Raw genomic sequence first — 72,089 nt, forward strand, 5'->3', positions numbered from 1 at the left:
AACCCAAAGCTGGGCCTAAGCCTGAAACGGAGTGTTACTATTGCAAGGGTATGGGTCACTGGAAGCGCAATTGCCCCAAGTATCTGGCAGATAAGAAGGCGACCAAAGAAAAATCAGGTATATTTGATATACATGTTATTGATGTGTACTTAACATGCTCTCGTAGTAGTGCCTGGGTATTTGATACCGGTTCTATTGCTCATATTTGCAACTCGAAACAGGAACTGCGAATAGACGAAGGCTGGCGAAAGATGAAGTGACGATGCGCGTAGGAAATGGTTCCAAGGTTGATGCAATCGCCGTCGGCACAGTGTCACTTCAGTTACCGTCAGGATTAGTGATGAACTTAAATCATTGTTATTTAGTGCCTGCGTTGAGCATGAACATTATATCTGGATCTTGTTTATTGCGAGACGGTTACTCTTTTAAGTCAGAGAATAATGGTTGTTCTATTTCTATGAGTAACATCTTTTATGGTCATGCACCGAATGTGAGAGGATTGTTCATATTGAATCTTGATAGCGATACGCATATACATAACACTGAGACCAAAAGAGTTAGAGTTAACAATGATAGCGCCATATTTTTGTGGCACTGCCGTTTAGGTCATATTGGTGTAAAGCGCATGAAGAAACTCCATGTTGATGGACTTTTGGAGTCACTTGACTTTGATTCACTTGACACGTGCGAACCATGCCTCATGGGCAAGATGACTAAGACTCCGTTCTCCGGAACAATGGAGCGTGCAAGTGACTTGTTGGAAATCATACATACCGATGTGTGTGGTCCGATGAGCGTGGAGGCACGCGGCGGATATCGTTATTTTCTCACCTTCACTGACGATTTAAGTAGATATGGTTATGTCTACTTGATGAAGCACAAGTCTGAAACATTTGAAAAGTTCAAGCAATTTCAGAGTGAAGTGGAAAATCATCGTAACAAGAAGATCAAGTTCCTACGGTCTGATCGTGGGGGTGAATATCTGAGTTTCGAGTTTGGTACTCACTTAAGACAATGTGGAATTGTTTCACAGTTAACACCGCCTGGAACACCACAGCGTAATGGTGTGTCCGAACGTCGTAATCGTACTCTATTAGAGATAGTGCGATCTACGATGTCTCTTACTGATTTGCCGTATCGTTTTGGGGTTATGCATTAGAAACAACTGCATTCACTTTAAATAGGGCACCATCAAAATCCGTTGAGACGACACCATACGAACTGTGGTATGGCAAAAGGCCAAAGTTGTCGTTTCTTAAAGTTTGGGGATGTGATGCTTATGTCAAAAAGCTTCAGCCTGAAAAGCTGGAACCCAAAGCGGAAAAGTGCGTCTTCATAGGTTACCCAAAAGAGACAGTTGGGTACACCTTCTATCTCAAATCCGAGGGCAAAGTGTTTGTTGCTAAAAACGGAGCTTTTCTCGAGAAGGAGTTTCTCTCGAGAGAATTGAGTGGGAGGAAGATAGAACTTGACGAGGTTGTCGAACCTCTCATCCCTCTGGATGGTGGCGCAGGGCAAGGGGAAACCTCTGTCATTGCGACGCTGGTTGAGGAGGAAGTTAATGATGATGATCATGAAACTCCAGTTCAAGTTTCTGTTGAACCACGCAGGTCGACGAGACCACGTGCTGCTCCGGAGTGGTACGGTAATCCTGTCTTATCAATCATGTTGTTAGACAACAATGAACCTGCAAATAATGAAGAAGCAATGGTGGGCCTAGATTCCAACAAATGGCTAGAGGCCATGAAATCCGAGATAGGATCCATGTATGAGAACAAAGTGTGGACTTTGGAGGTACTACCTGAGGGCCGCAAGGCCATTCAGAACAAATGGATCTTTAAGAGGAAGACGGACGCTGACGGCAATGTGACCATTTATAAAGCTCGACTTGTGGCAAAGGGTTTTTCACAAGTTCAAGGAGTTGACTACGATGAGACTTTCTCACCCGTAGCGATGCTTAAGTCCGTTAGAATCATGTTAGCAATAGCTGCATTTTTCGATTATGAAATCTGGCAAATGGATGTCAAAACGGCATTCCTTAACGGTTTCCTTAAGGAAGAGTTGTATATGATACAACCCGAAGGTTTTGTCGATCCTAAGAATGCTAACAAGGTGTGCAAGCTCCAGCGATCCATTTATGGACTGGTGCAAGCATCTCGGAGTTGGAACAAACGCTTTGATGAGGTGATCAAAGCATTTGGGTTTATACAAGTGGTTGGAGAATCTTGTATTTACAAGAAAGTGAGTGGGAGCTCTGTGGCGTTTCTAATATTATATGTGGATGACATATTGCTGATTGGAAACAACGTAGAGTTTTTGGAGAGCATAAAAGGTTACTTGAATAAAAGTTTCTCTATGAAGGACCTAGGAGAAGCTTCTTACATTCTAGGCATTAAGATCTATAGGGATAGATCAAAACGCCTGATAGGACTTTCACAAAGCACATACCTTGATAAAGTTTTGAAGAGGTTCAAAATGGAACAGTCCAAGAAAGGGTTCTTGCGAGTTCTACAAGGTACGAGATTGAGTAAGACTCAGTGCCCAGCAACTGATGAAGATAGAGAGCATATGCGCTCCGTCCCCTATGCTTCAGCCATAGGTTCTATCATGTATGCGATGATGTGCACTAGACCGGATGTTAGCCTGGCCATAAGTATGGCAGGTAGGTTCCAGAGTAATCCAGGAGTGGATCACTGGACAGCGGTCAAGAATATCCTGAAGTACCTGAAAAGGACTAAGGAGATGTTTCTCGTGTATGGAGGTGACGAAGAGCTCGCCGTAAAAGGTTACGTCGATGCAAGCTTTGACACAGATCCGGACGACTCTAAGTCGCAAACCGGATACGTATTTATTCTTAATGGGGGTGCGGTAAGCTGGTGCAGTTCCAAGCAAAGCGTCGTAGCAGATTCTACATGTGAAGCGGAGTACATGGCTGCCTCGGAGGCGGCTAAGGAGGGTGTCTGGATGAAGCAGTTCATGACGGATCTTGGAGTGGTGCCAAGCGCACTGAATCCAATAACCTTGTTCTGTGATAACACGGGTGCCATTGCCTTAGCAAAGGAACCACGGTTTCACAAGAAGACCAGACACATCAAACGACGCTTCAACCTCATCCGCGACTACGTCGAGGGAGAGGACGTAAATATATGCAAAGTGCACACGGATCTGAATGTAGCAGACCCGCTGACTAAACCTCTTCCACGGCCAAAGCATGATCAACACCAGAACTGTATGGGTGTTAGATTTATTACAATGTAATTCACATGATGATGTGAGGGCTAGATTATTGACTCTAGTGCAAGTGGGAGACTGTTGGAATTATGCCCTAGAGGAAATAATAAATATAGTTATTATTATAATTCCTGTATCAAGATAATCGTTTATTATCCATGCTATAATTGTATTGAATGAAGACTCATTTACATGTGTGGATACATAGACAAAACACCGTCCCTAGCAAGCCTCTAGTTGGCTAGCCAGTTGATCAAAGATAGTTAGTGTCTTCTGATTATGAACAAGGTGTTGTTGCTTGATAACTGGATCGCGTCATTAGGAGAATCACGTGATGGACTAGACCCAAACTAATAGACGTAGCATGTTGATCGTGTCATTTTGTTGCTACTGTTTTCTGCGTGTCAAGTATTTATTCCTATGATCATGAGATCATATAACTCACTGACACCGGAGGAATGCTTTGTGTGTATCAAACGTCGCAATGTAACTAGGTGACTATAAAGATGCTCTACAGGTATCTCCGAAGGTGTTAGTTGAGTTAGTATGGATCAAGACTGGGATTTGTCACTCCGTGTGACGGAGAGGTATCTCGGGGCCCACTCGATAATACAACATCACACACAAGCTTGCAAGCAATGTAACTTAGTGTAAGTTGCGGGATCTTGTATTACGGAACGAGTAAAGAGACTTGCCGGTGAACGAGATTGAAATAGGTATGCGGATACTGACGATCGAATCTCGGGCAAGTAACATACCGAAGGATAAAGGGAATGACATACGGGATTATATGAATCCTTGGCACTGAGGTTCAAACGATAAGATCTTCGTAGAATATGTAGGATCCAATATGGGCATCCAGGTCCCGCTATTGGATATTGACCCAGAAGTCTCTCGGGTCATGTCTACATAGTTCTCGAACCCGCAGGGTCTGCACACTTAAGGTTCGACGTTGTTTTATGTGTATTTGAGTTATATGGTTGGTTACTGAATGTTGTTCGGAGTCCCGGATGAGATGACGGACGTCACGAGGGTTTCCGGAATAGTCCGGAAACGAAGATTGATATATAGGATGACCTCATTTGATTACCGGAAGGTTTTCGGAGTTACCGGGAATGTACCGGGAATGACGAATGGGTTCCGGGAGTTCACCGGGGGGGGCACACCCCGGGGAAGCCCATAGGCCATAAGGGTGGCGCACCAGCCCTTAGTGTGCTGGTGGGACAGCCCAAAAGGGCCCTATGCGCCATACAAAGAAAAATCAAAGAGAAAGAAAAAAAAGGAGGTGGGGAGGAAGGGAAGGACTCCCACCCACCAAACCAAGTCCAACTCGGTTTGGGGGGGGAGCCTTCCCCCCTTGGACTCGGCCGACCCCCTTGGGGCTCCTTGAGCCCCAAGGCAAGGTCCCCTCCCTCCCACCTATATATACGGAGGTTTTAGGGCTGATTTGAGACGACTTTTCCACGGCAGCCCGACCACATACCTCCACGGTTTTTCCTCTAGATCGCGTTTCTGCGGAGCTCGGGCGGAGCCCTGCTGAGACAAGGTCATCACCAACCTCCGGAGCGCCGTCATGCTGCCGGAGAACTCTTCTACCTGTCTGTCTCTCTTGCTGGATCAAGAAGGCCGAGATCATCGTCGAGCTGTACGTGTGCTGAACGCGGAGGTGCCGTCCGTTTGGTACTAGATCGTGGGACTGATCGCGGGATTGTTCGCGGGGCAGATCGAGGGACGTGAGGACGTTCCACTACATCAACTGCGTTCACTAACGCTTCTGCTGTACGATCTACAAGGGTACGTAGATCACTCATCCCCTCTCGTAGATGGACATCACCATGATAGGTCTTCGTGCGCGTAGGAAAATTTTTGTTTCCCATGCGACGTTCTCCAACAGCATTAATAAAGGCCGATAACTTAAAGGGGCTCCTCGGATGCCCAACTATGAGCTCTTCGGATACACCCAGTCTATCCTCAAGATCAGCGATGGGAAGATTTATTGAACTAGTTTTCAAGAATGCCGACCAAAGACGAAGGATAGTTTGTTTGAACCGTGGAGATTCCCCAACTTGAAGCCCTATGATCGGAAATCCGGAAGTCACTGGCGGCCGAACTGGTGTTGGCCTAACATAAATGGGGATAATAACTCGCCCCGCAAGCCAAAGACTTTGGACGCGTGAATATGTTGAGGGTCAAGACTACGACATTGTTCGGGGGCTACTAAGGGAGTCTGGGACTAATGGGTCCCTGGGTCGTCGGCCTATATCTACGAGCTGGACTCGTGGGCTACTTTAGGTAGCCGACGACATATACTAGGAATATTCCACAAGACTTGGTGATCAAGACAAGGACTCCTCTACACCGACGTACCCGACTAGGACTCTTGTTATCCTAGGCCTATGGTGCATTATATAAACCGAGGCTAGGCTAGTCGATAGACAATCTCATATGATCATAGATTACGATCATTACTCATAGGGTTTTATACCACAACATACAATCTTGAGGTAGATCAACTCTGTATTCGATACTCCATCATGAATATAAACAAGAGCAGGACGTAGAGTTTTACCTCCATCAAGAGGGCCCGAACCTCGGTAAAACATCATCTCCTTCGTCCCTTGTTAACCATCGATCCAAGATCCACAATTCGGACCCCCTACTCGAGATACGCCGGTTTTGACACCGGCACCAAGAAAAACACATATTGTGTGACGAATAAAAATATAGCTCCAAGTAAGATATACCGATAATGTTGGAGATGAAAGAGGGGATGCCTCCCGGGGCATCCCCAAGCTTAGACGCTTCAGTATTCCTTGGATATTACCTTGGAGGTGCCTTGCATCCCCAATCTTAGGTTCTTGTTGCGCCTTATTCTCCTCATATTGGTATCTCACCCAAAACTTGAAAACTTCCATCACACAAAACTTAACGGAACTTCGTGAGATGGGTTGGTATGATAAATATAGATCATTCACTTAGGCACTGCCAAGACAAGATTCATAATGTTTATCACATAATACCAACTGTATTTTATCCTTCCCATAATTTATATCACTCAGTATAAGCTATGGAAACACTAAAACAAGCAAACTATGCACGAAAAACAAAATCGATCAAAAACAGAATAGTGTGTGAAGATCTGAATGAAAACCATACTTACCTGGCTCTAACAATTCTGAAAAATAAGGACAATGTAGATAATTTGCGTACCAAAATATTGTATAAATTTCAAATGTTTTTGATGCTCCAGTAAAATCAGAGGAATTTTGCACTTGACATAAAAGTTTATGTTTTTGCACAAAATCAAACAACCAAGTATCCACACTATCCCAAAGGCTTTACTTGGCACTTTATTGAAATAATAGCTATAGAACATGATTAATACATTAGCTTAATCATGTTAACACACAAAAAACAGAAAGGTTAAATATTGGGTTGTCTCCCAACAAGCGATTTTCTTTAATACCTTTTAGCTATGCATGATGATTTCAATGATGCCCACATAGGAATAGTAACTGAAACATGCAAAAAGAGCATCATGAATCACATGACAAGAACATTTAAGTCTAACCCACTTCCTATGCATAGCGATTTTGCAAGCAAGCAATTTACGGGAACAAGAATCAACTTGCATAGGAAGGCAAAACAAACATCAAAACTTCGAACGCATAGGGAGACAACTTGATATTGTTGCAACTGCTACATGCATATGTTCCTCCCCCAGAATATATTTCAGCAGCATCATGAAGGAATCCAACAATATAAGTATCACATAAAACATTCTATTCATGATGCACAAGCATATAATTTTTATTACTACCCACATAAGCAAAATTCTTCTGATTCATAGTAGTGGGAGCAAACTATACAAAATAACTATCATGTGATACTTGAGTGGCATAATCCAATTGAAAATTAAAATCATGATGACAAGTTTCATGGTTATTATTACTCTCTGTAGCATACATGCCATCACAATAATCATCATAGGTAGCAACTTTGTTGTCATAGTCAATTGAAACCTCTTCCAAAATAGTGGACACGTCATTAAATAAAGTCACGACCTCTCCAAATCCACTTTTATCATTATGGAAAGATTCAACACCCTCCAAAATAGTGGGATCATTAGTACCTAGAGTTGACACTCTTCCAAACCCAGTTTCAACAATATAATCATCATAAATAAGAGGCATGCTTTCATCATAATAAATTTGCTCATCAAAGCTTGGGGACTAAAAATATAATCTTCATAAAACATAGCACCCCCAAGCTTGTGGATTTGCATATCATTAGCATCATGGATATTCAGAGAATTCATACTAACAATATTACCATCATGCTCATCATTCAAGGAATTCACATTAAGGATTTTCATACATTTTTCCTCTAGCAATTGAGCACAATTTTCCTTTCCATCATTTTCAAGAAAGACATGATAGATATGAACAATATGATACCACCTCAATTCCACTTTTTGTAGTTTTATTTTTGTAAACTAAACTAGTGAAAAACAAGAAACTAAAAGATTTAATTGCAAGATCTAAATATATACCTTCAAGCACTCACCTCCCAGGCAACGACGCGAGAAAAGAACTTGATGTCTACTACATAACTTGTTCTTGTAGACTCGTGTTGGGCCTCCAAACGCAGAGTTTTGTAGGACAGTAGCAAATTTCCCTCAAGTGGATGACCTAAGGTTTATCAATCCATGGGAGGCGTAGGATGAAGATGGTCTCTCTCAAACAACCATGCAACCAAATAATAAAAAGTCGCTTGTGTCCCCAACGCACCAAATACAATGGTAATTTGTATAGGTGCACTAGTTCGGCGAAGAGATGGTGATACAACTGTAGTAATGATAGTACATATTTATTTTTGTAATAGGAACAATAGAAAACAACAAGGTAGCAAGTAACAAAAATGATCATAAACGCTATTGCAATGCTTGAAAAGGAGGCCTAGGCTTCGTACTTTCGCTAGTGCAATCTCTCAACAATTCTAATATAATTGGATCACATAACAATCCCTCAACGTGCGATAAAGAATCACTCCAAAGTTCCTATCTAGCGGAGAACATAAGAAGAAATTGTTTGTAGGGTACGAAACCACCTCAAAATTATTCTTTTCGATCAATCTTTCCAAGAGTTCGTACTAAGATAACAAGTTATCTTTTCAAATCGATCTGTCAAGAGTTCATACTAAAATAACACCATAAAAAATTCAAATTCATAATACTCAATCCAACACAAAGAACTTCAAGGAGCACACCACGATTTCTATCGGAGAACATAGTATGAAAACGTGCAATCAACCCGTGTGCCTAGATTACCCCAATGTCACCTCGGGATCCGCGAGTTGATGCCACAACATATATCAAGTGAAGCACTTGAATACCCCAATGTAACTATGGGTATCCGCATGCAAGACATATATCATGTGTTCTCAAACCTGAATATTCAATCCAACGTAACGATATCTTAAAGTGAAAGATTCAATTCATCACAATAATAGCATGGGACAAACACCATATGATCCAACTATAATGACAAGGCCCGTGATATATCAAGATCATGACATCTCAAGAACACGAGAGAGAGAGAGAGAGAGAGAGAGAGAGGGAGAGGGAGAGAGAGAGGGGGGAGGGAGAGACTAAACACATAGCTACTGGTACAAACCCTCAGCCCCGTGGGTGACTACTCCCTCCTCGTCATGGCCTCTGTCGGGATGATGAAGATGGCCACCGGAGATGATCTCCCCTTCCAACAGGGTGCTGGAACGGGCTCTCGATTGGGTTTTCTTGACTATAGAGGCTTGCGGAGGCGGAACTTCTCATCCACGGTTACTTTTGGAGGTTTCTATACTTATAGGATTTTTGGGCATAGGAATCCCGCCAAGATGGGCCACGAGTGGCCCACTAGGTACCACGGTGAGCTAGGGGGTTGGCGTGCCCTTGTGCCTAGTGTGCACGAGGGCCCCCCTCTCGTGGTTCTTTGCTCAAGTATTTCTCCTTTCTTCCAAAAAAAATCATCAAAAAGATTCGTCCAATTTCAAGAACTTTTATTTTTGCACAAAAAAACACCACGGTAGTTCTGCTGAAAACAACGTCACTCCAGGTTAGTTCTAAATAAATCAAATAAAGTGAGCATAACCATATAAAAGTAATATAAACATAGGCAAACATGGCATGAATACTTCATAAATTATCGATATGTTGGAGAAATATCACGACTCCACCTCCATGGCTAGTCCCCAATTGAGCCCCTTCTTCGTCCATGACACCAGTCTTGTGGGAGGTCCGGATCTAAATTCGGGGCGTGTTGTCCACTATGCGTCACGTGGTTTGGTGATCCAGAACCACTCCTGCTGCCAGATCTTGACGGTGTCTATGAAAGAACCATCTGACCATTGTACCAGGGGGAGCTTGCTAACCATCACTCCCTCACAGTATGCTTGCTCTCCGCTAACTACCTTTGGCTTGACATTGAAAACTTTCAACCACAAGCCAAAGTGGGGTTGGACCCGCTGAAAGGCCTAACAGACAATGATAAACGCCGAAATATGCATAGAAGAGTTCCCCGGGGGGTCATGGAAATCCAACCGTAGCAAAACATCAAACCCCTTACAAAGGGGTGGAGTGGGAAGCCGAGGCATCGAAGGAAGTGGGGTCTGAACACCACTCGCTCGCCTTCTTTTGGCATGGGGATGACTTGGCCCTTCACCCGAGCGCGGCGAACAATGTTCGCCGATAGGTAGCCAACGCGCTTCAGCTCCAAAATGTCGTTGTTGGTGACGCAGGAGGCCTCTCACTTGCCTTTAGAACTCATGTCGGCCATGGCCGAATTGGGGAAAGGTTTGAAGAGATTGGGGTGGGGATGGAGCTTGGGATCTTGGAGCTCAGAGGATTAGGGAAGGCGATGGAGATGTGAGATCTAAGAAGCGTCTGGAGGCTATGTTGACACCTTCCTTTTTATAATCCGATGTAATACCAAGAGCCCCTTTACTATGCGGCAGACCTCGCCACTTCATGATATATCACGTAGTTATGTGCGCGTGGGATAGCCCAAATGATAAAATGTATCCCTTAAAAGCGAGGCACAATCTCCATATTGATGAAACGTGCCAATGAAAGAACTGTCTCGTACCGTGTATCAATTTTTTGTATCTGGTCAGTGGTCATGACCGGTCGCGACCTTTCGCTAAAAGGTTGTCAGACAGAAGCACTGTTCATAGTCGAACAGTTGTCCTTCGAGGCTAAGTAAAATATATTGTTTGGAAATAGGGAAATCATCGGTGGCCGAACTATTACCGACCGAATATAAACGTGGAGAGGAATTCGCCCCACAATCCGAAGACCTTGGACGCAAGAAGCAATTAGGAATCAAGACTACGACATTGGAGGCCAGTTCGGGGGCTACTGAGGGAGTCCGGGACTAAGGTGTCGTCGGGCCGCTGACCTATCTTCACGGACCAGGCTCATGGTCCGGCCAATGGTTATCATTGAAGGGCCAAACTACAAGATGACGTCGTGTCCAGAATGGAATCTTCTGAAGCCTTGGTGTATGCCCCAAGTCAAGATGATCATATCGGCATGTTTACTCCTTGACAATAACCGACATTGTGTAACCCTAGGTATCCCTAGTATCTATATAAACAGAGGGTTTTAGTGTGTTGGGCTGATTAAGATCAATACTCCTAGGGTTTTAGACCACACCATATGATCTCGAGGTAGATCAACTCTATACTTGATACATCATCACCAATAGAAACAAAGTATGACGTAGGGTATTACCTCCATCAAGAGGGCCCAAACCTGGGTAAATATCGTCTTCCGTGTCTCCTGTTATCCGTCGATCCAAGATCCACACTTCGGGAGCCCCTACTCGAGATCTGTCGGTTTTGACACCGACAACGACCTTGTCATGAACAATGCATCCTCTTGCAGTATTATGATGTTGGTGCGGCGGTGCAGGGGCTGAAATGTTGGCATTGCCGACGCTCGAGGACTACTTGAACGCGGGTCGTCCCGCCATGTCGCTAAACCTAGGTAACTCCGGCTACTACAACGACGGCCAGCAACAGTTGCCATACCACATGATGCCTTGCTCCGGTGCAAGTCCTTCAACAAGCGCACGTTCAAGTACATGAGCATCCAAGTGCTTCTTCTATGTGTTGCTCCGAGACCGTGTCCTCCTCATCGACTGGAGCAACGGCATGGTCGAACTCCACGTCCAGCTCAAGCACAAACACGTCGGAGGACACCGACGCGAGCCTCAATTAGTGTATACAAACAAGTGACGCATGACGTGTGCGGCGTCCTATGTGCTCACCAGCGTTGTGAGCTCACCATCGTTGCCGAGGCGTATAATAGGTGTTCAACGAAATGTCTCAACCAAACTCAATTTTTACTTAGCTAAATTTAAGGGACTGAGCGGTCAAAAAATAGTGGAATAAATATACTTGACTAAGGTTTACTCGACCAGATGCTCTGCTATTTCTTAAGGGATTAGTTAGAAATGGTCTAAGAGCAGTTATTATGGCGATCGATCCTCTTAACAAATCAATTAGAATTCGGATCTATATAATACTCCCTTGGTAAAGAAATATAAGATCGTATAGATCATACGGAAGGAGTACTAATTCGATGAGGCACGTCATTGCTGACATCAGAGCTGGTGTAGCTAGCTTTTATCTATGGAATGTTGGTGTCCCAGAAACTAAGCTCAGATTATTAATTTGGTGTGCTGCTAGATTGGAGTATCATGTATTTATTTCACAGTGTACTTAACTTCGTCCAATGTGACCATCATGAAGCGCCACGGTTTGAAAACTCGACTGCCCTTCCGGTCCTTGCTCATCCATCGATCATGCAGGGATACATGTCATTAAGAACGTCTGATTGGCAAGAGCCTTAATTGCCACACCTTCGATGCTTAGTATATGAGGCAAGTCGAAGCATATTCATATTAGGTTCGTAGCATATCCCTTAGTACATAACAGTCAACGGGGTTCATGACGCGCCATGACAGTGGCATGCTAATTTCCCATATGATGTGTCTCGTATGATGTTATGTGGAGTTCATGCGTTCCAAACCCAAGATGTATGCGGTGCATTCGATGCATGATTTCCTTGGCAGAACTTGGAGATACATACATGTGTCTACGGTGTGCCGACGTTGGCTCTCTGTTGCGCAGTTTGGAATCATGGAATGAACGCAAGACGGCCGGGGTCGGTCGATCGTCAGGCCTAACTCCTAAGCAGTGCCGGCCGGGCTGCTCGTGAGGAGGAGGAGTAGGTCTGGTCAACACGATGCATCCAGTCCAGCTAGCTAGCCCCGAGATAAAGGTGCCGGGAATATCCCTCCGCACGGGCCCGCCTGCCAGAGACGCGACCACCTTCCAACTGCTTCCGATCCGTCTTGTCCTTGTCTCTTGTCTCCTCTACCTCCTGCAGCTACCTTCAGCTTTTAGGTGCAGGCAGCAAGTAATAACTACTTCCAGTCGCACTCGAGGAAGACGTAGAAACTAGCCTACCTCCGTGTCCCTCCCTCTCTCTCTCTCTCTCTCTCTCTCCCACGTCGTATCCGTATCACCGCCGGAGATCAAGAGAAGGAGGATCGATCAAGTGAGCAGCTAGCTAGGTATAGCTCGGAAGGAGGGTCCATATATATGGCGGGGGCAGGCGGCGTTGGCCGCAGCGGCGAGGACGAGGACGGGGAGGGGGAGCGCGGAGGGGGAGCGGCGGAGGTGCAAGTGTACTGCGCGGTGGGGAAGGAGGCGGGGCGGGAGTGGAGGGCCAACCTGCGGTGGGTGCTGGCCAACTTCCCCCGGAGCCGCCACCGCCTCGTCCTCGCCCACGTCCACCGCCCGCCGCACCGCATCAACATGAGTAAGCACACGACCTCTTCACCCTCTGCTCTCAAAATACCGCAACAATACCATCCTCGTTTCGCCAAGCGCAGTGCGCTAGCTCGAGCTCCGACCAAAAGTTCCAAACTCCCTGCACTGCAAAATTACACGCACAGCATTTTTTGGGGGGTTAATTTCTGTTCTGTCCATTTTTGGGAGTGCGTTTTTTAGGAGCCACCTTTTGGGTTTTACACTTTTTGTGTGTCGACGAGGAATCTCGTGTGTGGCTGGCATCGCCGGGTGCACGCACGCACGTACGGGCTGGCTGACGACGACCTTGCCGCTTGGTTTGTGCAGTGGGGGCGTGGGTCCCAGTGAGCCAACTTGCGGAGCACGAGGTGGCCGCCTACAGCAAGCTGGAGGAGGACAGGGCCAGCAAGGCCCTCGACGTCCTCATCGACATCTGCGCTAGTCAACGGGTTCGTTCGTGCCTTCCTTCCTTCCTTCGTCCACACGAACTCCTCCCCCCTTCGTTTCTTCTCATGATATGAGGCGATCATCATTTCGATCCCCGCCGCCGCCGGGACGCTGAGCTGAACGAAACGGTCGCATTCGATCGGAGCAGGTCCAGGCGCGCAAGGTCGTCGTGTCCGGAGACGACGCGGCGAGGGGCCTGGTCCAGCTCGTCGACGACCATGCCGTCGCCGAGCTCGTCATGGGCGCCGCCGCTGACCGGGGATACACCAGGTACCCGCCTACCTAACACTCTCTTGGCCCCGCAGTAGGTTCATACGTCTGGTGTCGGTGTGCGCGCGCGTGTGGATGTAGAGATGATCGATACGTACAAGATAACATTTCCTAGCCAGATATGGTGTGATACAAGATACTTTTGTGATTGTGATTGTGATGGATATGGTGTGTGTGTGGTTGCTAGGAAGTTGCGGACGCCGAAGTCCAAGAAGGCGGTGACGGTGCAGCGGAAGGCCAACCCCTCCTGCAGGATCTGGTTCGTCTGCAAAGGAAACCTCATCTGCACTAGGTACGCATATGTGTTTGAACATCTTGACGCATTTTAGTTCACTGTTTCGTATAGTGATTGCCAAGAAGCTTTTTCACATAGAGGACCGAGTAACAGATGGAGACCGAAAACAGCAACACCACAAAAATGTTCGAATGGGCTTTAGTTAGAAGGCAAACATAGGTCTTCCTTGCCTCACAGCACAATCTAACTAGCTATAGTATTATATTTTGTTGAGCAGATCTCGGAAACTACACACGAATGTTGTTGCAGTTCATAGATATTTCTTCTATGTGTAAGTTTTCAATAATCGATCTCACAGAACTTAACTACGGTACTAGGTCTGTGTATATAAAAAGCTAGAGTTTAATTAATCTTCACATGAGGATGATAATCAAGGGCATAATCATGCCTATAATATCCGTAGTTTACTAAACAAAGAAAAAAAGTTTTAAAGGAAAACAGAACTAGTGGCATTCATATTACACTCCAAAAATAAGAAAATGAAACAAATAATGACAAAATTTACATAAAAAGGTTTTTTAGTCAAGACTGAATTAGTGGCAATCGTATTACCCTCTAAAAAGAAGAAAATGGAACAAGTAATGACATTTTTTACATAGAAATTGTGTTTCCTCATAATATGAAGAATAAGAATATAATTGTGTTTTTTCACAAAAAAAGATTTATAAGAAAGGAAAAAATGGTGTATTGGTATTTTTACTCTTAAAAAATAAACAAAATAGAACAAAACTAAAAATACAAATAAAAAAATAGTGGCATTGGCATTACGCTTTAAAAAATATATAAAAACAAAGACAAAATTGCATACAATTTAGAAAGAATTTACGCTTTTAAGCATATTCAAGAACAAGCATATAATAGTACAAATTTCACGAATAAAAAAATTCGTAAGAAGGAATGAGTTAGTGCCATTGGTATTACCCTAAAAGACCTAAAAACCTAAACAAATATTTTTTCCAAGAAATAATTATTAATTAAATTGATGCTCATTTTATAAGTAACGAAATTAAAATGAATAAAAATAAAAAAGGAAAACATTTGCACAGAAATTATGCTTTTCTATAGCATGCAAGTATAAATATATAAATAGTGAAATTTCACAAAAACAAGCTTGGTAAAAAGGAACGAATTTTGGTACTGTTATTACCCTTAAATAAGAAAGAAAATGAAAATGAAACAAAAAGGAAATAATAACATTTTCTAAGGAAGAAGGAATTAATGACAGTATATCATTGAAGATGAAAGAAAATCAAATAGAAAATTATAAAAAAGTGTCACAACTCTGCGCTGAAATTGTATTTTTATTATGAAGAAATAAGCATATAATAGTGCATTTTTCACTATATTATAATTTACACACATACTATATAGTACTTGTGTGTATATATTTTCACTCATCCAACATGCCCAAAATACCCATGTTGGAAAATGAAAGCCGACTAAAATTAAAATAAAAGAAACGGGGAAAAACACATAAAAAGCTGTTATGAATGGGCTTCAAGCCTAATAGGAAAATTGACTCATCCCAAACAAAGACAGGTAGAAAATCAGCCTAAAAAAGTCGACTTACCTGAGATAAGGGTAAACAAAAAAAGCAACTTAAGAAAAAATCGACTTAACTCAAATAGGGAAAGTCAAAAATCAGCCTAAAAACCATAAAATAACAGAAGGGAAAAATCAACACGAACGTTGACAAAAGAATCAATAAAATCAATCAAATTTAAAAGGATTGTGCAAACGTCCAGTCGACTGGACGTTAAGCAACAGATCCACACACCTCAACTAATCATTTCTTCCTAACCAATCATTTGTCTAATTTCATTTTTTCTAATTCTAACCACTAAACTAATTGTGTTTATGGCGGAGGAAAAGCATGCAACCCACGTTCATTCTGATTCATGCATGCATGCACATTACTCCCTCCGTTCCTAAATATAAGTCTTTCTAGAGGTTTCACTAAAGGACTACATACGGATGTATATAGATATATTTTAAAGTGTAGATTCACTCATTTTGCTTCGTATGTAGTCCTTTAATGAAATATCTTGAAAAAGTTATATTTAGAAACGGAGGGAGTAGTAGACAAAATAGAGGATGTGAGCAAAATATTCTCTTTATTTTAAAATTTTAAAATACTTTGTAGCTTAAACCATCGCTCCGATTAAAAAAATGTTATGACATAAAAAATTCATTGCGACGAGACCTTCAAAACTAGATTCCAGGTTGGCATGTTTCGTTGACTTTTTTTTCGGGCAAAAAGTTACCATGTGTGTGCTACGCAAGTTATCATGCGAGTTGAGATAAGTTATCATGTTGACTACACATAATTTGCGGGAGCATAAAAATGATTCCTTCAACATTCTTTTTCGCATGCACATGCATGCATGCGTTACAGGAAAAAATGATGGTCCGTGATGCATATAGTACCGTGCTATTTGCATAGAAGTAATTGGGATATGTTTCAACAACTTTTTATTCAGGTCTAAATTTACAACGGTGTTTGTACCTAAGTTATCAGGTCTGCGACGTGTGAATTACCATGCTTTTCCCGCAAAAGTTACCAGGGGGTTGGGGGGTTATATTTCACCAACAGCCCTCCCCCACCCATCACCATCGCCGCCAAAAGTTACCAGGACTGGGGTACATAAGTTATCATGTTTGCGATGTGTAAGTTATCATGCTATTTACACAAATAGTTATCGAGGTATATTTCATCAACATCCCCCCACCTCACCACCGTCACCAAAGTTACTAGGATTGTCGTACATAAGTTATCAAGTCTGCGATGTGTGAGTTATCTTGCTATTCACACACAAAGTTACCGGGGGTACATTTCATCAACCAACCCCACCCGGTCACAAAATTTACCAAGACTGGGTGACATTAGTTATCAGGTCTACAAAGTGTGAGTTACCATGCTATTCACATAAAAGTTACCGGGGTATATTTCATCACCCTTCCCTCGCAAAAAGTACGAGGACCGAGGTGCATAAGTTATCGGGTCTTCGATATGTGAGTTATCATGCTATTCACATAAAGTTTACCTGAGGGTACTTGATCACCCCCCCTCACACACTGATAATCCACAAGTATAGGGGATCGCAACAGTTTTCGAGGGTAAAGTATTCAACCCAAATTTGTTGATTCGACATAAGGGGAAGCCAAAAAATATTCTTGAGTATTAGCAGTTGAGTTGTCAATTTAACCACACCTGAAAGACTTAGTATCTGCAGCAAAGTTTCAGTAGCAAAGTAGTGTGATAGTAACAGTAGTAGCAGTAACAGTAGCAGTAGTGACAGCAGTAGCGGTAACAGCATCAGCGGTAGAGTAACGTAGCAAGGACCAGTAGGAAAAGCTCGTAGGCATTGGATCGGTGATGGATAATTATGTCGGATGACATTCATCATGTAACAGTTATAACATGGGGTGATTTGTAACTAGCTCCAGTTCGTCAATGTAATGTAGGCATATATTCCGTATATATAGTCATACGTGCTTATGGAAAAGAACTTGCATGACATCTATTGTCCATCCCTCCCATGGCAGCGGGGTCCTAATGGAAACTAAGGGATATTAAGGTCTCCTTTTAATAGAGAAGCGGAACAAAGCATTAGCACTTAGTGAATACATGAACTCCTCATACTATGGTCATCTCCGGGAGTGGTTCCGGCTATTGTCACTCCGGGGTTGCCGGGTCATAACACATAGTAGGTGACTACAACTTGCAAGATAGGATCAAGAGCACACATATATTGATGAAAACATAATAGGTTCAGATCTGAAATCATGGCACTCGGGCCCTAGTGACAAGCATTAAGCATAGCAAAGTAGTAGCAACATCAATCTTAGAACATAGTGGATACTTGGGATTAAACCACATCAAAACTAACTCGATTACATGATAGATCTCATCCAACCCATCACCGTCCAGCAAGCCTATGATGAGATTACTCACGAACGGTGAAGAGCATCATGGAATTGGCGATGAAGGATGGTTGGTGATGATGACGGCGACGATTTCCCCTCTCCGGAGGTCAGAACGGACTCCAGATCTGCCCTCCAGAGGAAGAACAGGTGGTGGCGGCAGCTCCGTGTCGTAAAACACGATGAACTCTTCTCTCCTAATTTTTTCTGGGCGAGAGAGACTATATAGAGCTGGAGTTGGAGGCGGCGGAGCCACGAGGGCCTCACAAGCCTGCTACGCATGGCTAGGGGGGCCACGCCTCATGGGCTTGTTTGCTCTTGGCTCCGTCCCTCCAGGTAATTCTTGCACCAGTATTTTTCATATATTCCACAAAAAATCTTCGTAAATTTCCAGGTCATTCCGAGAACTTTTATTTCTGCGCAAAAACAACACCAGAGCAATTCTGCTGAAAACAGCGTCACTCCGGGTTAGTTCCATTCAAATCATGCAAATTAGAGTCCAAAACAAGGGAAAAAGAGTTTGGAAAAGTAGATACGATGGAGACGTATCAACTCCCCCAAGCTTAAAGTCTTGCTTGTCCTCAAGCAATTCAGTTGACAAACTGAAAGAGACAAAAGAAAAACCTTTATGAACTCTGTTTGATCTTGTTGTTGTAATTATGTCTAACTCATTTTCAGATTTTCAGCAAGATCATAAGCTAACCACATAAGCAATGACATTTAGGTCTCATGGTAAACTCATATCAATGGCAAAAACAACTAGCGAGCAATAATAATAAGTTTCAGACGTCAACACTTCAATCAAAATAATCATGAAGCAATATGAACAGATGGTATCTCGCTTGCTCTTTCTGAGACCGCAAAACATAAATGCAGAGCACCTTCAAAGACCAAGGGCTGACTCAACATTGTAATTCGTGGCAAAGAAGATCCAGTCACAGTCATACTCAATATTAATTAATAGAAAAGCATAAAAATGACGGAGGTGCTCTCTAATTGGTGCCTTTATAAGGAGAGGATGACTCAACAGAAACATAAATAGATAGGCCCTTCGCAGAGGGAAGCATTGATTTGCAGAGGTGCCAGAACTCAAGCTTTTAAAACAGAGACAAATAATTTTGAGTGGTATGCTCTCATTGTCAACGCAATGACCAAGAGTTTTCACCATCTTCCATGCTACACATATTATAGGCGGTTCCCAAATAGAAAAGTAAAGTTTTGACTCCCCCACCACCGATCAATCACACTCCACGACTAGCCGAATCCTCGGGTGCCGTCCATACCAACAACAATCCAGGGGGAGTTTTGTTTGCAATTATCTTTTCGATTTGAGCATGGAACTGGGCATTCCAATTACCGGCCCCTTTCTCGTGAGTGATAGTGAATAAACACATATCGAGGATAACACGCCTAGCATGGAAGATACTGACCGCCCCTTGTCACCACATGAGCGGTTCGGGCATACAAAGCAGATTATTACTTGAAGGTTTAGAGAGTGGTACATGCAAATTTACTTGGAATGGCAGGTAGATACCGCATATAGGTAGGTATGGTGGACTCATATGGAACAACTTTGGGTTTATGGAAGTGGATGCACAAGCAGTATTCCCGCTTAGTAAAAGTGAAGGCTAGCAAAAGACTGGAAAGCGACCAACTAGAGAGCGACAACAGTCATCAATATGCATTGAAATTAACCAACATTGAGTGCAAGCATGAGTAGGACATAAATCACCATAAACATGAATATCATAGAGGCTATGTTGATTTTGTTTCAACTACATGCGTAAACATGCGCCAAGTCAAGCCACTTAAATCATTCAAAGGAGGATACCATCCTATCATACTACATCATAATCATCTTGAAATTCATGTTGGCATCCAACACAAACAATTATAAGCTCCTAGCTAATTAAGCATGGCATCAGAAACTATGATCTCTAAGTTGTCATTGCAAATATGTTTCTCTCATAACAAAGCTGAATTAGGAAGGATGAGCTAGTCATATTTACAAAAACAAAATAGATCGAGTTCGTACCAGCTTTTCCAGGCTCAGTCACTTCATCATATATCATCATTATTGCCTTTCACTTGCACGACCGAATGATGTGAATAATAATGAGAGTGTCCGTGCATTGGACTAAGCTGGAATCTGAAGCAAACACAGAGGAGAAGACAAAGTAATATGGCTCTTTGACGGATAAACAATTATGCATGTGAGAGCCACTAAACATTTTAACCATGGTCTTCTACCTTGACCCAAACAAAAAGAAAACTATTTACACGGGAAAGCTCCCAACAAGCAAAAGAAAAACGGGAAATCTTTTTTGGTTTTCTTTTTAAACACCACTAAGCAAGCTGGAAAGTAAACTTACAACTAATTTTTTTTTTCTCAAACTAGACAAACACACGAGAAGAAAGCGAGAAAAATAAATAAACTAGCATGGATGATACAATGGCAAGGTGTGAACACCGACTATCAAAGTGAAAGTGTGAGCATGAATATAAAGTCAGTGAGAAACACGTACTCCCCCAAGCTTAGGCTTTTGGCCTAAGTTGGTCTACTCCCATGGAGGGAAATAACCGTCTTCGGGGTACTCCGGAGTGTACTGAGCGTGCCACTGTTGGGTGAGCTCCTCTGGCTCCCACTGATAAACTAGCGCCTGGTACTCGACTGGTAGCTCGGGCACGGGCGCCTGTGGTGGCGCTATGCTCCAATATGCAAAGATGTCCGAGGGCATAATAATGTACTTGCCTATATGAAGATTGAACAGAGAAGGAGCAGGCAAAGTAATAGTCTCACGAGTACCCTGGCTAAATATGAGGTTATAAATCATCCTCTTATTTATATCTTTATCAAGAAAGTCATGGCGAACCATGCTATCATAATCTAGATATCTCTCAGGAAGAAGCATCTCTTCTTCCTCGTACAGCCTAATAGGTATCTCAAAATGTTTAGCAAGACGGGTAGCATAGATACCTTCATAAACAGCGCCTTTAGTACGGTTCGTGTTCAACCGTTGAGCCACTATAGCGCCCAAGCTATAAGTTTTATCATTATAAAGAGCTTCGCGCAAAACCGCAAGATCTGGGGAGCTAAGAGCCCCATCTTTCCCACGGCCAATCAAACATTTTTCCACAAATAATGAGAGATACCGAAGCACGGGAAAAATGTACACTAGCAACTCTAGCGCAAGATACTCCTCTCTCCTCTCCTACATCAATAGTATCAATGAAAGCCTCCAAGTCCCGTGGACGAGGTTCATGAATATCCCCAACATAAGGTAATTTGCAAACATTGCAAAAATCCTGAAGTGACATGCGCTGGGGGATATGATATAACTTGAACTCAACCATAGGAGGACTCTTCCTTGGATAGAAATTAAAGCTTTGCACGAAAGTATTAGTGAGGAGGAGGTATTGTGGACACTTATCTTCAACAAATGCGGTAAGGCATGTGTTCTCCACCATGTAATAAAAATCCTCATAAAGACCGGCGGCACGTAAGAACACATCGCTTGGCCACTCGCATGCTCGAACTTATGCAACTCGGGGGACCGGATACTTGGGTTTCTTCTTCTCATTTTCATCTTCCTTGGGGTCACGACTTGAAGAGCCTCTTAGGAACCTCCTCATCTTTTAATTTTTCTTTCTCTGAAAATTTCTGAAATTTTTAGCTACTCAAAAGAAAAGTGAACAATGCTCAACAAAACTCATAGCAACTACTCCTACAAGTGCCTAGAGGCCATATCATGCATCAAAACTACTTGGGACCAACTAGAATTAACATGCAAAGCTCAAGAACAGGGTCACCAAGGCAGCAAAAATATGCAACGAATAAAGCACTAGAGAAAAAACTAATTGGACCAATGGAGGAGTCACATACCAAGGAACAATTTCCCCAAAACAGTTTGGTAAATGGGGCTTTGCACAAGGAGATCGAAAAATGCTGCAAGAAGAGCAAGAACATGGGTTTGAACTATGGAATGATTTTTTTTGGAGGTGGGAGAAGGAGATGGGAGCTGGAATAAGTTGAGGGGGGCCACGTGGGACCCACAAGCCCGCCAGGTGCGGCCAGGGGGGGTGCCCGCGCCTCTTGGGCCTGTGGCCCACTGGTGCATCCCCCTGACTAGCTCTCTATCTCAGAATTTTTCAAAAATTCCAGAAAAAATCATACTTGATTTTCAAGGCAATTGAAGAACTTTTATTTTCGGGACACTTTTTTGAGGGACGGAAAAAGTAGATAACAGGAAAATAAAGCTAAATTTATCATTTTTCCTCTAAACAACGGAAAGTAAAAGTTCGGAAGAGAAGGTTGTGACTCCTAGATTCATCCATCTCATGGTCATCAAAAGAAATCCGTCAATGAGGTTTATCAAGTCTCCTTGAAAAGCTTTTTTCGAATCACATAGAACCGGAGAATTTTCGAATAATCACTAGGTTACCTCAATGGGGATGTGCATATCCCCAACAAGTAAATCATACTTCATCTTGACAGTAGGTATATATAGGGCATTCAAAGCTTCCAATAAGAATTAATGAAGTTTTTTCAATAGCATTGATGCAATGTACTCGATATTGTTTCTTTGGAAAGTGCACCGTGTGCTCATTACCATTAACATGGAAAGTGACATTGCCTTTGTTGCAATCAATAACAGCCCCTACAGTGTTTAAAAAGTGTCTTCCATGGATGACCGCCATGGCATCATCCTCGGGAATATCCTAAATAACAAAGTCCGTTAATATAGTAATGTTAGCAACCACAACAGGCACATCCTTGCAAATGCCTATAGGAAAAGCAATTGATTTGTCAGCCATTTGCAAAGACATTTCAGTGGGTGTCAACTTATCCAATTCAAGTCCCCGATAAAGAGAGAGAGGCATAACACTAACACCAACTCCAAGATCGCATAAAGCAGTTCTAACATAATTTCCTTTAATGGAGCAAGGTATAGTAGGCACTCCGGGATCACCTAGTTTCTTAGGAGTTCCACCCTTGAAGGTGTAATTAGCAAGCATGGTGGAAATCTCAACCTCAGGTATCTTCCTTTTGTTAGTAACAATATCTTTCATGTACTTAGCATAAGGAGACATTTTGAGCATATCTGTCAAACGCATTTGCAGAAAGACAACTCTAATCATTTCAACAAAGCGCTCAAAATCCTCATCATCCTTTTTCTTCGATGGTTTGGGAGGAAAGGGCATGGGTTTCTGAACCCATGGTTCTCTTTCTTTACCATGCTTCCTAACAATGAAGTCGTTCTTATCGTATCTCTTGTTCTTAGGTTGTGGGTTATCAAGATCAACACTAGGTTCAATCTTCACATCCTTATCATTACTAGGTTGAGCATCATCACGAACACCACTATCGATATTATCAGTAGGCTCATGTTCATCACCAGATTGCGTTTCAGTATCAAAAATAGAGATATCATTTGGATTCTCAAGTGTAACAGCAGCAGGTTTGCTGGCATGCAAGTTCCTATCATCTTTCTTTTTCTTCCTATTACTAGGATGACTAGGTGCCTCAGTGCTAACTCCTTGAGAATCTTGTTCAATTCTCTTAGGATGGCCCTCACGATACAAAGGTTCCTGAGTCATTCTGCCACCTCTAGTGACGACTCTAACAGAATTGTCATTCAACTCATTGAGCAAGTCATTTTGAGCCTTAAGTACTTGTTCTACTTGAGTAGTGACCATAGAGGCATGTTTACTCAAAAGCTTAAGATCATTGACATTTCTATCCACACAAGCACTTACACGATTAATCATGCGAGCATTTTGTTCCAATTGTCTGCTAACATAATCATTGAAACTTTGTTGTTTGACAACAAAGTTATCAAATTCATCTAAGCATAAGCTAGCAGGTTTATCAAAAGGAATATCACTCTCATTGAATCTACGAAGAGAATTTACCTCTACTACCTGTGTCGGGTTATCAAGACCATGTATTTCTTCAATAGGTGGTAGATTCTTAACATCTTTAGATTTAATACCTTTCTCTTGCATAGCTTTCTTGGCTTCTTGCATATCTTCAGGACTAAGGAATAGAATACCTCTTTTCTTCGGAGTTGGCTTCGGAGGTGGTTCGGGAATAGACCAAGCATTATCATTGCTCAAGATATTATTCAATAGAATTTCAGCTTGTTCCACAGTTCGTTCCCTGAAAACACAACCAGCACAACTATCTAGGTGGTCCCTAGAAGCATGGATTAGTCCATTATAAAAGATATCAAGTATTTCATTCTTCTCAAGAGGGTGATCAGGCAAAACATTCAGTAGCTGGACAAGCCTCCCCCAAGCTTGTGGGATACTCTCTTCTTCAACTTGCACAAAGTTATATATATCCTGCAAGGCAGCTTGTTTCTTATGGGCAGGAAAATATTTCTCAGAGAAGTGGTAAATCATATCCTGGGGACTACGCACACAACCAGGAGCAAGAGAAGTAAACCAAGTCTTAGCATCACCCTTTAGCGAGAAAGGAAACAACTTAAGGATATAGTAATGGCGAATCTTTTCCTCATTCATGAATAGGGTTGCTATATCATTCAGCTTAGTAAGATGTGCTACAACCGTTTCAGGCTCATAACCATGAAAATGATCAGTTTCGACCAAAGTGATTAACTCAGGATCGACAGAGAATTCATAATCCTTATCAGTCACAAAGATGGGTGAAGTAGCAAACTTAGGATCGTATTTCATTCTAGCATTCAGAGATTTTTATTCCCACTTGCGTAATAAACAAGATCATAGCTATCCTTACAAGCAAGAAAGTCTTCAGCTACCTCTCCCTCCATAACATAACCCTCAGGTATATCAGGCAATTCATATCTAGGAGAGCTAGTTCTAACAGGTGAAACAACAGGTTCTACTTCAATAATTTCAGCAGTTTTAGAAGTATCATCACATTCAGCAGTAACTCTAGCAATTTGTGCATCAAGAAATGCACCTAGTGGTGAAGCAGTATCAAGCAAAGCATCATGGATAGCAGAAGTAGCATCATCAAGCATAGGCGACACATCAGAATTTCTAGTAGGTGGTGGTGTCGCAAACTTACTCATAACTGAAGGTGAATCAAGTGCAGAGCTAGATGGCAGTTCCTTACCTGTCCTCGTAGTTGAGGGCAAGACTTTAGTTTTTGGATCTCTCGGATTCCTCATAGTGATCAACAGACGTAAATCCCAAGTGACTCAGAGAATAGAGCTAGGCCTCCCCGGCAATGGCGCTAGAAAATAGTCTTGATAACCCACAAGTATAGGGGATCGCAACAGTTTTCGAGGGTAGAGTATTCAACCCAAATTTGTTGATTCGACACAAGGGGAAGCCAAAGAATATTCTCGAGTATTAGCAGTTGAGTTGTCAATTCAACCACACCTGAAAGACTTAGTATCTGTAGCAAAGTTTATGTAGCAGAGTAGTGTGATAGTAACAGTAGCAGCAGTGACAACAGTAGCGATAACAGCAGCTGCGGTAAAGTAACGTAGCAAGGACCAATAGGAAAAGCTCGTAGGCATTGGATCGGTGATGGATAATTATATTGGATGACATTCATCATGTAACAGTTATAACAGGGGGTGATTTGTAACTAGCTCCAGTTCGTCAATGTAATGTAGGCATGCATTCCGTATATAGTCATACGTGCTTATGGAAAACAACTTGCATGACATCTATTGTCCATCCCTCCCGTGGCAGCGGGGTCCTAATGGAAACTAAGGGATATTAAGGTCTCCTTTTAATAGAGAAGCGGAACAAAGCATTAGCACTTAGTGAATACATGAACTCCTCATACTATGGTCATCTCCGGGAGTGGTTCCGGCTATTGTCACTCCGGGGTTGCCGGGTCATAACACATAGTAGGTGACTACAACTTGCAAGATAGGATCAATAACACACATATATTGATAAAAACATAATAGGTTCAGATCTGAAATCATGGCACTCGGGCCCTAGTGACAAGCATGAAGCATAGCAAAGTAGTAGCAACATCAATCTTAGAACTAACTCGATTACATGATAGATCTCATCCAACCCATCACCGTCTAGCAAGGCTACGATGAGATTACTCACGAATGGTGAAGAGCATCATGGAATAGGCGATGAAGGATGGTTGGTGATGACGACGGCGATGATTTCCCCTCTCCGGAGCCCGGAACGGACTCCAGATCTGCCCTCTAGAGGAAGAATTGGTGGTGGCGGCGGCTCCGTGTCGTAAAACGCGATGAACTCTTCTCTCCTAATTTTTTTTGGGTGAGAGAGACTAATAGAGCTGGAGTTGGAGGCGGCTAGGCCACGAGTGCCTCACAAGCCTGCCAGGCGCGACCAGGGGGGTGGCCCGCGCCTCCTGGGCTTGTGGCCCCTGGCTCCGTCCCTCCAGGTAATTCTTGCGCCAGTATTTTTTATATATTCCACAAAAAATCCTCGTAAAATTCCAGGTCATTCCGAAAATTTTATTTCTGCGCAAAAACAGCACCATGACAATTCTGGTGAAAACAGCGTCAGTCCGGATTAGTTCCATTCAAATCATGCAAACTAGAGTCCAAAACAAGGGCAAAAGAGTTTGGAAAAGTAGATACGATGGAGACATATCACACACACACGCCAAAGTTATCAGGACCGGGTACGGGGGGTTATATTTCACCAACAGCCCTCCCCCACCCATCACCATCGCCGCCAAAAGTTACCAGGACTGGGGTACATAAGTTATCATGTTTGCGATGTGTAAGTTATCATGCTATTTACACAAATATTTGTCGGGGTATATTTCATCAACAACCCCCCTCCTCACCACCGTCGCCAAAGTTACTAGGATTGTCGTACATAAGTTATCAAGTCTGCGATGTGTGAGTTATCTTGCTATTCACACACAAAGTTACCGGGGATACATTTCATCAGCCAACCCCACCCGGTCACCAATTTTATCAAGACTAGGTTACATTAGTTATCAGGTCTACAATTTGTGAGTTACCATGCTATTCACATAAAAGTTACCGGGGTATATTTCATCACCCTTCCCTCGCGAAAAGTACGAGAACCGAGGTGCATAAGTTATCGGATCTTCGATATGTGAGTTATCATGCTATTGCCACAAAGTTTACCTAGGGATACTTGATCACCCCCCCCCTCACACACACACCAAAGTTATCAGGACCGGGTACCTAAATTATTAGGTCTGTGATGTGTGAGTTATCAGGGTGTTTATATGTAAGTTATTAGGTCCACGATGCTTTAATTACCATGTTATTCACACAACATTATTGGAAGATGTTTCAACAAAAAAATCAGGTCAAAATAATCCCGGTGTTGTTTGTACGTGGGTTATCAACTATGTTGTGCATGTATTACATGCTATGTACGTGGGTCATCAACAATAGATCTTGTTTCCAAGATCTCGTCACTAATAAAAAAGGTTGGAGGAAAAAATTTCATGTCTCGTTAACTTCAGTGCAACCACGATGATAACTTATGTAGCACCGATGTGATAACTTAGGTATCCGAGATGTGGTAACTTTTGACGAGAAAAAATATCGTCGGAACATATCAACATGAGAGCTAGTTTTGAAGGTCTCGCCGAGACGATTTTTTATGTGAAAACGGATTTTGAATCGAGGCAATGGTTTGAGCTCCACAACATTTTGAAGTTTAAATTTTGTTGAAATCTTTGATGACAACAACATTTTTGTCTCTATATACATGCATGCACACTTAAGATCAATTAGCAATTTACTTTTTTATTTACTCCTAAAACATCCCATGCAACCCCTCGTCATTGGATTGAAAATAAACATCGTCGGACTAGTGCGGTCGTTAAATACCGGATGTATGAAAAATAGCAATCTCGAATTTGAAAAGCTGACAACTACATATACTAAAGCGTTAATAATAGAAAGTACTACCTCCGTTACAGTTTAAAAGACACGCACGTGTACCTAGATCATTAATTTAACATATAAAAATTCTATTGTTTAATATAAAAATTATATTATTAGGAAATAAAACATCTAAAGTTCATGTCGTTAATGCCATTTATCTGGCCTTTACTCAGGGAGGTCAGCGAGGAGCTGAACAGAGGAGAACCATCCACGGCTAGCACCAGCCCAAGATCTGTCGCCTCCGATTACTCGAGATCGAAATCGTCCCCGCCGCGCCTAACGCTCCACGGTGACTGTGACGGTGACGGCGAGCTGTTCGGACTGCAGCACGACTCGCGCGATCCGATGATGGCGGCGTCGCTCCGCCGAACTCCGAGCAGGGACGACAGCGACAATGCCGAGGATCACAGCGTCGAGGATTTCGGCCATGAGGGAGCTGCTGAAGGTGGGTCGTCGGCTGTCGTGCATTCACTGCAAGATGTCGACGAAGACCCACCCACACCTTCGCACGATGGTTCGGTATGTGCAGGCATTTCAAAGAAGATTAAAAAAAAAATCTGAACAACAAATTTTCATGCGCTACGGCCTACGGTACGGTCGTGTGATCGTGTCGGCATGGTATGAGACATTCTTGTATGATGGTTTTGTTGTCAGGAGGAGGAGGCTGGCGACATGGAAGATGCTCTGTACGAGAAGCTCAAAGACGCGATTACGGAGGCCGGGAGCCTCAGGCACGAGGCGTACGAAGAGACTCGCCGGCGGCAGAAGGCTGACCGAGACCTGGCCGACGCGTCTAGGATGGTAAGTTTCTAGATACAAGGGATGAAACTGGTTTGCTTCGATCAGCGCGTCAGATTCTTGATCTTCGTCTTGATTCTGATGGGTGCAGGCCAGGGAGGCGGAGAGCTCGTACCATGGCGAGGCGAGGCGCCGGAAGGAGATGGAGGAGAGTCTGACGAGGGAGCGCGCGGCCATGGAGCAGGAAAGGCGGGAGCTCGACGCCATTCTCGAGAAGATACGGGCGGTTGATGACCGCAGCGCCGAGCTCGAGCTCCAGATCACCGACTCAGGGCGCGTGATGAGCGAGCTCGATGTCAGGATGTCGGAGTCGTGCTCTGTCCTCGACGCGCTCAGGCGGGGGCGCCGAGGAGAAGACCCTGCAGCTGACGAAGAATCCATGCCTGCGGTGGATGGTGGTAATCAAGATGTGAGTTTCTTGCGGCTTGGTTTGTCGGAGCTGGAGGAGGCGACCGATCGTTTCCACGAGTCCGCCATGATAGGAGGCGCCGGTGCCGGCAGCCGCGGCCGCGTGTACAGGGGGAGCCTCCGCGGCATGAGCGTCGCCGTCAAGATGATCTGCCCCGACGTCGCCGTCGACGAGGCGCGGTTCGGTCGTGCAGTGGACGCCATCGCCAGGGCGAGGCACCCGCACATCGTCTCGCTCGTCGGCGCGTGCCCGGAGGCGCGCGCCGTGGTGCACGAGCTCGTGCCGGGCGGGAGCTTGGAGGACCGTCTTGCAGGGAAGGCGCCGCCACTGCCGTGGCACGCACGATGCGGCGTCGCGTACCGAACCTGCTCCGCCCTGGCCTACCTCCACTCGACGGCAACAGTGCATGGCGACGTCCGGCCAGCGAATATCCTCCTGGATGACGAGCGGTGCTCCTCCAGCAAGCTCGCCGGCCTCGGCATGCCTGGTCTCGTGGTGCCGCCACAGCTCCCCAGCGGGGTGGCGCTGGCGTATGTGGATCCGCGGTACCTGGCAACGGGGGAGCTGACACCGCAGTGCGACGTGCATGCGCTGGGCGTGGTCCTCCTCCGCCTTGTCACGGGCATGCCGGCGTTCGCGGCGAAGAAGGCGGCGCAGAAGGCCGCCGAGGGGAGCACGCCCTGGCACGAGGTGGTGGACGCGAGTGCCGGGGGGTGGCCGATGGAGCGCGCCACGGAGGTTGCGCTCCTCGGGCTGAAATGCTGCGACGCGGTTGAAACCGGAGGACCACGCCGCGCGGGCGAGCTTCTGGATGAGGCGCTGGGCGTGCTGGAGGCCGCGACGAACGCCACGCCGGGGAGGACGTGGTCGTCGCTCTCGGCGTCGACGGCGTCCGACAGCGGCGGCGCTCCGTCCTACTTCCTCTGCCCGATACTCAAGGTATGCACATGCGCGCTCGATCAATTTACATGTGCGCGGCTTTCCGAAATGATGCGCAGTGATGAATAGCTGATGTGCGTTGGCAGGAGGTGATGAGGGATCCGCAGATCGCCGGCGACGGGTTCACCTACGAAGCGGGGGCGATGAAGGAGTGGCTCGGGAGCGGGCACGACACATCCCCTATGACCAACCTCAAGCTGCCCACCGACGAGCTCATGCCCAACCACGCACTCCGCGCCGCCATACAAGAGTGGCGACACACAAGGCCTAGCACCTTCCATCGGCACCTATGATAGATGCGAAATTCAGATTGTTCCAACCATGATTAGCATTTAGCAGTAGAACTTCCATGTCTGAAAAGCTAGAAAAGATCACATGGTTTTGCTTCCAAACGTGTCCTTGTAGAGAGCAATGTACAAAGAAAGGCACAATCCAAAACATTGATTTTGTCCCCTAAAAAAGAGGTAAGCGCCAACGTGGCACTGTATATGTCCGACTTGGCAATGACATGGCATGGGGCCCATTGGTAGAAAACAAAATAGGATTATTTGAATACTATATGTGTACATGATTAGTTGGCCCCACCTGACAAGAAATTAAAATGAAAAATGATGCAGACAAAATTCAAAAACACGACTAGAATAAAATAACAGCATGGGCCGGCCACCACGCCCACTTTGTAATGATGTATTCTAAAGCTCCCTTAGTGTAGTGTCTGTCTCAAAAAAAATATTAATGTGGTGTACACAATGCGATTTCTTAAAAAAACATATATGCAAATAATGATGATAATAATAAAAGTTAGATACCAATATTCATGTGTTATTAAGAAGTATCTCGTGGTCAAAAAAAATCCATACACACATATTATTTAAAAAATCATAAACAGGGCTGCATGCAAACCTGAGAATGGTTTCATACTTGAACCATACTTGAACCATACCCATTCATTTATCTCTCAAAACCATACTTGAACCATACCCATTTAGTGTCATTTTTAGCCCAACCAAAACCAAACCCACTATTTTTTCCACCCAAACCAATTTAAACCCAAAACATAACCATGGGCTTAAACCCAGTACATAACCATGGGTTTGCTTTAGTGTACATATGATTGCAAAAATTGACATGTTAGAAACAAATAAGATAGAAAAAGACATAAGTGCATCTACAACTGTTTAGAAACAAAGTAATCCTTGAGATACAGTCAACACACAGTAAGAGGCAAAAAGAACATGTCCATGGCTGACAAGCTCACTAACAAGTGTATTAAAACCAAATTGCTTAGCGAAAGCACAAGACAACCCTTCCGATTTTCATCTATTGTTTTCCCATAATACATAATTACATAGTGCATTACAACATGCACGCGGATCAAAAATACTTGTTCTCGACCGTAGTTGATTATTGCATATAACCAATGCGTGGAAACCAGTTTAGACCCATAGTTTATAACCGTTAATAGCCAAATTGTTTAAACCCATAACCAACTATACCCAAACTGGTTTCTCCACATACCCAAACCAAAACCAAACTAAAAAATCTCAGCCCAATAAAACCTAAACCAATCAAACCCAAAGTAAGAACCGAACCGTTACACCCGGTTTTTTAATAACCATTCTCACGTTTAGCTGCATGCCAAGTTGTTGATTACGAATATTTGTGGTACATAAATAATAACCTCATGGTACGCAAATATTCATGTGCACCCAAAATAAATATATAATGGTTTGCACAAAATCATCTTACTAAAAATGTTCTTGCAATTGCATTTGGATTATTACCTATTTATTTATGAAATATTATTTTCAATATAATACACGAATGTAATTTTTTTGTTTAATACAAAATTTTCAAATATATGAACTATATTACAAGTATTCATATAAACCTTTTAAATTGAATTTATTTTTAGTTACACATACATTTTCATTAAAATAATAATTGCTAGTTATTTTAGTTTTGTGCAGAGCCCTTTTCAGAAAGTTCATGTATTTCTAAAAATATTCACGTATTTTCAGAAAATCATACATATATTTGAAATTTTTGTATTAAGTAACAAAATTGAAGACTCATGTATTGTATTTAAAATGGTATTTCGTAAATAAATAGGGAATAATTCAAAGAGTTACAGAAACATTTTTACTAAGATATTTTATTGCAACCATTATATATTTATTTTGTGTGCATGTGCATGCAGTTATTATTTATGCACCACAAATATTCTTAACCGACAACTTGGCATGAAGCCCTGCGCACGGATATTTTTTCAAATAATATGTGCGCATGGATATTTTTTGACCACAAGGTAAATATTATAGGACATGAATACTCGAATCTAACTTTTATTATTATGATTATTACTTGCATACGTTTTTCTTTTCAAAAAAATCGCAGTGTGTACACTACATTAAACATCTGGAGCTATAGTTGAGAGTAATACAAGGTGTGCCTGGTGGCCAGCCCATGCTGCACGTTAACTCTACGCTTCGGCTTCGAATTCTCTCTACACCATTTTTATTTTTATTTCCCTGACAGGCCGGGCCCACTAGTCATATAGATATACAAGATTCAAATAATCATGTTTCGTTGCTATAAGTGGGCCCCATGCCATGTCATTGCCAAGTCAGCCATATACTCGACTCACTCTACGTATACGAATGGAATTAGTACCGTATTTACACGTTCGTGCCAAGTTCTAGGACCAGTTCAACGTATTTTTTAAGTTTAGACACTAAATTGAACATTTATGGCAAGTTCAAGCACTACTAGTATATTTACCTCTCTAAAAAACATTGATTTTGTGATAGCATGCGGGAGGATTGCGCGTGATTTTGCGCTATAATAGCATCTCTAGCAGATGGCTGCAAAAATTGTTTAGGAACGTCGACAAAACTTTCTTTACAGTACCATGAACCCTCTCGCGAAACAGATACAGTAAATATTTTACGATACACGTTTACGGGATCTATTTCATGTCGAAGGGCTCGCGGTACCGCAAATTTTGCATAACTTCACAAATTAAAGAATTCAACAAAGAAAACTGAATGGAATCATAATATAAATGAACATATGAATAATGGTCCAAAAATCAATTCACAACACCACAATCGTTTTCATTACAACCCAAATTCGAATAATTATTACAACACCAAACTATTCAAATCACACACAAATACATATGATTAAAATTGGAAATCTATTTTCCTCATAGAGTTGCAAACGATGCTCAATAAGATCAAGCTTGAGTTACTTGTGTGAATCACGGTTCTCGATCTTTCGGAAGATCTCAAACAATATAGTGATCTCATGTGCGTCCCTCGCAGGCTTGACACGGCTACCAATATTGTCATAGTTACACTCAAGTCCAAATCCCTTCCATTCTTGATGATCGTATTGTGTAAAACTACACAAGCAATCATAATGTTTTTCAGATTTTTTTATCCCAGAAACGAGGAGGACCTCGCATAATGGCAACCCGAGCTTGCAACACATAAAATGCCCTATGGATATCCTTTCGGCGAGCTTTTTGTGCTTCGACAATTTTTTATGTTCCTAGATTTTGGGGTCACTAACGGTTTTCAAAAATGTTGACCGGGAATGATAAATATCGTCAGCAAGATAGTACGTGTTGGAAATATGCCCTAGAGACAATAATAAATTAGTTATTATTATATTTCTTTGTTCATGATAATCGTTTATTATCCATGCTATAATTGTATTGATTGGAAACACAATACATGTGTGGATACATAGACAAAACACTATCCCTAGTAAGCCTCTAGTTGACTAGCTCGTTGATCAAAGATGGTCAAGGTTTCCTGACCATAGGCAAGTGTTGTCGCTTGATAACGGGATCACATCATTAGGAGAATCATGCGATGGACTAGACCCAAACTAATGAACGTAGCATGTTGATCGTGTCATTTTATTGCTATTGTTTTCTGCGTGTCAAGTATTTATTCCTATGACCATGAGATCATATAACTCACTGGCACCGGAGGAATACCTTGTGTGTATCAAACGTCACAACGTAACTGGGTGAGTATAAAGATGCTCTACAGGTATCTCCGAAGGTGTCCGTTGAGTTAGTATGGATCAAGACTGGGATTTGTCACTCCGTGTGACGGAGAGGTATCTCGGGGCCCACTCGGTAATACAACAACACACAGAAGCCTTGCAAGCAATGTGATTTAGTGCATGTCATGGGATATTGTATTACGGAACGAGTAAAGAGACTTGCCGGTAAACGAGATTGAAATAGGTATGCGGATACCGACGATCGAATCTCGGGCAAGTAACATATCGAAGGACAAAGGGAATGACATACGGGATTATATGAATCCTTGACACTGAGGTTCAATCGATAAGATCTTCGGAGAATATGTAGGATCCAATATGGGCATCCAGGTCCCGCTATTCGATATTGACCAAGGAGTCTGTCTTGGGTCATGTCTACATAGTTCTCGAACCCGCAGGGTGTGCACACTTAAGGTTCGACGATGTTTTATGCGTATTTGAGTTATATGGTTGGTTACCGAATGTTGTTCGGAGTCCCGGATGGGATCACGGACGTCACGAGGGTTTCCTGAATAGTCCGGAAACAAAGATTGATATATATGTTTGTCTCATTTGGTTACCGGAAGGTTTTCGGACATTACCGACATCGTACCGGGAATGACGAATGGGTTTCGGAGTTCTACCGGGAGGGGCCCACCCACCTGGGAAGAAGCCCAAAGGCTTTGTGGGGGCACACTAGCCCTTAGTGGGCTGGTGGGCAAGCCCAAGCGGGCCCTTGCGCAGGAAGAAGAAGAAAAACCATCATGGGAGAAAAGAAAGAAAAAAAGGAGAGGAGGTGGGACAAAAGAGGAGGACTCCTCCCCCTCCAAACTGAATTGGAGAGGGACTCCTCCTCCCCCTTCGGCCGAACCCTTGAGGCTCCCTTGAGCCTCAAGGCAAGGTCCCTCCCCTCCCTCTTATATATAATTGGGTATTAGGGTCGATTTGTGACAACTTTGCCACGGCAGCCCGACCACATACCTCCACGGTTTTTCCTCTAGATCGTATTTCTGCGGAGCTCGGGCGGAGCCCTGCTGGAATAGATCACGACCAACCTCCGGAGCGCTGTCACGCTGCCGGAAAACTCATCTACCTCTCTATCTCTCTTGCTGGATCAAGAAGGCCGAGATCATCATCGCGCTGTACGTGTGCTGAACGTGGAGGTGCCATTCGTGCGACACTAGATCGGTAAGGATCATGATGAGATCGCGGGACAGATCGTGATGAAGTTCAAGGGAAGGATCGTGATGAGATCGTGGGATGGAGTGTACGATTACGGTGATTTGAATCACGCAAGCTGTTCCACTACATCTTCCGCGTTTCTTAACGCTTACCATTGTGCAATCTACAAGGGTACGTAGATCGAAAATCTCCTCTCGTAGATGAACATCACCATGATAGGTATTGCGTGTGCGTAGGAATTTTTTTGTTTCCCTTGCGAAGTTCCACAACAGTGGCATCATGAGCTAGGTTCATGCGTAGATGTTATCTCGAGTAGAACACAAAAGTTTTTGTGGGCGGTGATGTGCGATTTGCTGCCCTCCTTAGTCTTTTCTTGATTCCGCGGTATAGTTGGATCGAAGCGGCTCGGACCGACATTACTCGTACGCTTACGAGAGACTGGTTTCATCGCTACGAGCAACCCCGTTGCTCAAAGATGACTGGCGAGTGTCGGTTTATCCAACATTAGTTGAATCATATTTGACCGAGGAGGTCCTTGGACAGAGGTTAAATAGCAATTCATACATCTCCGTTGTGGTGTTTGCGTAAGTAAGATGCAATCATACTATATACCCATGGCAACCACGTAAAACATGCAACAACAATTAGAGGACGTCTAACTTGTTTTTGCAGGGTATGCTTGTGATGTGATATGGCCAACGACATGATGTGATATATTGGATGTATGAGATGATCATGTTGTAATAGTTAATATCGACTTGCACGTCGATGCTACGACAACCGGCAGGAGCCATAGGGTTGTCTTTAAACTAACGTTTGTGTTTGTAGATGCGTTTACTATATTGCTAGGACGTAGCTTTAGTAGTAATAGCATAGCATACACGACAACCTCGATGGCGACACGATGATGGAGATCATGATGATGGGGATCATGGTGTGGCGCCGGTGACAAGAAAATCATACCGGTGCTTTGGTGATGGAGATCAAGGAGCACTTGATGATGGCCATATCATGTCACTTATGAATTGCATGTGATGTTAATCCTTTTATGCACCTTATTTTTCTTAGAATGAAGGTAGCATTATGAGGTGATATCTCACTAAAATTTCAAGACGAAATTGTGTTCTCCCCGACTGTGCACCGTTGCGACAGTTCGTTGTTTCGAGACACCACGTGATGATCGGGTGTGATAGACTCAACGTTCACATACAACGGGTGCAAAACAGTTGCACACGCGGAACATTCGGGTTAAGCTTGACGAGCCTAGCATGTGCAGACATGGCCTCGGAACACATGAGATCAAAAGGTCGAGCATGAATCATATAGTTGATATGATTAGCATAGAGATGATTACCACTGAAACTATTCTCGACTCACGTGATGATCGGACTTGAGATAGTGGATTTGGATCATGTACCACTCAAATGACTAGAGAGATGTACTTTTTGAGTGGCAGTTCTTAAGTAATATGATTAATTGAACTAATTATCATGAACATAGTCTAATGGTCTTTGCAATGTAGCTTGCGCTATAGCTCTATTGTTTTATATGTTCCTAGAGAAAATTTAGTTGAAAGTTGATAGTAGCAACTTTGCAGACCGAGTCCGTAAAACTGAGGATTGTCCTCATTGCTACGCAGAAGGCTTATGTCCTTAATGCACCACTCGGTGTGCTGCACCTCGAGCGTCGTCTGTGGATGTTGCAAACATCTAACATACACGTTTTTTATGACTACGTGATAGTTCAGTGCGCAATACTTAATGGCTTAGAAGCAAGGCGCCGAAGACGTTTTGAAAACGTCGCGGAGCATAGGAGATGTTCTAAGAGATGAAATTGAGGTTTCATGCTCGTGCCCTTGTTGAGAGGTATAAGACCTCCGACAGGATTCTTTGCCTACAAAGTAAAGGAGAAAATCTCAAATCGTTGAGCATGTTCTTAGATTGTCTGAGTACAGCAATCGCTTGAATCAAGTGGGAGTTAATCTTCCAGATAAGATAGTGATGATTCTCCAAAGTCACTGCCACTAAGATGCTAGAGCTTAGTGATGAACTATAAACAAATCAAGGATAGATATGATGATCCTTGAGTGATTCGCAACGTTTGACATTGCGAAACTAGAAATCAAGAAGGGGCATCAATTGTTGATGGTTAGTAAAACCACTAGTTTCAAGAAGGGCATGGGCTAGAAGGGATACTTCATGAAACGGCAAACCAGTTGCTGCTCTAATGAAGAAACCCAAAGTTGAACCCAAACCCGAGACTAAGTGCTTATGTTATGAGGGGAACGGTCACTGAGGCGGAGCTACCCTAGATACTTGGTAGATAAGAAGGCTGGCAAAGTCGACAAAAGTATATTTGATATACATGATATTGATGTGTACTTTACTAGTACTCCTAGTAGCATGAGGGTATTGGATACCGGATCGGTTGCTAAGTGATTAGTAACACGAAATGAAAGCTACGGAATAAACGGAGACTAGCTAAAGGCGAGGTGACGATACATGTTGGAAGTGTTTCCAAGGTTGATATGATCAAACGTCGCACGCTCCCTCTACCATCAGGATTGGTGTTAAACCTAAATAATTGTTATTTGGTGCTCGCGTTAAGCATGAACATGACTGGATCATGTTTATTGCAATACGATTATTCATTTAAAGATAATAATGGTTATTCTATTTGCTTGAATAATCACCTTCAATGGTTTATTGAATCTCGATCGTAGTGTTACACATGTTCATGATATTGGTGCCAAAAGATACAAGGTAATGATGATAGTACCACCTACTTGTGGCACTGCCGCTTGAGTCATATTGGTGTAAATTGCATGAAAGGCTCCATGTTGATGGATATTTAAATCTCACTTGATTTTGAATCACTTGAGACATGCAAATCATACCACATGAGCAAGGCCTTATTTTCATTGAGATGAAACAAGAAAGTAATTTGTTGGAAGTAATACATTTTGATGTATGCAGTCCAATGGGTGCTGAGGCACGCAGTGGATATCATTATGTTCTTACTTCAATGACGATTTGAGTAGATACATGAGTATTTACTTAATGAATCACAAGTCTGAAATATTGAAAAAGTTCAATTCTGTTTCAGAGTGAAGTTCGTCGTAACAAGAGGATAAACTGTCTACGATATGATCATAGAGATGAATATCTGAGTTGCGAGTTTTGGTACACAGTTAAGACAATGTGGAAGTTGTTTCACAATTCATGCCACCAAGAACACCATGGTGTGATGGTGTTATAGCCACGACCTATTTGATATGGTGCATACTATGATGTCTCTTATCGAATTACCACTATCATTTATGGGTTATGCATTAGAGACAACCGCATTCACTTTAAATAGGGCACCGCGTAATTCCGTTGAGATGACACAATATAGACTGAGGTTTAGAGAAATCTAAGCTGTCATTTCTTGAAAGTTTAGGGTTGCGACGCTTATATGAAAAAGTTTCAGTTTGATAAGCTCGAACCCAAAGCGGATAAATGCATCTTCATAGGATATCCAAAATAGTTAGGTGCATCTCCTATCTCAGATCCGGAAGCAAAGTGTTTGTTTCTAGAAAACGGGTCCTTTCTCGAGGAAAGGTTTCTCTCGAAAGAATTGAGTGGGAGGGTGGTAGAACTTGATGAGGTTATTGAACCATCACTTCAACCAGTGTGTAGCAGGGTGCAGGAAGTTGTTCCTGTGGCGCCTAAACCAATTGAAGTGGAAGCTGATGATGGTTATCATTAAGCATTGGATCAAGTTACTACAAACCTCGTAGGTCGACAAGGTCGCATACTACTACAGAGTGGTACGGTAACCCTGTCTTGGAGGTCATGTCGTTGAACAACAATGAACCTACGAGTTATGGAGAAGCAATGGTGGGCCCGAATTCTGACAAATGGCTGGAGGACATGAAATTCGAGAGAGAATCCATATGTGAGAACAAAGTATAGAATTTGTAAGAACTACTTGATGGTCGTAGGACTATTAAGTAAAGATGGATCTTTATAAGGAAGACAAACGATGATGGTGAATCGTCACCATTAAGAAAAGCTCGACTTGTCGCAAGGATGTTTTCCGACAAGTTCAAGGAGTTGACTGTGATGAGACTTTCTCACTCATAGCGATGCAAAAAGGTCTGTTGGATTTATGAAACATAGCACATAGGATGTCAAAACATTGTTTTCCTCGACGGAAAGGTTGTATGTGATACAACCGGAAAGTTTTGTCGATCCTAAGGATGCTAACAAGTATGAAGCTCCAGCGATCCTTCTATGGACTGGTGCAAGCATCTCGGTGTTGGAATATATGCTTTGATGAGTTGATCGAAGCTTTTGGGTTTATACAAGGTTTGTGAGAAACTTGTATTTCCAAAGAAGTGAGTGGGAGCACTATAGAATTTCTGATAAGTATATGTGGTTGACATATTGTGGATCAGAAGTAATGTAGAAAGTCTGTAAAGCATAAAAGGTTGTTTGAAAGGAGTTTTTCAAAGGAATACCTGGATTGCGCTACTTGAACGTTGAGCATCAAGATTTATGGAGATAGATCGAAACGCTTAATAGAAGTTTCAACAAGATGCATGCCTTGACAAGTTTTTGAAGGAGTTCAAAATAGATCAGCAAATAAGGAGTTCTTGGTTGTGTTGTAAGGTGTGAATTTGAGTAAGACTCAAAACCCGACCCCGGCAGAATAAAGTGAATAGGCGAAGGTCGTCTTCTATACCTTAGCCGTAGACTCTAAAGTATGCCATGCTGAGTACCGCACCTGATGTGTGCCTTGCTACAAGTCTGTTAAGAGGTACACAGAGTGATCCAGGATTGAATCACTGATCAGCGGTCAAAGTTATCCTTAGTAACTAATGGACTAAGGAATTTTTCTCGATTATGGAGGTGGTTAAAGAGTTCATCGTAAAGGGTTACGTTGATGCAAGCTTTGACACTAATTCGAATAACTATGAGTAGTGAAACGGATTCATATAGTAGAGTAGATATTTGGAGTATTTCTGAATAGCACGTAGTAGCAGCGTCTATAAGATGACATAAAGATTTGTAAAGAACACACGGATCTGAAAGTTTCAGAACCGTTGACTAAAACCTCTCTCACAAGCAAGACGTGATCAGACCCCATAACTATATGGGTGTTGGATTCGTTAGAATCACATGGTGATGTGAACTAGATTATTGACTCTAGTGCAAGTGGGAGACTCTTGGAAATATGCCCTAGAGACAATAATAAATTAGTTATTATTATATTTGTTTGTTCATGATAATCGTTTATTATCCATGCTATAATTGTATTGATTGGAAACACAATACATGTGTGGATACATAGACAAAACACTATCCCTAGTAAGCCTCTAGTTGACTAGCTCGTTGATCAAAGATGGTCAAGGTTTCCTGACCATAGGCAAGTGTTGTCTCTTGATAACGGGATCACATCATTAGGAGAATCATGTGATGGACTAGACCCAAACTAATGAACGTAGCATGTTGATCGTGTCATTTTATTGCTACTATTTTCTGCGTGTCAAGTATTTATTCCTATGACCATGAGATCATATAACTCACTAGCACCGGAGGAATACCTTGTGTGTATCAAACGTCACAACGTAACTGGGTGACTATAAAGATGCTCTACAGGTATCTCCGAAGGTGTCCATTGAGTTAGTATGGATCAAGACTGGGATTTGTCACTCCGTGTGACGGAGAGGTATCTCGGGGCCCACTCGGTAAGACAACATCACACACAAGCCTTGCAAGCAATGTGATTTAGTGTATGTCACGGGATCTTGTATTACGGAACGAGTAAAGAGACTTGCCGGTAAACGAGATTGAAATAGGTATGCGGATACCGACGATCGAATCTCGGGCAAGTAACATATCGAAGGACAAAGGGAATGACATACGGGATTATATGAATCCTTGACACTGAGGTTCAACCGATAAGATCTTCGGAGAATATGTAGGATCCAATATGGGCATCCAGGTCCCGCTATTGGATATTGACTGAGGAGTCTCTCGGGTCATGTCTACATAGTTCTCGAACCCGCAGGGTCTGCACACTTAAGGTTCGACGATGTTTTATGCGTATCTGAGTTATATTGTTGGTTACCGAATGTTGTTCGGAGTCCCGCATGGGATCACGGTCGTCACGAGGGTTTCCGGAATGGTCCGGAAACGAAGATTGATATATAGGTTTGTCTCATTTGGTTACCAGAAGGTTTTCGGGCATTACCGGCATCGTATCGGGAATGACGAATGGGTTCCGGAGTTCTACCGGGGGGGGGGCACCCACCCGGGAAGAAGCCCAAAGTCTTTGTGGGGGCACACAAGCCCTTTGTGGGATGGTGGGCAAGCCCGAGAGGGACCTTGCGCAGGAAGAAAAAAAAACCAAGAAGGGAGAAAAGAAAGAAAAAAAAGGAGAGGAGATGGGACAAAAGAGGAGGACTCCTCCCCCTCCAAACCGAATTGGAGAGGGACTCCTCCTCCCCCTTCGACCGAACCCTTGAGGCTCCCTTGAGCCTCAAGGCAAGGTCCCTCCCCTCCCTCCTATATATACTGGGGTATTAGGGCTGATTTGAGACAACTTTGCCACGGCAGCCCGACCACATACCTCCACGGTTTTTCCTCTAGATCGTATTTCTGCGGAGCTCGGGCGGAGCCCTGCTGGAATAGATCACCACCAACCTCCAGAGCACCGTCACGCTGCCGGAGAACTCATCTACCTCTCCGTCTCTCTTGCTGGATCAAGAAGGCCGAGATCATCGTCGCGCTGTACGTGTGCTGAACGCGGAGGTGTCGTCCGTGCGGCACTAGATCGGGAAGGATCATGATGAGATCGCGGGACGGATCATGATGAAGTTGGCGGGATGGATCGTGATGAGATCTTGGGATGGAGTGTACGACTACGGTGATTTGAATCACACAAGCTGTTCCACTACACCGTCTGTGTTTCTTAACGCTTACCGCTGTGCGATCTACAAGGGTACGTAGATCAGAAATCTCCTCTCGTAGATGAACATCACCATGATAGGTATTGCATGTGCGTAGGAAATTTTTTGTTTCCCTTGCGACATTCCCCAACAGTACCCCATGGTATACTCGTGGCCATTGATATTATAGTTGCAAGCCGGAGTTTTGCCACTAGCCAACCGAGAAAATAGATGAGATTGTTGTAGGACATTGATATCATTGAGAGACCCCGACAAATCAAATAATCAATGCCAAATCCATAGATCATGTGAATCCACGACTTCAAGTACAATGGTGGGTTTTCGGTTGTGGACGGTGTATTGCCCTGCCCAAGCCACCGAGTAGTTCTTCCATCTCCAATGCATGCAATCAATACTACCTAGCATCACGGTCATCCCCTTTCTCCATTCATTGCCATGAGCCGCTTCATATCTTCCTCGTTGAGAGCTCGAAGGTACTCCGGGCGAAAAACCCGAATAATTGTCTTCGCAAAGACACAAACGCATTTGATGGTGGTATCTTCTCCAATGTGAAGATATTCATACGCGTAGTCGGTGGGAACACCATATGCCATTACTTTCATCGCCACCGATATTTGAACTAAAGCCAATCAAACCGGCGGTATTCCTACGTCGAGTAAAAAACCGAGAATTTTGCTCACGAGTTTCAACGGTGCGTGCGAAAATAGACCTATGCATTCGGTATGTCCTACGAAATAGGCCAGTCGGATATGTCAGTACCTATGCGAATGTGACACCCTCGAATTGATCGTAAGCTAATCATACACGCAATTGCGTACGACCAAGCTCAAGTACTCACGGGAAGATATCACAACATAATTCTAGACACAAAGAAAAACATACAAGCTTTATATTACAAGCCAGGGGCCTCGTGGGCTCGAATACACAAGCTCAAGAAACACACGAGTCAGCAGAAGTAACAAATATCTAAGTACAAACATAAAACAAGGGGGTGCCTTAGAGAAGGCTAGAACAAAAGATACATCAATCGAACGAGACGAGGCCTCCTGCCTCGGAACCTCCTAAACTATTCTTGGTCGTTAGCGGTCTCCACGTAGCAGTAGGTACCGTCGGGGTAGTAGACATCATCGACGGGATACACCATCTCGTGGGCTCCATCATCTGGTCGCAGCAACGTATCAAGGGAAAAAGGGGTGAGTACTCATCGAAAGTACTCGCAAGACTAACATCAAAACTTTACTAAGTTATGCACCAGTATCAAAGGTAGGGGTTATATGTGGACTGACTGCAGCAATGTGAGAATAGAGAGAGGGGACTAGTCCTATCGAAGACTAGCATCTTTAGTGTCTTGCAGCATTAGAAGAGTGTAGAGCAAGTAACATAATTAAATAGTCATATTGTTGCAGCAATATTAATTAAAGTCACTCCCAGATATTCTTCCTCGACTCCCTGCAAGAAAGCAATCCCGATGCAAACATTCCTGTTAAGTAACAGTTGAAGTTGTATAAGATCAAGGCACAACTCCAAGTCGTCCTGTAACCATGGACACGTCTATTCGAAAAGTTAATTTTTATCCGTGCAGGGGGGCACCATAGTACCCAACATGCTTGATAAACTCTAACCGCACACACTTTTCTAGGTCATGCCCGGCCTCAGAACATCAACATGTTGCAGCCCTACCTAGGCTCAATAGAGAGGCCAACCCGTTGGTCTAAATCCTAAGTGCGCAGGGGTCATGGGCCCATCACCCTTTGCGCTCCTGCATGATGCGTGTGCGGCCGATGTCAGTCCTGGTACCTCTTATACAAAACGATGCTTACGGGGACCACTCGAGAGCGCACCGCTCCATTGCTGACATCTGAAGAGCTTCGGGTGATACCATGACGTCGAGTACCCATAACTTCTCCCACGTGAAGGTTAGTGCGAAAAGGTCTCCCGACGAACTCAGATCAAATACTCATATTCTTAGCATTTTATTAATTGGGGTGACGAGCAAAACCACGATAAATGGGCCCGTCTCCCCGTCTCGAGGATGTGTGGCAAGGGCCCAGAATTCCCGGCTACGCCCCCGCACAACCATGCGGGAATCCACCCGCAACACACCTCATCATGTTCCTAGTAGCAAGGCAAGTAATTGTGTGGTTGTATCATCAGAGGGATCCGAGGTATCACCCTCGATGGATTCCGAACGATGTAATGTGAAGGTGGCTAGGGAGGAATTACCCTCGATGGACCACGCTTGATGGGTTGTACGACAAAGTCGTTATCGGAGGTGGTGAAGGAGGAATCATCCTACGTGAACCACCGTCGGTTTAACTACACTACAGACCTAACATCAAGAGTACGTATCAAGGTGTCACCCTCGGTACTCGATAGTAGCTTTGCAGCGCCGTACAACTAAGGGGGTGAGAGTGATATGACGGGTCTTGGCTCGTCAATTAGGTGATCAAGACTTGATGAAAAAGCATGGGCAACTGGACTAAGGGGGATCAAAGGGGATCAGTGCTCCACCTATACTAAACAGTCTAAAGTGCGGTAGAGTAAAGTAGCAGTTCATTAAATTAGGCTATGCATGAGAATAGGAGATATCTATCACTATAGCAAAATCAAATGCAAGAATGCGGGAGAAATAATAGGCGATATAGGAATGATCAAGGGGGGTTTGCTTGCCTTATTGCTCTGCGGCAAAGGGCTGGTTGTCAGGAGGGTCGTCGTACCCGATAGCAGCGTCATCGTCAGCGTCTACCGGAGAGAAGAAGGGGAAGAAACAATAAATATAAAGCACAAATGCAACATGATGCATGTCATGGCAATATGCAAGGCTAGGCATGCACTAACGTAGTATTACACGTCGCAGACAGAGTGGAATAATATGTGACGATATTTTCTGGGTCTCTCACTACTACCGAACTCACGAAGGACAAACGGATAGTGTACGCGGGTTCATCTCGTTTTTCTCATCAACTTTCATGTATAAATTATTTTCATCCGAATTACGAATTATTTTATATTATTTTTAAAGTTTTATTAATAATTAGAAATTAAATAGATTTATTTTAATTTAACAAATATATATGACATCAGCATGATGTCATGCTAACATCAAGAGTCAAAAGTCTTAGTTGAATGGTCAGACTGACCAGTGGGACCCATTGTCACACTCAAAATTTTAAAACAGGTTTAATAATTAATAAATAGATTTAAATCAGTTAAATTTAATTCAAATAGATGAAAAAACAAAGGGGCCCCACATGTAATAAAATCACAATTAATTAATCTAATTAATTAAGGAGTTTAATCAAGAGTTACTTAAGTCCTTAACTAATTAAATTATTAATATTATAATAATTTTATGTATTTATTTTCTTATTAAATTTCGTTCTAATAAACAGGGGCGTGGGCCCATGCTGTCATTCACTGTGATGGGGGGGGGGGGGTGGATTTACCCCAAATTAACTAACACACGGGGAAGCCCACTGCCAAAATACATGAAGGGGGGCAACTGGGACCGAGGCCATAGGCGACGATGACCGGCGGCGACGGCGGCCAGTGGTGTGGCGCGGGCGCGAGGTCGTGGTCGAGGCGAGCGGGGGCTGCCGATGGACAGAGGGGAGCGGCGCATCAGGCGGTGGCCGTACGGGGTCGCGGCTCTGGGGCAAGCGGTGGGTAGGCGACCAGTGACCGGCAGAGCAGGGAGGGGCGGGGCACGCACGACGCGATCGGGGTGGTGCGGAGCGGCCAAGGCAAGGCCACGCACAGGAGGCGGCGTGACTAGTGCGCGGCCAACGCGGCCAAGGGCACATGGGTGTGCGGGGTGAGCACGACCGAGGACGGCATGCGGGAGCGGCCTGGGGCGAGGGGCGAGCGGTTGGGCGTGGTGACGTGGCGGCTGGAGCCGCGAGGCGAGAGCTCGCCGCACCGAGAAGTAAAGAGAGAGGAGAGGAGGCTCACAATAGTGCAGGGATGGGGGGCGGGGGGGGGGGGGGGGGGGGGGGGGTTGGCACTCGGCTTGAGGCAGTGGGGAATGAGGCGGGGAGGCTATGACGGCGGTGCCGGCGGTGGTGAAGACGGCCGGCTTAGACGGGGCTTTTTGAAGTTATTCGAAAACCATATAATTCAAAAGGGCATTTAGAAAATGAATTGGCCTCTGTTTTATTTATTTTGAGGCTCCAAACCATTTTATAAAATATGGGTAGCAATTTTATAATTGCTTATGAAATATTTGTAACCCATCCATGATTTTTGTTTTTAAGTTTGCAAAACTGTTTAAACCATTTATCAAAAGGAATTGAATTGCAAGGGAATTTGAAAATAGAGTCGGTCCCTAATGTGATCAAGCACTATTTAGCAAAAGGGATTAGGTAAAACATGTGATCACCGTAGCTTAATTACATGGGTCACTTTAGCACTAAATCGAGGGTGTCGCAGCGAAGTAGTCCTTTAGGAGCAACTTGCCGCCGAGAGCTCGGTTCCAGGGAATGCATAGCCAGCCGATAGTGGATCCGCGACGCTTTTTCTTCCGCCCTTTCTCAAATATCTCCATGAGATGCGACAACACAAGTCTTTCTATTCTATGTCCAAATCATGGGATGAAGACGGTGAGGATGAACCCCAATCCATCTAAAAAAGGCATGCACGTGAATTTCGCTCGAACCTCACCTATGAAATTTGAATGAAAATTGCGAGGAAATGCATCGACGGGCGTTGAATATACATTCCCCGAAGCATAATTGACCGTCACTTTCTTCTTCCCCATCGACCGAAGAAAATTCGGCAACCCTTTCTTCTTCCCCGTCAATCGAAGCAAATCCGGTTGGAATCCCATCCTCCGACGTGTGTGGGAAACCCCGACCAATTTCGAGGCTCCCCTACGCCGGAATAAACCAGATCCACCGGCTAAAAGGCCACGCGCCAAGCTCCGGGATGGATCCATGGTGCTGACGCCAGCCGCGAACCCACAAACACAAATTGGCACCCCCCGCGCCCAAACTTGGTGACGGTGTCCTCGACTAGGGGTCCTAGCCGAGCTCGACTAGTCCTGGGCTAGACTGGGGGCTTGGCAAGGGGGGAAGACTCCAGAGGCCTTTAGCAGAGGTGTGAGCACGTCATACTTCACCGAAGACTCGGCGTGTACTTCAAGAAAGGATGATTTGTTCGGCATGTAATCTTTAGATGACAACTGACATTCATGTAACCATGACCTGGTGCCTATATAAGCCGTAGGGTTTAGCCCATAAAACGCATCGATACATACTCATCACCACCCCTAGGTTTAGATCACCACATCCGATTGCGAGCTACATCAACTATGTACTTTATTATACCAATAATACAACAAGAGCACGACATAGGGTTTTACCTCCATAGAGAGGGGTTGAACCTGGTTTTACCGCATGTGTTTCTAGTCTTATGTCACCCATCGATCCGGTCTCACAGCTCAGCTTCCCTACCCGAGGTCTGTCAGTTTTGACATTAAAATTGGTGCTTTCATTAAGAGCCAGTTGTTGGATCATCGAGGATCGATGGCTCTCCTTCAGTTTGATAGCAACATAGGCTGCGAGGGGATCTTTGCCCCTGGCCAACTCTTCGCCTTTGGCAGTGTAGTGTCACACACCAATTCGATCGGCCTTCTCGGACACATTGAGTCCTTCGCCCCGTATCATGTCATCATGTTCGGGAGTATCAAGTACGTCGTTGATACCCGAGGTGACCTAGTTCTATCGTAACGGGCCATAGATCAATCTAAGGATCCCTCGAGCATGGCCACTTAAGATCTGGTCTACGACATGATCACCGGAGGCAACTGCTATAGTCAACTTGGTCAATGCCTCTTCGAAAGATGGCACAGATCCAGCCTTGTCTTCATACCAGGCCGTGGTCTCCTGAGAAGCCACCCTGGCAGCCGATCTTAATCAGCCCGACCTACCAACATGCACTGCATGTTGAAGAGTTCTCGCAGTTGAACAAGATGATCGATCAAATCCACGGTTTGGCACTCTCGTTCGCGGTGTATGATTAGATCAGATGTAAAGCCGATGATCTGGAAAGTTTCATCCTGTAAGAATAGAGAGAGAGAGATATGTTGATCCACGCTTTATTCAATCAACAACCAGTAGTTTATATACATGCAGCATGACTTATCTATCCTAACCGATCCCCTAGAGAGCAGGTCTTCGCAGGAGAATAGCGTGGGCGAGACATTGGGATCCCTGGCGATCGGAGTGCAGCGTGGGCCGCGTCGTGGGAAGTACCGGCTCTGCATGCAGGGAGTGGACGCGGCTGCATGCAAGGCTTAGCTTGCCCGCCAAGGCAGGAGCTATACCGGCTGGAAGCCCCAGTAGCGAGCCTCCTGGAGAGTTTGTTTCAACCCCCCTCCCCCCCGCAGTCGAAGCCTCGCCGTCGGAGATGCAGAGACTGGAGCGAAACTCCCGGAACACCGTCGGTGGAAGGCCCTTGGTCATAACGTCGGCGAACTGTTGAGCCGTGGGAACATGGAGAACACGAACATGCCCGAGTGCCACCTTCTCGCGGACGAAGTGGATGTCGAGCTCGATGTGCTTGGTTCTATGATGATGAACAGGGTTGGCGGAGAGGTACACCGCGAGACATTGTCGCAGTAAACCACCATCGCTTTGGCGACGCCGCAGTGGAGCTCGGTGAGGAGTTGTCGTAGCCAGGAGCACTCGGCGACTGCATTGGCGACGGCGCGATACTCGGCCTCCGCGCTAGAGCGAGACACCGTGGGTTGTCTTTTAGACGACCACGACACCAACGAAGGTCCCATGTAGATGCAGTAGCCGGAGGTAGAGCGACGAGTGTCCGGGCAGCCGGCCCAGTCGGCGTCAGAATAGGCCACGATGTCGAGCGACGAGGAGGCGGTGAGAGTTAGGCCGAGCGAAGGGGAGCCGCGGATATAGCGAAGGATCCGCTTCACCAAGGTCCAGTGCATGTCGCGCGGGGCGTGCATATGGAGACAGACCTGCTGGACGGCGTACTGAAGGTCCGGACGGGTCAGCGTGAAGTATTGGAGAGCGCCGACGATGCTGTGGTAGAAGGAGGCATCGGAGAAGGGCACGCCGGCCTGTCCGGAGACCTTGCTGGTGGTGTCGATGGGTGTAGACGCCGGCTTGCAGTCGGATATGCCAGCGCGCTCCAGTAGCTCGAGGGCATATTTCCTCTGGCAAAGGAAAAACCTGTCGGGGCGGCGCACGACCTCCACGCCCAGGAAGTAGTGGAGAGGCCCGAGATCTTTCAAGGCAAACTCGCTATGAAGAAGCCCGACGAGATGACGGAGGAGAGCATCGGTGGAGGCGGTCAGGACGATGTCGTCGACGTACAACAAGAGGTAGGCCATGGCGTCGCCGCGGTGATAGACGAACAGCGACGCGTCGGACCTGGCGATGACGAAGCCGATGCCGACCAGGAACGCAACGATGCGTTGGTACCAGGCGCGAGGGGCCTGTTTGAGCCCGTAGAGGGAGCGAGAAAGCAGGCAGACATCGTCAGGGCGGGCGGAGTCGACGAAACCGGCTGGCTGCTGACAAAACACCTGCTCCGTCAGGTGGCCATGCAGGAACGCGTTGGAGACGTCAAGCTGGTGGACGCCCCAACGGCGCGAGACGGCGAGCTGGAGGATGCACGAATCGTGCCGGGTTTCACAACCGGGGCGAAGGTGTCGGTGAAGTCGAGCCCCGCACGTTGTCGAAAGCCCCGGACGACCCATCGAGCCTTGTAGCGGTCCAAAGAGCCGTCGGGGCGGAGCTTATGCCGAAAAACCCACTTGCCGCTGATGATGTGGGAACGAGGCGGGCGTGGAACGAGCTGCCAGGTGCGGTTCCGGAGAAGCGCATCGTATTCCTCCTGCATGGCGGCGCGCCAGTGGGGGTCCCGGAGCGCCGAGTGGACGGACGTAGGAACCAGCGAAGAAGAGGCAGTGGTGGCGGCGCAGACGTACTCGTCGGAGGAGTACCGCTGGCTGGGACGGTGAACCCCGGCACGGGCGCGGGTGACGACGCCTGGCGGTGCAGGGGACGGGGCGACCGCCCCTGGAGAAGGCGAGGGAGTGGTCACCATCGCTGGAGCCGTAGTGGATGGAGTAGCAACCGAAAAGGGCGGCCCAGATGGTGGAGTAGCCTGGGCCGCGCCACCAGCAGTCGATGGAGGCGCCGCAGGCGGGGTCGAGGCGGTGGCGTCTGCATGCGCTGGAGCAGACCAAGCCACGTGAGAAGAGGCGGCAGCTGCATGCGCTGGAGTAGACGTGCGCGCGCGGGGGCGGCCGTGGGTGCTGGTAGTAGAAGCACCGAATAGCGCCGGGGTGCAGTCGACGAAGGTGCAGGCGCCGATGACGAAACGAGAGCCTGCTGAAACGGGAAAACGAACTCGTCAAAGTGCACATGGCGAGAGATGAAGACGCGCCCAGAAGCCGGGTCGAAGCAACGGTAGCCCTTGGTGTTGGGAGGGTAGCCGAAGAAGACGCAGGGAACGGATCGGGGAGCGAGCTTGTGTGGGGTGGTGGCAAGGAGATTGGGGTAGCAGAGGCAGCCGAAAACCCGGAGGTTGTCGTAGGAGGGAGGGTGACCGAAGAAGGGGTGGTGGGGAGTGAAGTTGCCGCTAGTGCGACAGGGGCGTATGTTGAGAGTCTGGGTGGCGGTGTTGAGGGCCTCAGGCCAGTAGCGGGCGGGGACGGCATCGTGCACGAGGAGAGCGCGGACCGCGTTGTTGAGTGTGGGAAGAACGTGCTCAGCGCGCCCATTCTGCTGGGAGGTATAGGGGCAGGTGAGGCGGAGTATGGCGCCGTGTGCGGAGAGCAGAGAGTGAACACCGTGGTTGCCGAATTCGCGCCCGTTGTTGGTTTGAAGACCGAGAATGGGGCGAGAAAACTGTGTACGGATGAACGCAAAGAAGGAGGTGAGCGTAGAAAGCACGTCCGATTTGTTGCGAAGTGGGAACGTCCAGACAAAGTGCGAAAAATCATCGAGAAGAACGAGGTAGTATTGAAAACCGGAGTTTCTTATTATCGGAGAGGTCCATACATCAGAGTGTAACAATTCAAAGGGAAAGCTAGAGACATGAGTAGAAGAAGAAAAAGGAAGGAGGGTGCTCTTGCCCAAGCGACAAGCAGAACAAGAGTGGGGAGCACTTTTATTACAAATGAAAGAGCCACTACGAAGAAGGCGATCCATGGTTGAGGTGCCGGGGTGCCCGAGCCAAGCATGCCAGAGATCAATGCCGGCGAGAAGGGCGACAGGAGCACGGTTGGGGAGCGACGGCCGGAGCGGGTAGAGATTGCCGGGGCTATCACATCGGAGGAGCACCGTCTTGGTCTGCAGGTCCTTAATAGAGAAACCAAAGGGGTCAAATTCAACGGAAACGGAATTTTGGCGACTAAGAGCACGAACGGAAACGAGATTAGTAACGAGATGAGGAGAGACAAGCACGTCATAAAGCTTAATGGGGGGAGTCAGAGGGGAGGGAGAGAACACCGCGGTGGGTGATGGGAAGAGAGGAGCCATCCCCGACCATGATGCAGGTGGATGTAGGGAAGGGTTGAGAGTGAGAAAGGATACCGGGGTGGGAGGCCATGTGAGAGGACGCGCCGGTGTCCATGAACCAGTCCCCGTTGCCGGAGTAGGTGGCCGGCGAGGGGGCCTGGTGCAGGGCCGCCAGGAGGGCGGGATCCGGCGAAGTAGACGGACCGCCGGAGTGGCCGAGCCAGTGCGCCCCATGCGCTCGGGGCCAGGTGTTGGGAGGCGGCGAGGGGTAGCCGCCGGGCGCAAGCGCGGCCAGCAGCGCCAGGTGGCTGGCTGGACGGGAGCCCAGTATGCTAGGGTGCAGGGCATGCGTGGGAGGAAGAGCCCATGCATGGACTACTCCAGTCCATGGGTTGACCCCACCGAACCATGGGGCAGGCGCAGGTCCGGGAGAGGCAGCAGGGCGCCCGGCAGGAGCGGTGCCGGCGGCACGGGGGCGGTCGTCAGGGCCCCTCTTCTTCTTGCAAGCGTGGCCTGGTGGAGAGGAGCCGGTCGCAGGAGACGGCGCGGTGGGCGCCACGGGAGGCGCCGCTGGAGTGGTGGTGCGCGCGGCGAGGGCGGCCTGGGAGCGCTGCAGGGTCGCCGTTCCTCCAGGCGCATATAGTTGACGGCGCGAGCGAACGTGGGTTCGGTGAGGAGGTTGAGGTTGGAGGCGGCGTTGGCGTAGTCCGGTCCGAGCCCACGGATGAGGTTCGTGAGCATGGTGGCGTTGGAGACTGGGGCGCCGACGTCGCGGAGCTCGTCGGCGAGGACCTTGGGGCGAAGGCAATAGTCGAAGAGCCCCATGCCCTCCTGGGAGAGGCTGTAGAACTCCGTGGTGAGAAGGACTTGGCGCTGGAGTTGGTTGTCGAGGAAGAGCTGGCAGATGGACGTCCAGACGCCGAGAGCCGAGTCGTCGTCGCGGATGACGTGAGACAGAATCTCTGTGCTGATGGTGCGGTAGAGCCACTTGATGATGGTGGCATCAACCCCCATCCAGTTGGCGTCGTCGTGCATAGTGCGAGCGTCGAGCGAGCCGTCGACGTGATCCCGAATCTGGAATTCGCGGAACGTCAACGAGAAGTAGGTGCGCCAGGTGGAGAAGGAGGGGGTGTGGAGGTCGAGCACAACGGGAACATGGTCCTGAATGTGGATGAGGCGGATGCTGGCGGCGGAGGCGGGCTCGAGGACGGCAAACAGGTTAACATCGCCGGAGAGGTGGCAGCGAGGGGAGGGAGGAGAGGCCATGCCGGCAGCACGGAGCGGAAGCGAGGAGAAGATCAGAGGGTATCTGATACCATGTAAGAATAGAGAGAGAGAGATATGTTGATCCACGCTTTATTCAATCAACAACCAATAGTTTATATACATGCGGCAGGACTTATCTATCCTAACCGATCCCCTAGAGAGCAGGTCTTCGCAGGAGAATAGCGTGGGCGAGACGTTGGGATCCCTGGCGATCGGAGTGCAGCGTGGGCCGCGTCGTGGGAAGTACCGGCTCTGCATGCAGGGAGTGGACGCGGCTGCATGCAAGGCATGGGTGCAGCTGCATGCAAGGCTTAGCTTGCCCGCCAAGGCAGGAGCTATACCGGTTGGAAGCCCCAAGTAGCGAGCCTCCTGGAGAGTTTGTTTCAACACATCCCACCCACCACCCACTTAGTCGCTATGATCTATGATTTAACCTCATTAGATAGTCTTTGCAAAGTTGATAGGGGAGTTTGGGTTAACCCATATATGGTCAGGTCCACGGGATGATCCTTAATTATCATGTGTTGTAACCCTATGGGGGAGACCATGATAGTGGCGTGCGTGGCATGAAGTGTACCTTGAGTAGGATGTGTAAATTGTATCAGGGACCACCAATTATGCATATGAAGAATTGATAGAAGATACAATAGAGAGCGTTTGCTCTCCACTAGATGTGTGGGTCATACTTGGGGTAATGACTTTGGAGTCTTAGAAAACATTTCACTACTCAATCATGTTCAGCACTAACTTAGTCTATTTCTATTCCTGTTTTTACATTCTTGTTCTTACTTTAGTAAACACCCTTTTTATCTAGTTTCCCTAGCAACAATAGAGTATATTATTTCCAAACTCCCATTTAGGTGGGTATGTGGCCGCGTGAAGTGACAGCGTAGTTACGTATTTATGATGCCTTTCTTTTTGTCTTTCCATGGGTTTAACAGTATACTTATCGTAAAAGTGCTACAACAATCCTGTGCACTTGCAGCATATCAGTGTGCTTTCGGTTCGGTGTCATAGTCCTTTCTTCTCTAAACCCTGCAACACTTGGATTTTGGTCACTGATGATGTGAGTGGGTGTCCATCCTCATCACCACCATTTCTACTCGCATACTTGTCAATTGGAGCCCCCCTAGTGCCACACACTCATGGCATGTGTCAAGGAGACCCCCTCTCGCTGATGCTCTTTGCCATTGTCCACCACACACTTAATTCCTTGATGCAGCATGCTTTTCACATGAGGGTCCTCCACCGCCTTACCACCCACCACGAGGTATCCAGCATCTCGCACTTCACCAACCACGTTGTCATTTTGGCTATCTTTATCTTTCCTAACTGACGATCATCCGTGAGATTTTGAGTGTGTTCGGTGGTGCTTCAGGCCTCTACACAAACGTCAGCAAATGTTTGGCATGCCAATCCAGTGCACCCTGACAATCTCCGATGCCATTGCAGTGCTGCTTAATTGCCCGGTTACCGCCTTTCTCATTCAATACATTGGGCTTCCCTCTCGATGAGCACGGTTCCCTCCTCGGGCACTAAGAGCAACTCCAATGAAGCGACCCAAACGGACAGCGATTTTGTCTGCTTTTTGTCCGTTTGGGTCGGCCACCCGCCCAGCGTTCGCCCTGTTTTAAAAATGTCCGGCACCGTGCCCAACGCGCCGACCCATATGTGCCGGCTTGGCCGGCTGGCCGCCCTATTTTGCATGAATTTGCATAGTTTGAATCAAATAACATAATTTGGACCGAATAAAATAGCATAGTTATTACAAGCCGAATAAAAATAACATAGTTCTCACATAGTTTTGCAAACAAATAAGAAGATAAATCTATTGGTTGTCAACATGACCCCGCACATACTCAATCAAATCATTTTACACTTGCACGTGAGTTTCCCAATCACGCATGTCTTGATGAAATTGGGTGAACTGTTCAAACGTTGCTGCTCCTCCATGCTCAGGCACAACATTCTCACCCTGATACTGAAACCCTTGATCGTACAGACGTTCTGGGCGCTCGTCTTCTACGATCATATTATGCATGATCACACAAGCAGTCATCACCTCCCACGTTTTCTGCATGCTCCATGTATTAGCAGTATATCGAACGAAGCCCCATCGAGATTGCAAAACACCAAAGGCACACTCGACATCCGTCCTAGCACCCTCTTGCTCTTGGGAAAATATTTTCCTCTTCTCTCCGACAGGGTTGGGTATTGTCTTGACAATAGTGGTCCAATGAGGATAGATACCATCACCCAGGTAGTATCCTGTGTCGTAGTTGTGGCCGTTAATAGTAAAGTTCATCGGTGGGCTGTTTCCTTTGGCAAGCCTAGCAAATACTGGCGAGCGCTGAAGCACGTTAATATCATTGTGTGATCCGGCCATGCCAAAGAAAGAGTGTCCGATCCAGAGATCTTCAGACGCCATGGCCTCTAGTATGATAGTGCAAGCCTTGACATGGCCCTTATAATGCCCTTGCCAAGCAAAAGGGCAATTCTTCCACTCCTAGTGCATGCAGTCTATGCTACCAAGCATCCCTGGGAAGCCCCTGCTGGCATTCATCACCAACAAACGGTCTGTATCTTCAGTAGTCGGCTCTCTCAAGTACTGAGGGCCAAACACAGCAGTAAAAACCTTGCAGAACTTATACACAGACTCTAGGCAAGTAGACTCGCTCATATAGACGTACTCGTCAATGAGATCACCGGGCACTCCGTATGCAAGCATTCGGATGATGGCGGTGCATTTTTGATAAGATGAAAAACCTATCTTGCCAACGGCATCCTCTTTGCACTCCAAATAGTCATCATGGCCGACCAACCCCTCTCTAATACGGTTGAAAAGATGCCTACTCATACGGAAATGGAGGTGGAATTTCTGATGTTTGAACAACGGGTTTGTTGTATCAAAGTAGTCCTTCCAAATAAAAAATGACCGCTCTCTCGGTTGCGATTCAACGACGGAAGGTGGCTGCTACCTCTTGAGCCTGCGTTGGTTTTTTCCCTTGAAGAGGAAAGGGTGATGGAGCACAGTAGAAGTAAGTATTTCCCTTAGTTTGAGAACCAAGGTATCAATCCAGTAGGAGTATCAAGACAAGTCTCCAAAGTTCCTGCGCAAAAACAAACAAACTTGCACCCAACGCTATAAAGGGGTTGTCAATCCCTTCACGATTAATTGCAAGGTGAGATCTGAAGGTGGAAAGTGCAACAAAGTAAAAGTGTAGAGCTGAAAATATGATGTGAAGTAGACCCGGGGGCCATAGTGTTCACTAGAGGCTTCTCTCATGATAGCAAGTATTACCGTGGGTGAACGAATTACTATCGAGCAATTGATAGAATCATGCAAAGTCATGATGATATCTAAGGCAATGATCATACATATAGGCATCACATCCGAGTCAAGTAGACCGATACTGTCTGCATCTACTACTATTACTGCACACATCGACCGCTATCCAACATGCACATGGTGTATTAAGTTCATCACAAACGGAGTAACGCCTTAAGCAAGATGACATGATGTAGAGGGATAAATTCATGCAATAGATATAAACCCCATCTTTTTACCCTTGATGGCAACAACACGATACGTGCCTCGCTAACCCTTCTGTCACTGGGTGAGGACACCGCACGGTATGAACCCAAAACCAAGCACTTCTCCCATTGCAAGAATTATAGATCAAGTTGGTCAAACGAAACCCACAACTCGAAGAGAATTACAAGGATACGAAATCATGCATATAAGAGATCAGAGGAGACTCAAATAATATTCATAGATAATCTGATCATAAATCCACAATTCATCAAATCTCGACAAACACACCGCAAAAGAAGATTACATTGGATATATCTCCATGAAGATCATGGAGAACTTTGTATTGAAGATCCAAGAGAGAGAAGAAGCCATCTAGCTACTAGCTATGGACTCGAAGGTCTGTGGTGAACTACTCACGCATCATCGAAGAGGCAATGATGTTGATGAAGAAGCCCTCCGTGTCCGAATCCCCCTCCGGCAGGGCACCAAAACGTGCCCCAGATGGGATCTTGCGGAGACAGAAGCTTGCGGCGGCGGAAAAGTATTTTCGTGGCTCTCTCTGGCAGTTTCAGATTTTTGGAGAATTTATAGGCGGAAGAAGTAGGGAAAAGGAGCCACGGGGGGCCCACAAGCCTGCTAGGCGCGCCCCCAGGCCGCGCCTAGGGGGCTTGTGACCTCCCCCGGGGTCCTTTGCCTTGGTTCTCAAGTCCCCATGCATATCTTCTGTTATGGAAAAAATCATTCCACATGTTTTATTCCGTTTGGACTCCGTTTAATATTCTCCTCTGAAAAAGGTCAAAAACACGGAAAAAACAAAAACTGGCACTTGGCACTGAGTTAATAGGTTAGTCCCAAAAGATATAAAATAGAATATTCATGTATAAAAAACATCCAAAGTTGACAAGACAATAGTATGGAACCATAAAAAATTATAGATACGTTGGAGATGTATCAAGCATCCCCAAGCATAACTCATGCTCGTCCTCCAGTAGGAAAGTGATAAAGACTGAATTTTTGATGTGGAATGCTACCTACCATATTTGTCCTTTGTAACTTCTTTCTTGTGACATGAATGTTCAAATCCATAAGATTCAAAACAATAGTTTGCTATTGACATGAAAACAATAATACTTCAAGCAAACTAGCAAGGCAATCATGAACTTCTGAAATAACAAGGCCAAAGAAAGTTATCCCTACAAAATCATATAGTCTGGCTATGCTCCATCATCCCCACACAACGAATTTAAATCATGCACAACCCCGGTATTGGCCAAGTAATTGTTTTCGCACTCTTACTTTCTCAAACTTTTTTAACTCTCACGCAATACATGAGCGTGAGCCATGTATATAGCACTATAGTTGCAATAGAGTGTGGTGGAGGTTGTGAGGCAAAAAGGAGGAGATGGTCACATCGACTCGGCGTATCAACGGGCTATGGAGATGCCCATCAATAGATATCAATGTGAATGAGTACGAATTACCATGCAACGGATGCACATAAAGCTATAAGTGTGTGAAAGCTCAAAAGGAGAACTTGTGGATGTGCACCCAACTTGCTTGCTCACGAAGACCTAGGGCAATTTTGAGGAAGCCCATCATTGGAATATACAAGCCAACTTATATAATGAAGATTCCCACTAGTATAAGGAAGTTTCAAAACAAGAGACTCTCTATCATGAAGAACATGGTGCTATTTTGAAGCACAAGTGTGGAAAAAGATAGTAGCATCGTCCCTTCTCTCTTTTTCTCTCTCTTTTTTTTGTTTGGGATCTTTGGCCTCTTTTCATTTTTTTGGTGGGCATCTTTGCTCTTTTTTTATTTGCTCACATGGGAAAATGCTCTAATAATTATGATCATCACACTTTTATTTACTCAGAGCTCAATGCTTAGAACAATGATGACTCTATAGGAAATGCCTCCGGCAGTGTACCGGGATGTGCAACGATCTAGCTTAGCGTATGATGTTGAAACATCTCGCTAGCTATCTTACGATCTTGCAATGGCAATATGTAAGTGACGACACAAGTCATGAGATGGAACGGTGGGAGTTGCATGGCAATATATCTCGGAATGGCTATGAAAATGCCATAATAGGTAGGTATGGTGGCTGTTTTGACAAAGGTATATGGTGGGTTTGTGCACCGGCAAAATTTGCACGACACTAGAGAGGCTAGCAGTGGTGGAAGGTGAAAGTGCATATATACCATGGACTCACATTAGTCATGAAGAACTCATATACTTATTGCGAAAGTTTTATTAGTAATCAAAAGAAAGTGCTAAACGCATACTCCTAGGGGAAGGGTTGGTAGGTGTTAACCATCGCGCGATCCCAACCGCCACACAAAGGATGACAATCAATAAATCAATTATGCTCCGACTTCCTAACATAGCGGTTCACCATACGTGCATGCTACGGGAATCCCTAACTTCAACACAAGTATTTCTAGATTCACAACACCCTACTAACATAACTCTAATATCACCAAATCCATATCTCAAAACTTAATTGTTAGGAATCAAACTTCTGTTACTAATCAATGCACTTGAATATGGAAGTTTTTATTATATCCTCTTTGGATGTTTATCATCTTTAGGACTACTTTCATAGCACAAGCCAATTACCAAGTTACTTAGAGAGAGCACTCTCAAAAAGATATAAGTGAAGATCGAGAGTTTTTATTTCTTCAAAATGTGACACCACGTGCTGTAAAAAGATTTAAGTGAAGCACCAGAGCAAAATTATCTAGCTCAAAAGATATAACTGAAGCACATGCGAGCTAAATTGCCTAACTCAAAAGATATAAGTGAAGCTCAATGAGTATTCTAGCAAATTCACGATGAGTGCATGTCTCTCAAAAAGGTGTGAAACAAGGATGATTGTGACAAAAAAAAGAAAAGGCTCCTATAATACACGACGCTCCAAGCAAAACACATATCATCTAGTGAATAAAAATATAGCTCCAAGTAACGTTGCCGAAAGATTGAAGACTAAAGAGGGGATGCCTTCCCGGGGCATCCCCAAGCTTAGGCTTTTTGGTGTCCTTGAAATTATCTTGGGATGTCTTGGGCATCCCCAAGCTTAAGATCTTTCCACTCTTTATTCCATTGTCCATGAGAACATCACCCACAACTTGAAACTTTCACAACACAAAACTTAAACAGAAAATGTGATATCATTAGCATAAGAAAACAAACTACCAACTCTTTAGGTACTGTAGCAAACTTGATTTCTATTTAGATTGATGTTAGATTATTGTATTCTCACTTTTCCATGGCTAGTACCCCCCGATGCTATCCATAGTTTCATCATAATAAGCAATCAACACAGAAAAAACAGAATCTGTAAAAAACAGACCATTCTCTAGCAATCTGTATACTTCGTATACTTCTGGTATCTCAAAAATTCTGAAAACTTATGACAATTAGGGAAATTGGCACATCAACGAGAAGCAAAAATAATCAACTCAAAATCTCTTTCTTCATAGGAATTAAAAATAATTTCGTAAGCGCAAAGTTTCTATCTTTTTCAGCAAGATCAAACAACCATCACCAAAACTAGTCATAAAGGTTTTACTTGGTACAAACACAAAAAGAAACACAGTCATAACAGAATTATGATGGTGTGGACACAACAAAACAGAAAGCAAAAAAGCAAAGATAAATTCATTGGGTTGCCTCCCAACAAGCGCTATTGTTTAACGCCCTTAGCTAGGCATAAGGCGATAGAATCAAGTATCGTCGTCTTTGGTGCTCAAACCATAAGTAGCCCTCATCATGGATTCATAAGGCAATCTTATTTTCTTTCTAGGAAAGCGTTCCATGCCCTTATTTAATGGAAATTGAAATCTAATATTCCCTGCCTTCATATCGATGATAGCACCAATAGTCCTAAGGAAAGGTCTACCAAGAATGATGGGACATGTCGGATTGCAATCAATATCAAGCACAATGAAATCTACGGGTACATAGTTCCTATTTGCAATAATAAGAACATCATTGATCCTTCCCATAGGTTTCTTAACAGTACAATCCGCAAGATACAAATTAAGAGAGCACTCATAAATCTCGTTGAAGCCTAGAACATCACATAAAGACTTCGGAATAGCGGAAACACTAGCACCCAAATCACACAAAGCATTGCATTCATAGTTTTTAATCTAGATTTTGATAGTAGGTTCCCACTCATCATGAAGTTTTCTAGCAATAGATATCTCCAACTCAAGTTTCTCTTCAAGAGATTTCATCATAGCATCAACGATATGATCGGTAAAGGCCTTATTTTGGCTATAAGCGTGTGGAGAGTTTAGCATGGATTGCATCAAGGAAATACATTCAATCAAAGATCAACTATCATAATTGAATTCCTTGAAATCCAAAGTAGTAATTTCATTAGTACTCAAAGTTTTGATATCCTCTACTCCACTTCCAATGCTTTTAGCATCAAGACAAATAGACTCCAAATCATTGGGGCATTTCTCAACCAAAGTGGATTCATATCCAGCCCCATCATCATTAGGTTTGACATTAGAAAACAAGGATTCAATGGGAGTCACACAAAGCACTTTAATTAAGATCTTCGTGACTCTCATCACGAGAACACGCCTTTTTAAGCCATTCATGTCACGAATTTGGGCGGTTCTTTCTTTACTCTCATTCATGGAAACACGCATAGCTTTCAAAGTTTTGTCCATATTAATCTTAGGAGGAGCACATCTCAATTTCGAAGCATCAATATCAAGAGACATTCTATCAACGGTCCTAGCCAAGTCATCATTTTTGAGCAGTTTTTCTTCTGTGCATGCATTGAAAATCTTTTGCGAGTTGATAAACTATTTAATAGTACTCTCAAGATCACAGGGTAATTTATTGTAATTTCCATGAGAATTGTTGTGGGAATTGCCAAAGTTATTAGAGGGATTACTAGGAAAAGGCCTAGGAATAAAGTTACCTCTATAAGCATTGTTGTTGCCAAAATTATTCCTACCAAAAAAATTAACATCCAAGATCTCATTGCTATTATCAATCAAGGAAGACAAAGACATATCATTTGGATCTAGAGGAGCACCTTTACTAGCAAACAATTTCGTTAACTCATCCATCTTAGCACTCAAAGAGTTAATTTCTTCTATAGCATGCACTTTTTTACTAGTAGGTGACCTTTCAGTGTGCCATTGAGAATAGTTTGTCATGATATTATCTAGGAGTTTTGTGGCTTCTCCTAATGTGATTTCCATGAAAGTTCCACCGGAGCCGGAATCCAAGATATTTCTAGAAGTAAAATTCAAACCAGCATAGAAGATTTGTATAATCATCCAAAGACTCAAGCCATGAGCGGGACAATTTCTAATCATCAATTTCATTCTCTCCCAAGATTGTGAACAGATTCATGATCTACTTGCTTAAAATTCATGATATCATTACGGAGAGAGATAATCTTAGCCGGTGGAAAATACTTGGATATATAAGCATCTTTACACTTGTTGCAAGAATCAATGCTATTTTTGGGTAAAGATGAAAACCAAGTTTTCGCTCGATCTCGTAATGAGAACGGAAATAGCTTCAATTTAATCACATCATTATCCACATCTGTCTTCTTTTGCATGTCGCATAACTCAATGAAGGTATTAAGATGGGATGCGGCATCTTCACTAGGAAGGCCGGAAAATTGCTGTTTCATAACAAGATTCAGCAAAACAGCATTGGTTTCATATGATTCCACACTAGTGGCGGGAGCAATCGGAGTACTAATAAAATCATTATTATTAGTATTCGAGAAGTCACACAATTTGGTGTTTTCAGTCATGGTGACTCAGCAAGCAGACAAGCACACAAGCGAACTGAAAGCAAGCGAAAGAAAAGGGCGAACGAAAAAGGCAAATATTTTTGTAAATTTTTGTTTTTCAGAAGTGGGGGAGAGGAAAACGAGAGGCAAAAGGCAAAAAAGTAAATGCAACAGATGATTTTGCGATAGTTACTTTGGTAAGCTTCACTTAGAGTAGTCCCTGGTGCGAGAAATTGACACGTTGAAGGGAGACTATTCTTGACATGATACTCCCCGGCAACGGCGCCAGAAATCCTTCTTGCTACCTCTTGAGCTTGCGTTGATTTTCTCCCTTGAAGAGGAAAGGGTGATGCATCACAGTACAAGTAAGTATTTCCGTCAGTTTGAGAACCAATGTATCAATCCAGTAGGAGTATCAAGACAAGTCTCCAAAGTTCCTGCGCAAAAACAAACAAACTTGCACCCAACGCTATAAAGGGGTTTCCAATCCCTTTACGATTAATTGCAAGGTGAGATCTGAAGGTGTAAAGTGCAACAAAGTAAAAGTGTAGAGCTGAAAATACGATGTGAAGTAGACCCGGGGGCCATAGTGTTCACTAGAGGCTTCTCTCATGATAGCAAGTATTACGGTGGGTGAACGAATTACTATCGAGCAATTGATAGAATCACGCAAAGTCATGATGATATCTAAGGCAATGATCATACATATAGGCATCACGTCCGAGACAAGTAAACCGATACTGTTTGCATCTACTACTATTACTCCACACATCGAACGCTATCCAACATGCATCTAGTGTATTAAGTTCATAACAAACGGAGTAATGCCTTAAGCAAGATGACATGATGTAGAGGGATAAATTCATGCAATAGATATAAAACCCATCTTTTTACCCTTGATGGCAACAACATGATGGGTGCCTCGCTACCCCTTCTGTCGTCGGGTGAGGACACTGATACGTCTCCAACGAATCTACAATTTTTGATGGTTCCATGCTATTATCTTGTCAAACTTTGGATGTTTTGTATGCCTTTTATATCTTTTTTGGGACTAACTTATTAACTCAGTGCCAAGTGCCAGTTCCTGTTTTTTCCGTGTTTTGACCCTTTTCAGAGGAGAATATTAAACGGAGTCCAAACGGAATAAAACCTCCGAAAAGATTTTTTTTCCGGAACAGAAGATACGCAGGGAGCGTGAGAACCAAGGCAGAGGCCACCAGGGGAGGCCACAAGGCCCCTAGGCACGGCCAGGGGGCACGCCTACCAGGCTTGTGGGCCCCCCGTGGCTCGTCTGCCCTAGTTCTTCCGACTATAAATCCCTGAAAAATCAAAAACCACGGGGGAGATCCACGAAAATACTTTTCCGCCGCCGCAAGCTTCTGTATCCGCAAGATCTCATCCGGGACACGTTCTGGTGCCCTGTTGGAGGGGGATTCAGATATGGCTGGCTTCTTCGTCAACACCATTGCCTCTCCGATGATGCGTGAGTAGTTCACCATAGACCTTCGGGTCCATAGCTAGTAGCTAGATGGCTTATTCTCTCTCTTGGATCTCCAATACAAAGTTCTCCATGATCTTCATGGAGATCTATCCGATGTAATCTTCTTTTGTGGTGTGTTTGTCGAGATCCGATGAATTGTGGATATATGATCAGATTATCTATGAATCTTATTTGAGTTTCTTCTGATCTCTTATATGCATGATTTCATATCCTTGTAATTCTCTCCGAGTTGTGGGTTTTGTTTGGCCAACTTGATCTATGATTCTTGCAATGGGAGAACTGCTTGGTTTTGGGTTCATACCCTGCGGTGACCTCACCCAGTGACAGAAGGGGTAGCGAGGCACGCATCATGTTGTTGCCATCAAGGGTAAAAAGATGGGATTTATATCTATTGCATGAATTTATCCCTCTACATCATGTCATCTTGCTTAAGGTGTTACTCTGTTTGTCATGAACTCAATACACTAGATGCATGCTGGATAGTGGTCAATGTGTGGAGTAATAGTAGTAGATGCAGAAAGTATCGGTCTACTTGTCTCGCACGTGATGCCTATATGTATGATCATTGCCTTAGATATTGTCATGACTTTGCGCGGTTCTATCAATTGCTCGACAGTAATTCGTTCACCCACCGTAATATTTGCTATGTTAAGAGAAGCCTCTAGTGAACACTATGGCCCCCAGGGCTACTTCACATCTTATTTTCAGCCCTACACCTTTACTTCGTTGCACTTTCCGCCTTCAGATCTCACCTTGCAAACAATCGTGAAGGGATTGACAACCCCTTTGTAGCGTTGGGTGCAAGTTTGCTGTTTTTGCGCAGGTACATCGGTGCTTCATCTTGATACTCCTGCAGGATTAATACCTTGGTTCTCAAAACTGAGGGAAATACTTACTGCTACTATGCTGCATCACCCTTTCCTCTTCAAGGAAAAAATCCAACGCAAGCTCAAGAGGTAGCAAGAAGAATTTCTAGCGCCGTTGCCAGGGAGGATCAAGTCAAGAATAGTCTCCCGTCAACGTGCCAATTTTTGGCACCGTTGCTGGGAAGCATCAAGTGAAGCTTATCCAAGTAACCGTCGCAAACTCATCTCTTGCATTTACTTTTTTTGCCTCTCGTTTTCCTCTTCCCCACTTCTGAAAAACAAAAAATACAAAAAATATTTGCCTTTTTCGTTTGCCTTTCCTTTGCTTGTGGGCTATGTGCCTTCAATATGCTTGCATCTTCACTTGCTGAAAATCTATTGATATGGATCCTCATCCACTTGCTAATCTCTTTAAGAGATCCAATTATGTTGAACCATTTGCTAGTGAGTTGAGTGCACTTGACTTTCTCTATGGAGTTTTGCTTGAGATGCGTGAATCTGAAAATCGTGTTGAAGAAATTTATGAAGTTATTCACAAGGGATCCTTGAATGAAAAGCATGATTGCAATGATTTCATTATAAATTCTATTAATGACAATCATGCTAAAAATATGCAAAACCCTAAGCTTGGGGATACTAGTTTTGCTATGTCCACTACTTGTTGCAATGATCAGGATTGGGGTAATGATTTTTCTTATGATGTTGAAATTTTTTTAAGCCTCTTGATGATTATGATATTTGCAATAATATTGAAACTGGGATTGGAGAAGTCATGACTTTAGTTGATGATAATCCCACTATTTTTGAAGAGCGTCAACTTTGCATGCATGTGGATCATGAAAAGAATATCCTTTGTGATAGCTATATTGTTGAATTTGATTATGATCCCACATGTAATTTCTATGAGAGAGGAAAATATTGTGGTAGAAACTTTCATGTTACCAAATACCTCTCGTCATGTTGAGATTGCTATTGTCTCTTTCTTCTTCCCTGCATTCGGTAACTATTGGTTGTCTTGCCAATTTGTTTTCCTATAAAATGCATATGCATAGGAAGTATGTTAGACTTAGTTATGTTTGTCACATGTTTCATGATGCTCTCTTCGTGTCCGATTGCTATCTTTTATGTGAGCATCATTGAATTATCAATGCCTAGCTAAGGGCGTTAAACAATAGCGCTTGTTGGGAGGCAACCCAATGAATTTATCTTTGCTTTTTGCTTTCTGTTTTGTTGCGTCTATATCATCATAATTCTGTTATGATTGTGTTTTTTGTGTTTCTTTTTGTGTTTGAGCCAAGTAAAACCTTTCTGACTAGTTTGGTGATGGTTGTTTGATCCTGCTGGAAAAAGACAGAAACTTTTCTCCCACGAAATTATTTTTCATTTTTATCCAAAAAGAGATTTTGAGTTGATTCTTTTTGCTGCTGGTTTATATGCCAATTTCCCAAACTTTCGCAATGTTTCAGAATTTTGGAGATATCAGAAGTATACAGATTGCTACAGACTAGTCTGTTTTTGACATATTCTGCTTTTGTTGTGTTGGTTGCTTATTTTGATGAAACTATGGATAGTATCGGGGGTTATTAGCCATGGAAAAGTGAGAATACAGTAATCTAACACCAATATAAATAGAAATCAAGTTTAAAACAGTACCTAAATAGGTGGTAGCTTGTTTTCTTGTGTGCTAAAGATATCACGAGTTTCTGTTTAAGTTTTGTGTTGTGAAGTTTTCATGTTTTGGGTGATGTTCTCATGGACAAAGGGATAAAGAGTGGAAAGAGGTCAAGCTTGGGGATGCCCAAGGCATCCCAAGCCAAATTCAAGGACACCAAAAAGCCTAAGCTTGGGGATGCCCCGAGAAGGCATCCCCTCTTTCGTCTTCAATCCATCGGTAACATTACTTGGAGCTATATTTTTATTCACCACATGATATGTGCTTTGCTTGGAGCGTCTTGTTTCGTAGGAGTCTTTTCTTTTTTTGTGTCACAATCATCCTTGCTGCACACCTTTTGAGGGAGACATGCACTCATCGTGAATTTGCTAGAATACTCTTTGAGCTTTGCTTATATCTTTTGAGTTAGGCAATTTAGCTCACATGTGCTTCACTTATATCTTTTGAGCTAGATAACTTTGCTCTAAGTTCTTAACTTAGATCTTTTAGAGCACGCCAGTGTCATATTTTGGAGAAATAAGAACTCTCGATCTTCACTTATATCTTTTTGAGACTGATCTCTCTGAGTAACTTGGTAGTTGGTTTATGCTATGAAAGTAGTCCCAAAGGTGATAGGTACCCAAATAGGATACAATAAAACTTCCATCTTCATGTGCATTGATTAGAAAGAGAAGTTTGATTCCTCTCAAATAGTTTTGAGACATGGATTTGGTAATATTAAGAGTATGTTAGTAGGGTGTTGTGAATCTAGAAATACTTGTGTTGAAGTTAGTGATTGCTGTAACATGCACGTATGGTGAACCGCTATGTTAAGAAGTCGGAGCATGATTGATTTATTGATTGTCATCCTTTGTGTTGCGGTCGGGATCGCGCAATGGTTAACACCTACCAAGCCTTACACTAGGAGTATGCGTTTAGCACTTTGTTTCGATTACTAATAAAAACTTTCACAATAAGTATGTGAGTTCTTCATGACTAATGTGAATCCATGATATAGATGCACTTTCACCTTTTAGCACTGCTAGCCTCTCTAGTGCCGTGAAACTTTTGCCGGTTCACAAACCCACCATATGCCTTCCTAAAAACAGCCACCATACCTACCTACTATGGCTTTTTCATAGCCATTCCGAGATATATTGACATGCAACTCCCACCGTTCCGTCTCATGACATGTGCCATCACTTTCATATTGTCGTCGCATGATCGTAAGATAGCTAGCGAGATGTTTCAACGTCATACGCCAAGCTATATCGTTGCACATCCCGGAACACTGCCGGAGGCATTTCCTATACAGTCCTCATCGTTCTAAGCATTGAGCTGTGAGTAAATTAAAGTGTGATGATCATCATTATTAGAGCATTGTCCCATGTGAGGAGAAAAAAGAGGCCAAAGTTGCCCACAAAAAAAAGAGATATGGAAAGAGGCCAAAGAGCCCAAACAAAAAACAAAAAAAGAGAGAAGGGACAATCCTACTATCTTTTTCCACACTTGTGCTTCATAATAGCACCATGTTCTTCATGATTGAGAGTCTCTTGTTTCGTCACCACCATATGATAGTGGGAATCTTCATTATGTAACTTGGCTTATTCATGCATACAAAACATCCAAAGTTGACAAGATAATAGTATGGAACCATCAAAAATTATAGATACGTTGGAGACGTATCAGTGGCCCAGAATGGAGCCACGGAACAATGACCGCTGGCTGTTGAGGTGGTGATGGACCAACATGACAGCCATTATCTCCTCCTCGTCATCGGACAACGAATCTTCGGAGTTGCAAAGGAAATTGTGAAAAAAGAACTCGTCGGCGAAGTCCATTTTGTACCTTGCCAAACTGTCGAACAACTTGCGGGTGTCGACGAAGGAGACGGTCGGCGAGGAGAGTCGCGGGGCGCACGGACCAGCTAGCTGCCCTCCGGCATCCGACTAGTGGGACGGTGTCCGATGAGCGTGCTAGTGAGGATCTTGTCGGGCGGCGAGGCAGCTTCTTGGCTGGGGAGGGCTGTGTGGTGGTGGGGGGGGGGAGTGGGAAGTAGTCGACTCCCCGGCGGCAACACGGCGGCGGCGGGCGACGTGGGAGTGGGCGGCGTTGCTGGGCGGATGTGGAGGCGCCGACAACTGGCAGAGTCGCCGGCAAAAATGGGTGGCGGTGTCGGCGAGGAAGGAGGCGGACGAGGGTTGAATGGGGGGAGGCCAATGTGCCCCCGACGAGTAGCCCGGGGGAGGAGAAGGCGAGCGTGCGCGTGTCCGCGCCGACGCAAATCCGGCTCAAAAATTGGTCGCCCGCGGACGAAAACCGGACGCGCGTCCATTAGGGTCGGCACATTGGACCGCCTTTTGTGTCCGCGCTGACCCAAACGGACGGCAGCGGACGAAACGGGTCGCCCCGTTGGAGTTGCTCTAATGCCACTTGTTGACAAGATCATCGATAAGCAGACCCCTTGGATGGCATCCCATCTCTCGCGCGACTAGCAGCTTGATCTAGTATGCCATTGTCCTAAGAGGAACTCCACTATGTGTTAACTTTTTTTTGCAGTGCTTAAGCGCGTATTTTTTGGATGTGGGAGGGCGCTCGCTCCAGCGAACATCATAAAATTGTACGTGGGAGGGCGCTCGCTCCAGCGAACGTCATAAAATAAGACGCGACGCTGCCGCTCCAGCGAACGTTGCAAAATGCAGACGTTGTATATTTACAGCGTCAGCGCCTAGCCCAAACAACATTTCTCTTATCACAATAAAATAAATCAGTAATAAATAGTTCAACTATTATTACAACTTAAACAAATAGTTTATTTCCAGTATAACAAATAATTCAACAATATAACATGAAACATAAAAAACTAAACTAATTTTGACGGTCATGCCATGCCCACCACTCCTCTATTAGATCCTTCTGAAGATTATTATGCGTTTTGACACGTCGAATGACATGATAGGACACAATAAGTCAGGCTATCCTCGCGGCCGTCCTCCGCACTCGCGGGATGTCCCAACAAATCTTGCTAAGAATAGTCCAAATTTCATCCACGTTCATTCTCGATGATCATGTTATGCATGATCAGACAAGTGTTCATGATGTACCAAAGGGTCTTTTGATTCCGAAATCTAGCCGGTCCTCTTACAATAGAAAATTGGGCTTACAAAATCTCAAAAGCTCTTTCCACATATTTTCTAGCCGCCGACTGAGCATCGTGGAAATCAAAAAAATTCGTACCTTGCGGTGCCGTCAACGGCTTCACAAATATTTGCCATCTGGGGTACATGCCATCCGCAAAATAGTAGCTATAGTTATATGTATGATCATTTGCTACAATCTTCACCGGTGTAGTTTCACCATTTGCAATATTATTCATGAGTGATGACCTATTAATAATGTTGATGTCATTCAAATATTGAGGCATTCCAAGAAAAGCAGGCCAAATCCAAGTTTCCTAATCGGCCACTGCTTCGAGGATTATAGTAAAACCTTTTTTAGCCATGGAATTGATCATGCCATGCCTTAGGACAATTCTTCCAACTCCAATGCATGTAATCTATTGAGCCAAGCATACCTGAGAACCCGTGATCTTTGTTCATCGCCAAAATCCTTGCGGTGTATTCAGCATTGGAAGCTCCCAAATATTGCTCACCAAACACTTGCACAATTCCGACTTCAAAGCGCTTGACACACATGATGACTTTACTCTCATCCATGGCCAAGTGGTCATCAATGAGACCCGTCAGAATACCGTATGTCAACATACGCAAAGAGGCAATGACCTTTTGAAATATGTTATGCCCAAGTTCTCCGGCGGCATTCCTCCTTTGCTGAAAAAACTGATCATGGCTTGCGAGTTTCTCTGCAATGCGTTTGAACAACGGAATGCTCATCCTGAAACGACGTTGAAAGTAGGTCTCGGGGTATGTGGCATCCTCCGCAAAATAGTTCTTTATAAACCTATTGTGGGCTTCGATCTTGTCCCTCCACAATTTCCGACGGCCCATAACCGAACCATCAAGCCTCGGTTTTTTATTGACGTGCATAGCTATGATTATTGCGAGGTCCTCCTCCTCTTGCATATCAAATTATTAGCCGGAATAATTGTAGGATGTACTCATCTACAATAATGAAACTAGTTTAAAACTATAAACTAAATGCATCAAATTCGGCTACAAAATATAAAGATGAAATATACATACCTTCCAAGCGTTTCATCGAACACCTTGTGAGCGCTGAGCTCCAAACGGCCGTCAGGCGCTATTCGTCGGAAGGATGGTGCACTTGAGCAGTGGCGGCAAGCGGGGGAGGATGAGAAAGCAGCGGCGGTGCATGGGGAAGGGCCAGGAAAGCGGCGGCGGTGCGTCAGAGAAAGGGGGAGGGGAGAATCCAGGTGGCGGCATGGGACGAGGCGGGAGAGAGGGAGCTCGAGGGAGAGACTCGGGTGTTATGCGCGCGGGAGAGAGGGAGCTCGAGGGAGAGACTGGAGTGCTATGCACGCGGGAGCTGACATCCGAAATAACCAGCACGGGATGATATTTCGCTCCGCGCGCGCAACCTATTATCTAGCGTGCATGAGTTTAGCGTCTTTGCTGGCCCGACCGATGCAGACGCGCGTTAAAAACATGATGCTATAAGCGTGAGACAATTTTTGGGCGCTTGTTGAATATGCTATAAGCGATATGCCAGTTCACATCATTCTTGTGATGGCCATCAACCGACCAATTCCCAAGTTGGTAACCAGGGTCATCCGAAAATTTCCGTGGCATGGACGCACGCAAGGATGCGAGGGCTGGTAACTGTTGTAGCTTGTTAGCTGGCCCAAAGTATATCGTCCGCTCAAATTTTGCGGCTTGTATATCAGCGATCTTCGTTGCTCAGTCATCCCTCTTAGCACACGTTGGATCTGGCTGGAAGCGACGACCCGTCTCAGCCTTGGTGCCACCTACAACTTCCCTTCAAATCTGAGGTCCAGGACACACCACTAGCTAGGGACCGTTCCATCACCGAGCTTGCTCCGAGGCTAACGCACTTGCTTGGTATGTGATGCTTTTGAGCACCTAACCTAGAGCCACTACATCATTCTCACGGCTTGGTTTATGTGGCACCCCGGTTCAGAGAACCGTATTACCAGTATTTCCAGCCCAGAGATCATGTCTTCTGGAAACACTCAACAACTTGGAACAGAACATAACTGACTTTATTGATAGCATGCGGGTACAAGTACATATCTTACAAAGATAGCGAGGCCAAAGGCACCCTTGGTGCTGCAACAGTATCTACATTATTTATGAAGCATAGCGAGGCCTCGAGACTACTAAGTACTTCTACGGCGTAGCGAAACATAGAGGCAACTCCATTCACAGGGATACTGTTGTGGACACTTCCTAGTACGGACCATCAGGAGCTCTGTCCTCGGCTTCTCCTGCATCTGGCATGATACACCAGGTGAGTACTTGGAATGTACTCGCAAGCTCACAACAACCAAGTAATGCAGCAAACGATAGCATGGCAATCAATATGGTAAATTATTAAGCAACATTACTAATTGTAGCAGTTATCAACTTACTCATATCTGGGTTGTCTCACGACACCCAGAGTACTCATTGAGCATCTCCAATCATTTGAAGAGTTCTTCCATCATTACTAACATAGATATGGTTGACCACCTACTGAGGTCTGGATGGGCTGTCCAATACCGTAGACACGACTATTTGAATATATTTGATACTCTGCAGAGGTT

The 72,089-nt window shown here is 44.7% G+C and overlaps 1 protein-coding gene across 1 annotated transcript; it reads left to right on the forward strand.

Annotated features, from left to right (window-relative positions):
• Positions 1–12,714: 12,714 nt before the first annotated feature.
• Positions 12,715–30,544, forward strand: LOC123399544 (U-box domain-containing protein 33-like). Its single transcript, XM_045093947.1, has 8 exons — positions 12,715–13,117; positions 13,435–13,556; positions 13,703–13,824; positions 14,012–14,116; positions 28,083–28,428; positions 28,564–28,710; positions 28,799–30,055; positions 30,142–30,544. Exons 1-8 carry the CDS (start codon positions 12,898–12,900, stop codon positions 30,346–30,348), a joined length of 2,526 nt encoding a protein of 841 aa, XP_044949882.1. The 5' UTR covers positions 12,715–12,897; the 3' UTR covers positions 30,349–30,544.
• Positions 30,545–72,089: the final 41,545 nt, after the last annotated feature.

This window comes from Hordeum vulgare, chromosome 5H (assembly GCF_904849725.1).
Source record: "Hordeum vulgare subsp. vulgare chromosome 5H, MorexV3_pseudomolecules_assembly, whole genome shotgun sequence".
Lineage (NCBI taxonomy): Eukaryota > Viridiplantae > Streptophyta > Magnoliopsida > Poales > Poaceae > Hordeum > Hordeum vulgare.

Coding starts and splice junctions, on each gene's coding strand:
- LOC123399544 (XM_045093947.1), top strand. CDS start 12,898: ATGGCGGGGGCAGGCGGCGTTGGCCGCAGCGGCGAGGACGAGGACGGG. Junction 13,557..13,702: donor ACATCTGCGCTAGTCAACGG/GTTCGTTCGTGC, acceptor CGATCGGAGCAG/GTCCAGGCGCGCAAGGTCGT. Junction 28,711..28,798: donor TGGCCGACGCGTCTAGGATG/GTAAGTTTCTAG, acceptor TGATGGGTGCAG/GCCAGGGAGGCGGAGAGCTC.